General features: G+C 38.5%; 2 protein-coding genes across 2 annotated transcripts; one reads left to right on the plus strand and one right to left on the minus strand.

Annotated features, from left to right (window-relative positions):
* Positions 1–15,301: 15,301 nt before the first annotated feature.
* Positions 15,302–50,414, minus strand: LOC137296324 (uncharacterized). The gene is made up of 19 exons (XM_067828095.1): positions 49,917–50,414; positions 42,269–42,361; positions 41,545–41,713; positions 40,201–40,323; positions 39,878–40,020; positions 38,569–38,833; positions 37,479–37,534; positions 36,662–36,790; positions 35,618–35,732; positions 34,486–34,737; positions 34,057–34,193; positions 33,360–33,421; positions 33,012–33,163; positions 32,331–32,426; positions 31,610–31,868; positions 30,446–30,551; positions 30,003–30,150; positions 28,892–29,572; positions 15,302–15,972 (listed from the first exon to the last, which is right to left on the minus strand). Exons 1-19 carry the CDS (start codon positions 50,412–50,414, stop codon positions 15,479–15,481), a joined length of 3,978 nt encoding a protein of 1,325 aa, XP_067684196.1. The 3' UTR covers positions 15,302–15,478.
* A 308-nt stretch (positions 50,415–50,722) lies between these two features.
* LOC137296325 (protein rolling stone-like) lies at positions 50,723–55,933 on the plus strand. Its single transcript, XM_067828096.1, has 3 exons — positions 50,723–50,790; positions 52,626–52,738; positions 54,619–55,933. The coding sequence occupies exons 2-3, from the start codon at positions 52,637–52,639 to the stop codon at positions 55,414–55,416; spliced, it is 900 nt and encodes a 299-aa protein (XP_067684197.1). The 5' UTR covers positions 50,723–50,790; positions 52,626–52,636; the 3' UTR covers positions 55,417–55,933.
* The last annotated feature ends 16,156 nt before the right edge of the window (positions 55,934–72,089 follow it).

Here is a 72,089-nt window from a genome sequence, read left to right on the forward strand (position 1 = left end):
AACTAGCATATCACAATTTTAAGTAAAACTAGTATGGAAAGTAAAAACTAATAGCACTATTTAGACAATACATAATAAAAACAGACTATAGATCGCCAACAACTGAAGGTAGATCACCACACTAGGGACCATGGGGACTTACAGTACCTTTGCTACCTGCATGGACCCTAGTTGGATTTACATCATCTCCTCAGCTGCTGGCGATTGTACGAAAGGTTAGCCAAAATTAAAACAACATGAATACTACGATTAAAAACCTGGCAGACTTAAATTTACTGTGAATGTTTGTGGACTTACGTACCCTCTCAGGAGGACAATAATTTTACAATACTTCAACCCCCTTTGAGGGTACAGCCACCAACAATTCAAGTTACTAATTCAAACTACCAATCATTAAAATACATCTATTTACAGAAACATACTATTCAAAATTCACCCCAAAAATCAATTTCTTTTAAAAAACCTATAATAAAATGAGAATTAACGTTGGTAAAAAGATCCTTCATTGTTTTAACTGTAAAATATTTATCCCTTGTGATGGAGAATTCAACACAGTCAAGCAGAATATGCTTCACCGTGACTCTCTCATCACAAGGGATGCAAAATCGAGGATCCTCACCTTTTTAAAGGTATGCATGAGTATATCTAGTGTGGCCAATACGACATCGTCGTAGTATGACCTCTTCAAATCTGGATTGACAACCCAAGTGGGTATAACCAATGTAAGGTTTTATCTCATGTAATTTATTTATACCCACTTGGGTGTCCCACTTCTTTTGCATCAGATCACGGATATAAGATCTAATGGTGGCTTTGTAATCACTGTAGGGAATAAGAAGCGGTGTCACAGATTTGTTGAGTGCTGCCTTGGCAGCAAGATCGGCCATTGTGTTCCCTGAAATGCCTACATGGCTGGGTAACCAACAGAAGACGATGTCGTATTGGCCAGTAGCAAGATTATTATACAATTCAATAATGTCAATTAAAAGTGGATGTTTACATGATAAATTTTTAATCGCCTGGAGACAAGAAAGAGAGTCTGAATAGATTGTATATTGTTTACGTTTAGGGTGTCTTTGAATATATTTGAGAGCTGTTAATATGGCGTTAGCTTCAGCTGTAAAAATAGAACTACTAACTGGTAATCTAGAAGATATTGTTCTGGATCCAATGACAATGGCACAAGCCACAGCGCCACCATCCTTGGACCCATCTGTAAATAAGGATTTATAATTGCTATATTTATGTTTTAATTGATTATATTTTTGCTTATATTGTAATTCATTAGTCTCTGATTTTTTAAATGTGGTCAATGTTAGGTCTACTTGAGGCCTGACCAACTGCCAGGGAGTAGAAGAAAGAAGACGGGAGGGAGCTATGTTTTCCAGCTGAATCCCAGCAGCAGAAAGAAAAGGTGTAATTCTATGTCCCAGAGGCGGGACAAGAGAAGACTTTTTGTTGTATAAATCCTCATAAAGGGGATTGAAAACACAGTTATATGCAGGGTTAGAATGATTAGAGTATAATTTAGTAATGTATTGTAAAGCTAACTTTATACGGCGCTGCTCAAGAGAAGGTTCATCAGCCTCAACATAGAGACTGTCAATAGGTGAAGTTCTAAAAGATCCAAGACAAAGTCTCAGACCTTGATGATGGACAGGATCAAGAAGTTTAAGATTGCTTTTGCAGGCTCCCCCGTAAACGATTGAGCCATAATCAAGTTTAGAACGAACTAGTGATCGATAGAGATGGAGAAGGGTAGCTTGATCCCCTCCCCATTTTGAATTTGAAACAACTTTCAACAAGTCAAGTGCTTTCAGGCATTTAGTTTTAAGTGATTTAATATGTGGTAAAAAAGTTAAATGTGAATCAAAGATTAGACCCAAGAACTTGGCTTCCTTCACAACTTTAATGGGCGTCCCATCTAGAGACAGTTCAGGGTCTTTATGTGGTTTGTATTTACGACAAAAATGTATGCAGTTAGTTTTCGATTTAGAAAATTTGAAGCCGTTTTCAAGACACCATTTATTTATTTTGTTTAAACAAAGCTGCAGTTGCCGTTCAATGGTATGCATATTTTTCCCACGACAAGAAATATTAAAATCATCCACAAATAACGATCCATCAATTGAATCGTTTAAAACTTTTGATAAACTATTTATCTTGATGCTAAAAAGTGTGACAGACAGAATACTGCCTTGTGGAACACCCTGATCCTGATTGTAATGATCAGACAGGGTAGAACCCACTCGAACTTGAAACTGTCTGTTATTTAAAAAGTTGGCAATAAATTGAGGCAAACGACCTCGCAAGCCGAAGTCATGTAAATCTCTTAAAATACCATATTTCCAGGTTGTGTCATATGCCTTCTCAAGATCAAAAAAGATAGACACAGCATGTTTATTATTAATCAGTGCATTTTTAACAAATGATTCCAGTCGCACTAAGTGATCGACAGTACTTATGTTTTTACGGAAACCACACTGTATATCAGTTATAAGGTTATTTGTTTCCAAGTACCAAACAAGTCGATTATTTATCATGCGTTCCATGGTCTTGCAAACACAGCTAGTTAACGAAATCGGACGATAATTGGATGGATCGGTATGATCACGTCCAGGTTTAGGTATGGGTACTACTATGGCGTCACGCCATGATGAAGGAAAGTTACCCGATGTCCAAATATCATCAAAAATATTTAGGAGAGTTTCTAGGCAGGATTCTGGTAAGTGCTTCAGGAGTTGATAATGTATGTTATCAGCTCCTGTAGCAGTATCATGAGCTTGATCAAGAGCAGTATGGAGCTCATGAATAGAAAAAGTTTCATTATAATCTTCCCCATTATATGAGTTGAAATTAATAGTTTTCTTTTCTTGTTGTTTTTGATACTGCTGGAATTTAGGTAAATAATTAGAAGAGGAAGAGTGTTTAGCAAGGGTTTCACCCAGTTTATTTGCGATATCTGATTTATCGGTAAGTACTTGATCTCCATGTTTAAGATGATTGACAGTAGATTTAGTACCTTTACCTTTAATTTTCTGGACCATATTCCATACCTTGGACATGGGTGTCCGAGAATTTATTTTAGATACATAATTTTGCCAAGATTGGCGTTTGTTCTGTTTAAAAGTACGCCGTGCTTTAGCATTTAAAATTTTAAATTTATTCAAATTATGCACCATAGGATGGCGACGGAAATAATGTTCTGCTTTTTTCCTTGCCTTCCTTGCCTTCTTATGTGTGGAACTGCAGAGGACTTTGGTATACACTCATCAGCTATGGAGTTCAATTCATCAGAAAAACATTTAATAGCATCAGGAACGTCAGTAAAACGTTCAGGTTTAAGCTTTTCAGCACACAGTGTTTCATATAAAGTCCAGTTAGCCTCTTTAAAATTCCGTCTTGATGATGGAGGAACATCGGATGGAGTTACAGCTTTTAATATAGTAGGAAAATGGTCACTTCCACAGAGGTCATGATGGACTGACCATTCGAATTCATTAAGTAGTTCTGAATTTGTGAGTGACAGGTCAAGAGCAGAATAGGTCCCTGTCCCAGGGTGTAAATACGTATTGGAGCCATCATTATAAATACATAAATCGTTGTCAGAACAGAAGTCCTCCAACAACTTACCTTTAGCGTTTATATTTACACTACCCCAGAGAGGGTTGTGCCCATTTAAATCTCCCATTATAATACAGGGCTTCGGGAGTTGGTCATAGAGAGCTTGCAGATCAGTTTTGGCAAACGTCGAAGACGGCGAAATATACAGCGAGCATAGCGTAAACGCTACATGTAAAGTAATTCTCACAGCAACAGCCTGCATATTAGTATTAAGTGATACAGGGCTTTGAATAACGTTTTGTCTGACTAGAACGGATGACCCGCCAGTGGCTCTATCACCCGGAGGTGAAAAACAATGATATGCATTAAAATGGCGAAGGTCAAATGCATCTGTTTGTTTTAAATATGTCTCTTGGAGACATAACGCTGAAGGTGTGAAATCTTGGACTAATAGCTGTAATTCATGTAAATTAGTCCTCAAACCTCTGCAGTTCCATTGTACAATATTGTTGGAATAAACTATCTTTTGGGGGGATTTTTTGGGGATCTACCCCGCATTCTTTTGGAGGGCGACAAGCTATGTGCCCTAGAATGGACGTTTTCAGAAACGTCCATGTCTTCAAGAGATCCGTATTTATTGAACAATTGAATTTTGTTTTGTGACCCCTTAGGAGCTCTGCCACTTTGTTGCTTTGAAGCATCAGACTTAGGTTTGGGTTTAGTTTTAACAATTTGTTGTCTATCAGCTGTTGAATGAGACTCAGAGCGTGACTGTGAAGATGACTTATGATCAGAGGACTTTGATGTAGTAGGAAGTGATTCCTCAGTCTGGGATGATATAGCAGGGTATAAAACCTGTGGGGAGTCGGAACTGACCCAAGTCAAGGTAGTTTGGCATCCTGTGGATGATTTTGTTATTTTAGAGTTGGATTCAGATGATGATTTTGCTACTGTAGCATAACTTTCTAGAAGGTCAGATCTCTTCACCAGTTTCTTTGCCTCAGAAAAAGAGATATTTTGGGTGAACTTTATTTTGTTAATCGCCATTTGCTCTTTCCATATTGGACACTGTTTTGACGAAGATGAATGGTCGCCAGAGCAGTTAGTGCATTTTTTAAAGTCACTGTCACAATCTTCTGTTGTGTGTGTCTTCTCACCACAGTGAGCACACACAACAGACAATGTGCAGGTAGATACACCGTGTCCATATTTCTGACATTTAAAACACCTGAGCGGGTTGGGGATGTAGGTTTCAACTTGGATATTGCAGTAGCCCGCCTTTACTGATTTGGGAGCATTTGGCAATGAAAAAGAAAACAGATAGGTATTTGTTTGGATTGTTTCATTGTTTTTTCGGGTGGAAAAGCGCTTCACATACAGCACACCTTGATCCTTCATTTCGCATGCTATATCAAGCTCGGACATGTCAGCAAACAACCGATCACGATCTCTGACGATACCTTTACTTGTGTTCAAGGTCTTGTGAGCAGAGACCGTGACCGGAATGCCCACAAAAGATTCAATGTTCATCAGATTGGTTGTCTGCTGTTTCTTGCCACACTCTATTAGTAATGCACCCGAACGCAAGCGTCTAATGTTCTTGACATCCCCAGCAATACCTTGAATGCCCTTAGATACTGCGAAAGGGTTCAACTTCAATGGTGTCTTGTCCGGAGTCTCAATAACGAGGAAGCGTGGCCAATACTCAATCGATAGAGACGGTCTATGAGAAGTATCAACGGGATCAATTTCAAGTGGACGTTTGGTTTTTTTGGGGGGTATTTCATAAGCCATGATTGGTGTCATATGATTCATCATCCGAGCTCCCCACCCACCATGGAGTATCACAAGGACAATGCTAAAGCAAGCGGGCCTCCAGCTTGCAGCACCAAGGATACCCGGATGATATACTCCAGCAGAAGAATTAAGAGATTAATAATTCTACCAGATTGGCCCATGAGCCACCGCCTTCTGGCATAGGACTCTAGGCAAATTACAGAACAACATACTTCAAATTCAAAATGTTTTAGATTATATAGTCAAGTCCAAATTTACAACGATTCCAAATGATATATGTGCATTGATAAATATAATAATGCCCCATGCACAGGGCTTGGCATGACCAGCCGATTGGTCGAACCGGGCCTATTCGACCACCCGTCTAGGCGAAGTCAGGGCCGAAGTGGTGTATTGAGCAACAGGAACACGGTTGCAAGCTCCTATTGCTCTCAACCACCATTATCCCCTCCTCCGCCGACACAGGGCTGCAACCCACGGCAAACGGGTTGGTGGACCAAATATCCTCCCGGGTCCACTACGGGGATGTCGGCGAGCTCTTGGCGTTACCCAGCACCCACCACGAGGAGGTGGCTCGCCACGGGTGCCTGTTTGTAAAGAAGGAAACATTCCGATGACATTTAACAATATACGACCGATTGTAGTTGTTATATAGAGTTATTTCTGTATTGGTTATTGGTCGGAATAAGAAACAATCATACTTACCACTGGCACCGTCTGAGTGGCTACACTGACTGATGTTGACGTCGCTGCCGCCGATGTTGCTGCCACCGATGTAGCTGCGTTTGCTGGCTGCTGTAAAAGCAAAAGTATATAGAACAGATATTACACTTGTGTTCATGCATATAGACAAATGAAAACAATGCACCTTTTTCTCTAATGTGTTGTTGGCGGATCAAGCGGGATATGCAAGGTGGTCCAGATGGACACAGGAAGTAATCGGGAACAACTTCAAAGAAGTGACAAGGTAAGAGTTCTTCCCGTTTCCCCATCCCAAATAATGTCTCTAAATTGATATATACTAGAATTAACAAAACCTAACAACAATTACTAGAGGACTCACAAAAATAAGTAAAAGCCCCCAAAATTAAGAACAATATAAACGGTTGAACTTCTTAGTGTGACCTCTGTTATCCTACGGAAGAAAGAATATGATGGAAGGGAAGAACTCTTTCCGGCAACAATATATTGTGAAGTTATTAATAGGTAAACAGTATTTGAAGCTGGCCTTTCAGCGATTACTACATAGAGAAGAGATATCGGTATGCCCGAGTTGCTACTGTTGGTAGAGTTCCGTAAACAGCCCTTTTTTGAAATGTATTCTATTGATTATGATTGTTTCTAGCGTTTAGGTTTCGAGTTAATCATTATGTTCGGTTTAGCGATAGGGTAGACATTCTCTAAAAAGACATCTATTCTTAAGCATAGAATGATGAACAGAAACAGGGACTGCGAATGGAAATCTGTCCATAGAACAAGGCAGCATCACCGTTTCCCTGGCACATTAAGATGTCTGGCTTACGTTAGCTGTCAGTCGGCTAAGTTCCTGCTTTAGCTGTCGGTTCTCTTCCTGAGACATTCTGGGGTCGTGTTCCAACTGCTGGAGTCGGACTTGAACAAGCTGTCACAAATATAAGACGGTTCAGACAATTGTAATTATCAGTTTTGCTATCTATGTATTGAAGTATGGATTATAATGATTATTGGATTACAGTATTTTGTTTATAGATTAGAATAGTGATTCAAGCGTCCGACTGATAAGCTGACCGATCATCGGTTACACATGTTCATAGATGCTGACTTGTCGCAGTTTCTTCTCATTTACCCACTACCTTGTTTAAGGCATACAGCCATTTTAGATACATGCTACACAGGAATACTACAATAGCCGTGTAAGGAACCTGTAGGTATATGGTAAACAAGTTGAATGAGTGATAGAGAAACATGATCAAATATTGTGTTAACTCACATTCATTGCTGTTGCACCTCCACGTGCCGTTGTGGAAACGGGTGTTTTTGCCATCGGGGTGGCAAACGGGGTAGAGGATGTTGAGGAGGTCGATGATATCCTCGAAAACGATGCCTGGGTCCCAACCTGTGAGATGGGTGTAGCACCTCCACGTCCCGTTGTACGAACAGGTGTTGTTGCCATCGGCGTGGCGAACGGGGTAGAGGATGTTGATGAAGTCGACGATATCCTCGACGCTGATGCCTGGGGTCCCTGGGTGGTCGGGGGTCCCTGGGGTCCCTGGGAACGAGGAAACCTGAACATAGCTGAGAAGGCTGTGAAAGCGTAGGCTGCGAAGAAAGCGAAAAATACGTTGAATGCTGCTGATAGATAGGGAACGATGCGATAAATCGACAATCGAGACAGAGGTGTGAATGTAGTGTGTCAGCACTAGTGGCTGAGCAGGCTAGGCGGCTGACTTTGTGTGCTGGCGATTAGGTGCCTGACTCTGAGGGTGCGGGTTCGAATCCCGGATGGGACTCAACCGAAAAAAGTACTAGAATTTGTACTTTACTAAGAAAGTGAAATCCCAAATATGACATATGTTGTATAAACTTAAGCACACACAGGCATGCCCATACGTTATGAAAATCATGAAAAGCACAGTTCACCTGGTAAACACGGACTATAGTCGACTCTGTGTATAGATTTTGAAACATGGGACTAGTTCATGCATGATGATGTTGAAGCAACATGTTTGGAGATGGATTATGTGTGCAATTTTTTCTCGAAGTTGATTCTCATTGCCTGGGAATGCTTGAGGAACTCACGTCCAACTCGGACGTTGTTGCATAACACAGTCCGCGGGGTCTGGGTCTCGGAGACTTCTAACGCCGCTCCATTGTTACAGACGCTTGTAATTTAACACAAGGCTTGGACTGCACGAGGCTGTAGGACAACCCATAGTTTCAGCTGATTCGCACGTGCTGTTTGTGTTCAAGGGTTCAACTATTTGATTTTCGCGGTGTGGAGGGGTGATGCCTTTCCTGTACAATAAAGCCTCTCTGTTACTGAAATGTATATATATCCTATTTTGTTGCAGTCGGTATGTATCGAATTGTCTAATTTGGCAATAGGTAAGTGAGATTTCACATGTACATGATATGCTCATCTCAAACCACAATCAAGCTCCCCTCCTTTGAAGTGGCTTCGCCACTAGTGGCTGAGCAGGCTAGGCGGCTGACTTTGTGTGCTGGCGATTAGGTGCCTGACTCTGAGGGTGCGGGTTCGAATCCCGGATGGGACTCAACCGAAAAAAGTACTAGAATTTGTACTTTACTAAGAAAGTGAAATCCCAAATATGACATATGTTGCATTTGACCACTTTCTAAATGGCATCGTGTAATCTTAAGTTTATACTTTTTAATATTTATTTTCAACTAATTGATGAGCTGAAAAAAGCATTGGAGTTTACTGATATAGATATGTTTTACATTAATACAAGTGTGGGTGTAAGAAACAGTTTAATATCAAGATTAGCACTGTACAGAGAACAGCTGCAGGAAATAAATGGTGTTGGGTCACTAAACATTAGACAATCGAGCTTGTCAAATGGTACAGACATCAGAAAGCGTCACCGTGTTCTTTTGGGAGTGAGAGTTAGTTTTACGTCGTGTTTGGCGCGGGATATGCAAATGGGTTTCACACATTGTAGTCAGTGTTCTTTTGTGATAATAGTTTGTGCAATTCTGCGTTGGTGCATATAGCTGGAATATTGCTGAGTGCGGAGTAAAAGTAAACCCACTCACTCACTACTACTACTACTACATTTAAGCTTTGTTCTTGCTATTGTTGGGGCTGTATATAGGGGTCAGCTGCTAGTTGTTTTGTGTATGCGTGTTGTTAAAGTGACATTTAAGCGTTGTTGTTGCTGTTAGAGGTCACCTGTTATTTGTTTTGTTGATACTGGTCTGGAGATATTTAGCGGTCAGCTGGTACTTGTGTTGTTGTCGCGATATTTAGGGATTACTTGCTAACTCAAGTTGTTGTTGCTGTTGTTGTGGGGACATTTCAAGATCACCTGCTTCTTGTTTTATGGTTGCTTTTGCTATGGCTATATTTGGGGGTGATCTGCTACTTGTGTTACTGTTGCTGTTGTTGTGATATTTAGGGGTCGTCTGCTACTTGTGTTATTGTTGCTGTTGTTGTGATATTTAGGGGTCGTCTGCTACTTCTGTCATGGTTACTGTTGTTGTGGCTATATTTAGGGGTCATCTGGTACTTGTGTTATTGTTGCTGTTGTTGTGGCTATATTTAGGGTCGTCTGCTATTTGTGTTAGTGTTCCTACTGTGGCTACATTTAGGGGTCGTTTGCTACTTGTGTTATTGTTCATGTTCTTGTGGCTATATTTAGGGGGCATCTGCTACTTGTATATTGTTGTGGTGACTATATTTAGGGGTTATCTGCTACTTGTGTTATTGTTCCTGTTGTTGTGACTATATTTAGGGGTCGTCTGCTACTTGTGTTATTGTTGCTGTTGTTGTGGCTATATGTAGGGGTCATCTCCTACTTGTGTTATTGTAGTTGTTGTGGCTCTATTTAGGGGTCATCTGCTACATGTGTTGTTGTTGCGTTTCTTGTGGCTATATTTAGGGGTCTGTTGCTACTTGTGTAATATACTGGACAAAAATGCTTACGGATATGTGTAAATTTTGAAATTTTGAAATGACCAGGGATCTATTTATTCATTGACATACTGATGAATATCAATCATAAAAATACACATATCCCTAACTTGTTTTGTCCAGTATAGCTGCTGTTGTGGTGGCCGGATTCAGGGCCACCTACCACTTGTGTTGTTTTTGCTGTTGTTGTGGTGATATTGTCGTTTTTGAATTTTCTAGTTACTAAAGTTGCACACAAACAAAGACAACAAACAACTTACTAAAGCATTCAGTATAAATTTACTTCATATATTAAACTACATAAACAGCACAAACTCGGGATATGAAAACCTGATCTTCAAAAATAAAATATATCTTACGACATACAAGCAGCAGGTATCGACACACACGTCAGTAAAAAAATCATATCACAGATGTATATCAATGCTGAGAGCAGTCTACACAAGGAAACAAGGGTCATCTCAAAGTGCTTCCACTTTGACATCACAGATCTTCATCAAAACATATCTCTACTGAAAAACATATCTCTTTGTAAAATATGTGTTCTGAATGATAGTATATGATGTAAACATAAAAAAAACACATTTAATCATGACCTATCAAAAAACTGACAGGGAGCGTTTTGAGATGCCCATACCTATCGCTAACCAATCTCATACCACTCCAGTATTGGTACTGGTTTAGTTAAAGCTTGAAAATAGACTGAAAGCTTAAAAGAAATATGATCCATAAAAAGAATCAGCATACTATTCAGGATTATCTTAAATCCACTCAGCCAAATTGCGACTCCCATTGAACTAGTAATCTGTTTCAAAATCCACTTTAAATATTGTATAACTCAATATTTTCATAACTGATATGTGATTTTAGTTGCGTTGTGAATAAAAATATCAGATTAGTCTGACTGTGAATATTGAAAAAATAGGATACCGTTTATGAACTTGAAGCAGTAATACCTTGTTATTTGTTGATGATAGCATACAACTGCTGCATGGAGTGATGTTTTCTACTAATACCCGCAACCTAAGTATTAATACTGATGAAGTAAGTACTGAACAAACAATCACAGGTACTGGTATGAAGACGTGAGACAATTGTCACATAAACATCTAACAAAACAATGAGCAAACAAGAATTCAACAAAGGATTAATGACAAAAATAAACAATAATAGTCTGGCCTATTAGCCTAACAGTTAACAATGGCTACTGTGTGGAAATACTTGAAACAAGGACGTTCTGTCCAGAGGTTCTGGTACATCCTTGGCCAACTGCTACCATGTTGTATGCTATACAGTTAGACACATGAAAAATGCAAATTTAACTGAACATTGTTATTTTGACCACTGTTATAGTGTTGAGGGGCGTGGCTTCAATAAACGTGTTAAATGTTTTAGCCTTAAGTCACATCAGCACACAAATCTGACACGGAAAATCATAAAAATATTAAATCATAAGGATTTCCTTATAAAGACTTGAATAAATATTGCATAGCTTTAAAATATTCAGTCAGCAGTGTTCACTGGGGCCTGTTGTAATAACCATGGTAACTCGAGATGCTGCTTACAGTCTGTTCCCAAAATGTTTGTGCCTATGTGCAAAAATTTGGGTGCCATTATAAGAAAACCTTAATCTTTGTATAATAATAAAATATAAGCTGATCTTACTGACCAGGTAAAACACTGACACAAGTTTGGGACTAGTGGCTAATGCAGGAGAATGTAACTGAGGTCATATAGTGCACTAATCTAGTAGTGCACTAATCTTATCACTAAATGTGACATACGTTGTTTGTGTCAGACTCAGCCCTTTGTATTAGATAACTGAGTTGTGATTTCACAATGTTGTTTGTGATTTGGTCATGTGTGACGTTTGTTTGCAAAACATATGAATAATCATTTGAATGCCTCAGATTAGATTTGGAAATCAACATGTAAATTTGATTTAAATTAGATGTTCCTTGACATTTTGGCAAGATAAATATTCCTGTATTTGAAATACCTGTCATATATATAAAAGGATTTATCAAAAACTTGGCAACCAAATTGAATTAGAAGTTCCTACCCATTTACAACACTAACTTGTGATCTTTATGAACTGGTTGACAAAGGACAATATACATGGGTAAAGCAAATTGGAATCCATCGTCTATACTTCATGGGTCAGTTTGTGCTACATGTTCCTGTTACCTGTGAATCACATTTGACTCTTCTAGTGCTGATGTGTCTATCTGTGGCCAGCTAGCTAATGAAATGTGACTGGATAGTCATCAGCTGTGTCCTCAGTACATGACGTTGAAGCTTTGTTTTGATACAGCAAGAATGTCACATGACGCCAAGGATTGAATGAGTTTAGTTTTATGCCACACTCAGCATTATTCCAGCTACAATTTGGAGGTTTGTAAATAATTGAGTCTAGACCAGACAATCCAGTGATCAACATCATGAGCATCGATATATATACACAGTTGGGATATGATGTGTCAAAAAAGTCTGTGAGTCTGACCACCTGATCCTGCTAGTTGCCTTTTTTGACAAGCATTAATTGCTGAAGACCAATTCTAACCCATATCTTCTCTGGTCTGATGCCAGAACATTTGTGTCATCTAATATGAGAGCTCATTGGTCCAATACTCCTTGAAATTCCTCGCTTTAAGATGGCCACCTCTTGTTTTACTGACATGAAAAGGTGACTACACAAATGAGTTGTATGTGCGAGGAGAAATGTCATGTATACAAACCCTTTTAGTACTGACGATGATGAAACCAACTGCAGCACATTTTAAGTACAAATGGCAACATTGCATAGAAATTTCAAAAATCAATCATCAAGACATTATAGGTTCCAAATCAACCATGTTACAGCAACATTGTGAACTAATTAATATTCAACACACATCAGCAGAATTTCCAGCAAGATGCTGACACAACTGGCCTATATAATTATTCAGACAGGTATTGACAACAACTAGTCATCCATCAGCATCTACACTGGATCATTTCACCTTAGGTCTCTGATCCTGAATATACTGAGGTTCAACGGGTTTTTTTTTGAAATTATGAAATTATTTTGAAAGCTTGCTTAGTATAATCGTAAATGAAAATCACACAGCAATGCCACTATCACCATAAACAACACCCACAACAGTCATTCGTAATTATTAAATCTGAATTTTCAAAGTACTCAGAATGCTTTGTCAGTTTAAAAAAACATGTTTAAGTTTGCTTGTATGAAATGCATTTTGAGAATGTCCTCCTTTCAACTCGATTCCATCCCTCCACTTACAACTACACGCATCTGTTGACTAACATGCAGATGGCAAGAGATTTCATTTTCATAAAAATACCTAAGCTTTTGTCAATCACAGACTTACATATCATTCCTAAACTGAAAGTAGAAAATAGCAGCACAGACAAGCAATAATATCCATAAATGTAATAAGTCTATAAATTAGAATATTTGGCACTTAAAACACCATTCATCATTAAATCCAGCATAACATGTTTTTTCTATATTTTCCATTGCATTCTTATGGCAAGAAGGTTAAACTGGCTTTCCATCTAATTTCTTACATAAAGATTTTGTGACAGTTTCAGAGCTTGAATATGTGCATAACAAGGCCAAGAAATGGCTCGCTTTTAGAGGCTTTCAGGTAATTATATTGTCCTTTCGAATGAAGAACAAGCCGTTGGCCTGGGTATTTTTCATCAAATTGTCCTTAACTACAGTTTCAATCATTCTCATTCTATTGACTTGATTATGATAGTCGTATTTCTGCAGCTACTTAAAAGAACTAAATCTGGATACATGCAAATAAGATGAGCTTCTATAACCTTTCATCAAATCAGATTGTGTGGAAGTTGTTGAAGTCTCAAAATTACCTTAATGCCATGATTGTATTATTCTCTTATACAGACTTAAGATAATCACAGCACTAAATTACTTCATGAATGTATGGTCTAATGATATCCTATCTGGCATCAAACTTTGATTCAGTTATGTGGGCAACTGTCGGCTGTTGGAAAGAAATGCTTAACTGTTGGGTAAAATAACCCAATAAACTCTTGTCCATAAACAATATATTACTGACATGATTCTACTTGATCTCTGCTTGGAAGTAAGGGTTGTCAAAGACTACAAAACTAAATTTGAAAACATCATTATTAAATAAAAAATGAATGTGAATACATGTCACTGTAATGTATAGTGTTAACAGAAAACCAGAAAAGTATTAACAGAAAACTAGAACATGTCAATCAGAGTCTGTTTCTGTGGAGACACATCTCCTGAGCACAGCAGTAGCAGAGTTTTGTAATCAAACTGAATGGGATGATATTGTAACCAGAATGATGATAATGATACAATACTGAGGTTCAAGCGTTGACACTTTGACAAATATTTGTTTATACACCATATATTTGGCAAAATTGTCACATCCATTGATTAATATGAGCATCTTCCTGAAAAATTAGGCACAACACTTAAATTTCTTACATTCAATTCATTCATACACTAAATTAAATGCATTCAAAACGCCATTGTATAACTCCCATAAGCTGAATTATGGATACTTACTGTGTTATTTTGTTGATAAAGTCAAAAAGTGATTAAATGCTTTCATCAAAAGAAATTAGGCACAACATTTAAATTTCTCATACTCGATTCATAGTCTGAATTAACCAAAATCAAACCACCATTGTATAACTATCTAAAGCTGAATTACAGAGACTTGGTCTTGTTTCAGGGGTTCAGGAAAAAGTGATAAAATGCTTCAATTTTAAAGAATCAAATCTAAATTAAAACTAAATGTAAAATGTAGGTCCGGTTATTCCTGAATAGTGCTGCATGTCTGACACTTTTGATGTAAGGGTGGATCAATACTCCTGTATAATAAATCACTGCAACAAATGTTTGTCAGTAACATATCAATAACACGTCAACAGTGATCTTCATAGCTAATCGAAGAGAATGAAAGTAATGTACAATGATGTATGTACAAACCCAGAAAAAAACACCCACTACAATGATATATACAATAACATGTCTCTCTATTAACGTTACTACAACAATAACAACATGTCACTCAAAAAAACCCCATAGAAGTAACACCGAGATCTCCCACTATTCCATAGTATATATACACATGTTATATGATTGAGCATACATCAGGTGGGCACTGACAAGGGTCTCAGGCTTCAACAACATTTCAAACTGAGGACAGATTAAGTACTTTTATAGGAATTAATAATTTTTGTTAATTAGAAAAAAATACATATTCAACCATCCTTTCATAAACATTACTTTGAGAACTTAAAAGCACTGGCAAGGAAGTTCCTGTCAATTACAGTAACTGAAGATAAGTAACTGGCCAAGAAAACTGAGTTTAGTGAGTACTTGTTCTTGGCTGTGAAGGTTTCGCTTGCCTCTTCATCAGTAATGGACAAACGGAAAAAGACGAGGTTTGTGAGATCAGAGTAACACCTTCGTCACCGACAGTAGCTCTGGGATACAATCGATAGAGGGTTATCGATCTGTGAAGTATCAATATAAACTGTGTTTTGGAGCATACTTGTATCATGACTTGGTGCCATTCGGCGCCCTATGTACCTGCGTACCAACTTCGGAAGTGGATTAGCTTGTAGTGACAACGGCATTGGACGCTTGATTCCACCATCAGTGTATTTCAACAAAACTTTCTCCATTTTCATGTTCCTGAGGCCAGTATTACTACTGCCTCTGCCCTTGGTTTGGGGGATGAAGGATGCACTTGGAGGTCGGGGGTGTTTGTACCCACTGCTGGGACGGAATGGCGTAGCAGCAAATCGTGCACTCCGAGCACGTCCATACGCCATGGTAACGATAACGCTGTCTTGTCGACATCGGCAGTTAGGGTTGGCGTTATCGAGATGTAAGTTCATTCCACCCCCACACTCACTACAAGTTCGGCCCCATGTGCCGTCGATTAATGCATCTACACAACCTGTTAATAGAGGAAAACAGTTAGGAGTTAGTCTGGAGCAAGCCAAGAAATATTAAAGCAGTAATAGGCATCAAGCATGATTATATTGTCACACTTCACTCAACAATTCTACACACAACATCTATATACTGGCATTATTCAGTCACTAATAACATGATTAAAAGCACACACGTAACCTCGTATTATTCTCATTTACATTGAACAGCAATGCATCTGAAGTTCACAGTTCCACAGTTGCCATTTTCTTTCATTCGGGTATCAGGAACCAAAACATATCCAAACGAGGAAACAAGCATGTGTATAAGAATAATCACAATAAACATTTTATGCACACATATTCATACATATATGAACAAAATGAAACAGAAAATATTCATCACTATATATACATATAACTATGAGTATTGAATGTTTTACATTAACCACCTGAAGAGACGTTGAATAGCAAAAGATCTTGAGATATAAAGGAGTTTTTGCAAGAAGAAATCACTGGACTAATCTTCTATATATCTATTACTTAAACACCTGCAGAAATCACTTATTTACATATATAATTACAAATAAACATAAGCTAAACAAAATAAACATGTTCAACCATTAAAAACAATAGATTCATTATAAAATGCATAGTTGATAAAAAATATGTTAGAAAGCATCGTTTTGAAGCACAATACATGTTTAGTACTTGCACTCTGTGTAAGCCTGTGTGTACAGGAGAGGATTGTACCATGCTGTTATTTACAACATTCGTTAATGTCACAGCAAAATCATTCAGGACTGTGAAATGATCTGACATAACAAGGCTTCAATGAACCTGTATTCTGATATATATTGATATCCACGCAGAACAAACCATGTGCTGGTTCAGGGTTGTATATGCTGTAGGCAAGATAAGTAGACAAGTTCCATATCATTCCCATACTCTGGACAAGAACTACATTACGTTGAAATTGAACAGATTTCTATGAGATCTCCTGCATTTTGTTCTTAGGTCACTTACATTTTAGCAACTTTTGCAAACCTGATGAATCTTATTTTCAACCTAGATGTCATCCTACTGTCACTGAAGTCATACTATTTTCATGTTATGTTCATATCTCCAAAAAGCAGAGTGGACACTTTTCATCATAGTACATTGTCCTTATAATTAGATTTCTAGTTATTCATTTATTCCTACTAGAAAGTCAATCTCAGTAAACTTAGTTTCAGCACTTTTCGTTACACTCCAATACTGAGTCTAACAAAACCTAGTAGGAGGTTATGTCAGGTAACCTTTGAGACTGACCAATCAGAATGCAGCCTACCAAATCACGAAAATGGACATTCACACATACTGTTCATACCCGAATGATTCTGAATGCTATTTTCCATATGATTGCTACCAGGTAATGCACAAGGAGCATGTTGCAATACTGTCAACAGTGAGTAAACCCTCTTCGCGATTTGCTAAGTTGTGTTCTAAATGGTTACTTTCTATGGTTACCTGACGCGACCTCCTGCTAGGTTTTGTTAGACTCAGTAGTGGAGTGTAAAGAAAAGTACTGAGACTATGTTTACTTAGACTGACTAGAAAGTGAAATCATGTAGACATGTTTGTATGTCTGACAGCTACCCTGCTTCATTCACATCACATGTTTAGGACTTCTGACATAATGCAGTATAGATGAAACAAGAAAATCACTACAAAATCCAAATGTTAGAATCCTACCAAGATGCCCCCAGATTAAAGTGTCTGTGTATATTTGTGACGTACATGCTTTCTAAGATGGTTAAATAACTTATCAGGAACACTCTACCTAGTTATACCCTAGCATTTGGTGGTTACTGAGACAACAACACACAAATACTGAAAATATTCATATCTATCTGATGCGTTTCGAAAGGTTTTCTCATTTCTGAAATACGGCAGATCTGGTGAACCAAACAGGGCCTTTAACAACTCAAAAAACCTATTCCTTTTCAGTCCTTACAATTATCTATATCTCATAAATAGATATCAAACTTTACTTTTGATTTATCCTTTGCACTTTTGGAATTATGAATCATCATTTATTTAAAATTCAATTGTGGGTATTTTCTACTGATATTTTTTCTAGTTAATACTTAATTAGGTTAAGAACAGAAACAAATATATCTCTACTCCATGAGGAGCACTAATAAGATGAAATTCTGCAAGATGTATCAACAAGATCATGAAACAGAGTTAGACAACACACGTTAAATGATGATGAGAATGCATGATGTGCAAGAAAAAGACACATACAAAAAACAACACTAAAACAGACATCTCTTGACACCTAAAAATTCATAAAAAAGTAGGATTAAAATCCATGTAACATCATGTCCATCTTAATCCACACATTCACATTACTGTGTAATTCTATATGAAATATGTGCAGCTGTGTCTATACTCTATCTGACCTGCCAAAGCTAGGATGAGAAACTCATCAGTATAACCAATAAATGAAATCAGTGATGGCTGTTTAGCTGCTGCAGGTGTAGAACTTCAGCATGCAGTCTAAAGCAGTGAACATCCATCAGTGTGGCAGGAGGTGGTGCAACAGTTATATAATGCAAGTGTTTACGATACTGGTAATATGTACGATAATCACCTTCTATTTCGAATGTACTTTCTTTCGTTTCTAATGGAAAAAAAAGACAAGATAACTAAATTCTTATTTACTTCATAGAAACTTTAAACTCTACCAATGCTACTACAAGATATCAATAATTGGGGTCCCATTCCACTAACTGATCTTTGTTAACACCAATGTTAGCTAATTATGCCAATTTTACAACTGTCTTAGCTAAAACTTACACCCGTTCCACTATCTGATCTTAGGCCAATTGTAGCCAGTCCTGATCCTACGATCTGATCCTAGCTGAGATTGAGACTCTTTCATGTGAGAGATAGAAATTGCGAGGCATGAGCTACGTCCCTTTGCATAGCCTGGCAGCTGATGGAATTGAATTCCAGAAATAACATATTAATGATCACTGATATCGGTTTTTCATGAAACCACTAATGATAATTCTCATATGTTGTCGATGAACCTTGAATCAGTTGGCATGTTTGCGAAAATACACTTACACCAAAAATGTAGATACATCTTTGCTCACAAGGACGCTGAAGTGCGCTTTATGCAATACTGGATAGTGTTTACAAAATCATGTTTCGCGAAGGCCGGTATTGAGACACCTATTACATTATGTATATTTCATAGTCATCTGTGACCACTGCATCACTGAATTCCCCAATTATACAACGAAACATTCCAATTTTACACTGTGTAGCAGTTACTGATATTTTCTGAAATCCAGCCATCTATTCATTGTTTTGAATAGCTCAATAACTTAAGAATATCTATGGAAAGAGCATCATAGCAAAATATATGGAATCAAAAGCAGACACAAAGCAATGATTTGATAATTCAAAAGAATTTCTGAGTTTCCGAGCAGCGTGATGCCATGACAGACACAAAATTACCCCGAACAACAATGGTAATTATCATCATTTCTGGCTTCTCCTCTTACTTACAATCAAAACAATAAACATATATTACAATAAAGACAGTGAGATTCATTCTGATTACTTACATCTCATATTTATGTACAAATGATACTTGTATCAAGGGAAGAATCCTCGCAAAATCCTGTTCACCTTTGTCAGCGAAGCTGCCATTTTGTAAGAAATTGGTCATCGGTAGTGATGTCATATGTCAACATTGTTGCACATATTTGGCAATTTCTTCGAGGTGAAGCTCGGCTGAACAACAGAAAACAATTGCCCCATCCTTCTGATTACACTTTTAGTATTTTGTCACTATTATGATGTATATTTTGCATATCATTTGGATATTTTTTCATAAACCTAATTTCAGTATCTACATTTAGCCTCACTCAATATCATATCATAATATTTACATAGGCAACTGACACATTTAGTGCAGTACATACTCACTCTTCTCCCTCACGTACAATAAGGAAAGTTGCCATTTATGTTTCTCCATAATTGATTTTTGGACATGAGTAACTTAGACTTTGGATCTTAACTTTGCGATTGACTTGGGTAAGACTGGCTTGTGGAACGGTATGTCGATCGTAATGTCACACTAAGATTAGGATTTTAGGGGTTTACGACTGGCGTAGGGCCAAGATTGGTTAGTGGAATGGGACCAAGCTGATTATTTCATGATAAACATGAAAGGAAGAGGTAGGTCATCACCATTTCTGAGTAGTATATTTGTGTTATTGAAAGTTTTCATTATATTTTTGGCATGTTCAATTTACTACCAGATGATGAAACTACGATGACTTAGTGAATTTAGGTTTACACCGCTTTTAGCAATATTCCAGCACTATCACAGCAAGCAATGCCAGAAATGGGCTTCCTACATACAGCCCATGTAGGAAATCGAACATGAGTCTTAGAGTGAAACTTTTAACCACAGGTTAACCCACCAACCCAATAAAACTACAGAGAAATGAGGGTGAGTGAGATAATTATGTTTAACACTGGCTTAAACAGTATTATTAATCTGTCATGTTGTGTCAGCTCAATCTGTGCGGAACTGTCACAGACCATGGGCTTAGGCTACCACTGACAAAACGGCAGCAGCATTTTCATGGCACTGATAAAGGATCATCATCCGGGAATTCAACCCCAGACTACATAATCCTGTCACACCTAATGGGCGTAAACTTTGCACAGAATACCATCACAGAATCCAGGCAGTCTGTCACTTCCTTTCCCTTTAAATGTATATTTTGATAACACTGTTAGAGAAAAGTACATCATGTTGCCAACTATCATGATATACAATGATATATATATGTATACAGTTATACAATAATATACAGTGGACACAGATAACGAAGATAAGGCACATAGCTGAACAAAGACAGCATGCAGATATAGCTGACAAAGTTGTAAATCAAAAACATCGTCTCCAATCTACTGGTATCTAAAATGTGGAATTGCAAACAAATCAACACTATGGAGGAGAAAAATGAATAAATTATTCTGCAAATAAACAAAAGTTTTAATAATGTTCCTGCACATGTTTCACTATTTCATAATAATAGGTTTATTAGACATACATTGATATTAAATTCTGGGAGTAAATTCTGACAAGCTATCCATACAGCTTTTATTGATTCTTGTGAGTAGATATAGATATTAATCAGAATTTTAAAAAACTGATTAATGTTATCAAGTTTAGAATTTTAAATAAAGAGTTTGAAAGGGAGGTTGTAGCAACACATGATAAAATACATGGATGTTTCAGATACTTATAGTGGTTGTGAAACATGTGCTACACTGTGACATGTCAAGCGTTCACTTGCTGATTGACAATGGAACTGTTGTCTGAAGAGCTCTTGGCCAGTGAACAGTTGACATGTGAACATGCTGTAGGAAGATAGTATCTCTACATGATGCCAGAGAGAGAGGATGCAGCAGGGTGGGGGCTGGGTGGATCAGGGTGGGGGCATATGGGTAGGTGATATTCTTGGATGAACATCTAAATGCTACAATTCAACATAGCAAACAAACCTGGAGCTGTAAATGTCAAACTTTGAAAGTTTCAAATGAATCTGGATTGGATCTGGTGTTTTAATATGCAAACACTACAAAAAAACAAATCTGACATTTCTTCATATGTCAGTCATAAATAACTGACTACCCACAACCAGGAATGTTAATTTCCATTCAGAACTAAGATCTACAAAATTTACAAATTCAATAATCATGCAAATATGGAAATGAATGAGTTTGACACGGCAACATGTTTGTGTCTGTAGATTTGTGCACTTAGTGGATGGATGTGCGACAAGACCAGAAACAAATATATGAACAAGTTTTGTCTCGGGTTAGGTACGTGTTGGTTGGTGCATGTGCAATGCATGCCTTGGTATTAGTAGAACAGGTAGATTAAGCTATCACCTACTAATCTATTCACCTTTGAAAAAATGATCAAATTTTCAAAACCAAAATACAAATACATTTAAAAATGTTAACACAGTACTAAAGTTTTAGTCTAAAAATTTGAAAGATTAGCCAAAGAAGATTATGAATTATATATATCAACTGTAGACTGTTGATTCTACGATAAGGAAGTATTCATAGAATAATTATATAATTAATATGATAATCATATAAAAGAGTATTCATATGATTATATATATGATAATTCAAAAGCATATAAGTGAAGCAGGCTGTTAGCAATAACCAAGACTCCCGGAAATTTTATACGAGGCTGTTGACTTAGAGATACGAAGCAGAAGAATGTAAAAGGCATGCCTTGCACATGCTGTAAAAGGGTGCTACCTGGTGCTGACAAACTGACCAAGACCTTGACCCTGATCAGACAGGGTCAGCTGTGCTTGTTAAAGATAGGGACCTTAATGAGAGGAAGTTTGCGCACCACAGTGTACGGCGACGATTTGCTGGTCATTGTCAATTTGATTGGTCCAAGTTTTGGCCGAGCCTGGCCATGTTTCCTACGGCGCTTTTTACCTTTCGGGAAACAAAGAGAAATAATACATGAGTCGACATAATGAGCTAGTACGTTGTTGGAGATGGAACACAGCACAACACAAGACACAATGTGGCCAGCTCACAAAGAGGCTGGCTACTGTGAGAATGAGGCTGATGGTCACATGACATGAGACATCCATGACTACAGTTATGATGGATGAAGGTTAGTGGATTATTGTTATAACCGTGACTTGTTATTTCAAACCATGTTATTCAAGTTGGTAGTTAACAGTTTTGTGTCAAGTGTCTATATTTTTCATGGTGTATATGTATAGCCATTTCCACATTGAAAATAAATAAATATATAAATAAATATATACTGTACATATGTATAGTTTAAAGGATAATGTATAAAAGAAAGCTAGCTTAACAACATCTAGGATCACAGTCAGTACTAGTTATCACAGCTTGTTGCTATGGATATTTTGGAAACAGGATCCATCATTCTTATAGGCAATGAGTGTACATGGCTCTAATAACACAAACCATCATCTTGACTTCCTTAGTGAACAGCATTGGACAGATATGATGCTAAACTACAATAAAAAAAGCATAACTGGGAACAATCATAGTCCAAGCTATGATCTAATATGAACAAATCAGGAAACAGCTATTCACATAAAATCAAATTCATAACTTTGCCCATATTTAACAGAAAACCTGTAACATTACAAAGGATTCCACTGTCAAACCTGAAAGCGACACAGTGGGAGAAACTGAGATCCATCCCCTGCAAAGGCGATCCCTCTTTCAATCTCCTGTAATTCTGGGTAATAACAACCTTTGCCCTATTCATTGCTATATACATTCGGTACTCTCATTAGTCTCAATATACCAAGCAAGGGCTTGTATGCAGGACACCATGGTCCAGGTTGTGCATTCTGTAGCTGACAACTAGCTGCACTGAGCTCTCAGTGAGAAACTCTGCCACAGTTCTCATTTCAACACAGACATGAGAAGTTTGGTATCCACTTCAATGTTAGACATACATCCCCACTCCACCATCCCCAACTATTCAGGGTATTGTATCTACATTCCGTTACGGTAAACACTGCATACCCATTGCCACTATAACTTTGTTGGGGTATTTTCTTTGTTCATGCAGCACTCAGCAATGTTACCGCGCTGTATAGCGGTAATCTGTAAACAACTGAATCTGGACCAGACAATCCAGTGATGAACAGCATGATCGTCAGTCAATGCAACTAGGATACAATGACATGTCAGCCTAGTCCTGTCCACCCAGCCCTTTAAGTCACCTCTCCTGACAAACATGAGTTTGACCAATTGTAACCCAAATTATTGTCATATCCTCTGTGTTATCCCCCAGCCTGGCAGTACCTTCACACACGGTATCATTCTTGATAGTAATTTCATTAGACATCATTCCTCACGGAAGCTATGGAATTCTCGATAATCTCCAAGGTATACGTTCCAATAAATCTCCACTAGTACCCTGGACGCATCTAGGGCTAGGCCTGATAATTGTATTACCCCCCTTTGCTGGCTTTATATCCAATGAGGTGTCTACACTGGCAGGTTGAGCATACCAATCACAAGGCTTCTATCATAACTTATTTCCGCTTCTTTTGTCTAACCGATTAAACTTGGCAACACATTTTTATTGTAGAAGTAATGAAAGCAAGCAAACATTTGAGGCTGCAGCTGCTATCTTTATTGACAGTGGCAAGCTCAGCTGCAACAGCTACTATGAGATGGCGGAGTCAGCAAAGGGAGGTAAATATAATTACTGGGGCGAGCCAGGGTAGTAGAGGAGATTTATAGGAACATATACCCTGAAGATCATTGAGGATGAAGCTATGGTGGCTAATGGGGTTTCATCGAAATAGAATGGAAAATAAACATCCAAGGTTTGTCAAGGATGATACCATTACATGTACTATAGGTAGTCGAAAAGAATGTCTTTCATATGAAAGTTGGTCTTGAAAGTTATAAATCATTCCCCAGATTACTAAACTTCGCGTATTGTGTTGAAAGTGAAGGGAGTTTCTCCTGAGAACTGGTTGTCATTGACAGCGTGGCAAAGTCATGCTGGGTCACCAGTGGGAGGTGCTACTACAGGTTGAGAGGGTGGGGAGGGGAGAGCAGAGACAATGAAACCTGATAATCTTATTACATTATCTCCAACAGACATTTTCACTGGATTAAAACTTTTAGTTTTGACTTGCATGCTACTCAGTAAATTTGTTTCATAAAATAGTTACAAGAAACTGTTTCACGATTTTCTGCATCAATTACCTGTCTGTTTTTCAGCAGACCAAAAATGTTTTCGCATGTATCCATATACATGCAGTAAGATGAAATTTGTCCACATGTAAAAATTGTAAAAACATGTATTAGAATATGTTTGAACACTGTCAGTTATTGTCTGTGAAAAAAGGACAAGAGTAAATTCATCCACGACAGAGTTAAGAGTTAAGTTAAAATTCACAGTGGAAAATTGTAGAATCTACATTCCATGTGAAAAAGTCTTATTGGTGGTTGTTGGAACTTGGGCACAGCTGTCTGTGTACTTCTATAAGCAGTCCATAAGCAAATTGTCTAACATGTCAACAAGCTTCAAACGTCATTTCCTTGGTGTTCATAAAGTTTGATACTTTTGACACTCTAATGCTGACGACACATCTACTTAAGCTAGTCTGGTTCAAATATGTCAGAATATTATGGATGAGTTGTAAGCAGATCTCATGTTAGCAGCAGGTTACGACTCTTTGTAACTTAGACTGACTGAAAATTAGGCTAAACATCTGGGCTTATGGTAGTTAATGTCTATGATTGTGTATGGTACATAAATATTTAATGTTGGCCAATAAAAACAACCATTAGTGATCTCAACTGGTTTGCAAAATAAAAACCCTAAAACTACTTTCCCATGATTGTCTTAGACGACTTAACAGTGAGAGAGAGAGAGTTTGGTTTAATGTCATTCTGAACATCATTCCAGTTACTCATGTCATATCAGCTTAATGTGAGATGAAATAATGAAGTGATGACGGTCTCAAGACGATTATCACTTTAGTGAACTAATAAGCATGCCAGAAACCAAGAAACATAAGACTGGATCAAAGTTTGAATCCCCAATCTTAGACTCCTGTCTTGCCCAAGGGACACAACTCTACACAGCAGCAGCCTTAGGTGACAGCACTGCCTATGCTCCCAGCTGGCTTAACAATGAAGCAGGACATGGTATACAGATTTGAATCTACATCCGTTACAGACATCCTGACTATGTGGTAATTTCAGGCTATAGTATAACTATATTGTATAATTGTCTGATTAAGAACCAAAACCTTAAAAAGCCATATGACGTCACCCTCTATGCCAGCAAGTTCTGGCTTCACAGTACTCCGCATCTCATAAAACAATGGCATTGATTGTTGTATGAGATACAGACTACTGTGTGGGACTACAATGGTGCTGATTGTGGTATACAATCATTCAGGTAACATGCAGGTGAAACTTATTCTGTTTCTCCAATCTCTAGTTCTAATCATAAACTTAGCATAACTTAATAATTAAATAAATATGATAACCATTAGTAAAAATAGATGGCTGAATTAAGAAGAAGGATAAAGGATCAAAATAAATCTTTGGTATTCATGATAATTCTAATGATAACTATTCATGGAATGTAAAATATTTGAATAAATAGTCCATGTACACTTAATACTGTAAGATCATGTGGAAAATACACACTGGTAAATAATGCCTGGTGTAAAAATTTACCCTTTCAAATCCCCACGGTATGTGTAAGGATACACAAAATAATGCAAGTAAACTTGTGCATTTTGGCAGTCATCAAGTACAAATAATGCATATCCAGTTGCAGCTGCACAGTGGGAACATAACGTACAACCATATATTACTGTAGACAAGCCAAATTTAGAGGACCCAAAAGAGCAGTTTGTAGAAGGGATTCGGGTTATCTATGAGACACAATTTGACAGAGGTATTTTTCAGGTCGTCAGTGCCCTGTCAGGATGTCACCTTACAGGTTAGTGGTAAACCTGTCTGGAAGTTTATGATGATTACAGACACTTTGTTATAAATGATCAATAAAATACATATCGAAGTATACAGTTTCATTATTTCAAAATATTTTGCTCTTAGTCATTATTGTTTATACACAATAATAAAATAAAAAGTTCTAATCCTGTCCAGTCACGATTTGCAAAATGACATGTGCCAATCCGATCAGCTGTTTCTTGTCACTTCACATACAGTGATTGCTTCCTGTTGTTTTGTAATGCCACACAAATGATACACAAGTACTGTTAATAATGGACCCGATTGCTATTGTTTTGTTGTTTGCACATGCACTTTCAAGAAATGGGAGATTATCAGAATATGGGCATAATTGCTTTTCATTTGTAACATGTCATTATATCCCTCAGTTGAGAGCCATAACATGGCGAAATATCCCTTCACCCTTTTATATTTTCATTTTTACATAATCAGAAGATTAGTTTAAAAAGATTTCTAAAATTATATGTATGGTTGTCTTATTTCCCCATATCCGTGGCTTTCTGCTTGGTGACGGGATACAACAGGGGCAAATACCACCGTTTTTGAAGCAGAATCTAGGACCTTATGAGTCAGGTAATATTAGGACCTCATGTTTCAGAAATCATTTGGACCTGGCTTCACTCAGCAATATTCCCGCTAGAAGAAGGTGGACTGTAATTATTTGAGTCCAGACCAAACAATCCAGAGATCAACTTCATGAGCATCGATCTACATAAATGGGATAAATGACACATCAGTCAAGTCAGTGAGTCTGACCACCCGATCCCATTGTCAAGCATGGGTTGCTGAAGACCAATTTTAATGTGGATCTCCATGGGTCTAAGGAACTTTTAAGTCAGTTGCACAAATCTGGAGCAAGTAATTTCTTCTCTTTTCTGTTCTCAACTAGCCTGAGTCATTGGCCACAATCTCCACAAACACTACACCTCACAATCTCAAAAACACAACCCAAATCAAAAACTGATAAACCCACTGATGTCACAATCTCTTATTCAACTTACCAGCATAATTGCAAAACAACATTTTCAAAGTGGGTTTTGCACATAAGGTTAAAGCTAATAGGAAATACAAATCTATATTAGTGGAGTGACAAAAAATAAATAATTGTGAGTCTATTATATGATTAGCCCTGAATTACAAGTGTTATAATTATGTTCTACTTGTATTCATGGATGACATAACTGACACAATATCAGTGTCATAAGGACAGTCACATTTAGGGCTTGGTACCAAAGCCAGATACCTATCATTAATAGTCTACTGTGATATAGTATCATGTCTCAAACCATCGCTGCATCTACTGCAACAGCTTCAGCATCAACATAGTCAACAACTACATCACATCGATACACTTATACCCATGACATGGTTGTTGACGATTGGCACTACATAAGCAGTCAGTCTTGACTCAGTGTTAGCACACATATAACTCACAAGATGTTAAGGACCAGCTGATTCCTATCATGTCTTGACACTTTACTTATAGTTATATGAAGAATTCAGTTAGTCCATATCTTCTTTAAGGAGTAGAATATAGCAGCTAAAGATGTGTAAAGTGTTATATTTCTCTATCTACTGTACTATATTCTTCACCACTCTAAGAAGCATGTGCTACAAACAATCTTCAGTTCTCAAATACATCTTTATACTCATATCTCTTAAGAATCCAACATGAGGCAGAAGGAAAAAATGCTAGAAAAAAAATCACAAGTCATCTGCTAATCACTAAGGGGGTTTACAAATTTCAGCCCCAAACCACAGTAACTTGATCCTAAGCAGAAGATCCAAAGATTCTGATGAGAAAAATTTGAGAACTGAAGAGGAACCTGCATTTTTTTCTCAGTTCATGTCACCATGTGTACTGGTATCCCAATCTAGGCAGAATTCAGTTGAATAGTATCAAAAATGGTAATCTGAAATTCTCAAGGTTCACCATTTTTCAATAATACACAACAGTTTCTACAACGATGTTCTCCATGATATCATGAACTGAACTGGCAAGCTGGCACGAAGCTTACACTATGCAGAACTATGTGAAGGGGTTGACCCAGAACATACTCCGCTACGAGCTCTCAATGCCCCCTAGTGGCAACCCTGGTCGGTAAATATGCTCCGATGAGCTGGAGAGGTAGCTGTATCGCAGACGAGGGGGCGCCACCAGGTCATCCCCGCTGGGCGATCGGTATGCTACGTTGAGACTGGCGTACGGTACTTGTGGGAACGTGATGGTAACTTGAGGCTGAACGAAGCGTTCAAACCTCGGCCTATTCACTTTGTTAACCCTTTTTTTTATCTTATGACATGGTTGGAAGGACTTGGACTTTAACTCATTACCTTTGACGGCTCCACTGGATTTCATTGTCTTTAAGTCTGTGGATTCCACATTGTTAACAGATACAGTAGCCTTGTTCTGTCTGTCCAGAACTGTGGGTGGGATCGTGTAGTTGTTAGACACAGACGTCCGTGACACTATCCGCCGAGTTGTCAGTCCTGCCAGATATGGAGTCTGAGAGCACACTTTCGGATGTGATGGTGGTTGAGGATGAATCTTTATTGGGTGATGACTGTCAAAATATTCTGACTTTTTACTTTCTGATTTCGATACCATTTCAACTGAAGATTTGTGACTTGAGTCCTGAGATACTGGCTCTGACTTGGTAGAAGGTCCCTTAGTATTGCTAGCCTCAGAACTGCTGGCTTTGGAAGAACCTCCTGTGGATTTCCCACCCTCACCACTTGACTTCCCTGCTGCTGGCACTGAGTTACCTCCCCCTGACTTCTTAGTTTCGCCCACCTTCTCATTGGACACACTTTGTCGGACACTATTCCGCGGAGTAAAATAAGGTTCTCCTGGAACAGTAACTTCAGGTCTTCGTAGTCCTGGTTTGCGAATGGCTTGGCCATCTACACTGAGATTGATGCCGATGTATGGTGGCACTGTAACTAATGGCTGCTTGTATGCAAGCTCAAAACGACCAATATCACAGTTTCTGTCGTATTTCCTATCTACCGCAACTGAAAGAAAAGACATACTATTGATGATTGACTTCAAGACACGTTACCTATCAGTCAGACATGACACCTGCACCCAGTTTCATCTTAGCTCTTTAGGGAGTATGTAAAATATGGGAGTCTGTGAAAATAGGTTGGAGGAAAGAGAATAGGAAGCACAGGATTGATACCATTGCCACAAGAATAATTCTCATCAACATTTTGCATTTTCATATATTTGTCTTAAGTTCAAATTCATGGAGCACAATTCACAGAACCCCAAGGAATGTGTTGCCAAATTACGTTCAACTGTTTCTAGTTCATGTTTGAAGGTCAAACAGCCAGCATTTACACCAAACAAACATGTCAGTATATTTCATGAAATTGTATCTCATGCTGCTGTCAAAAAGGTGGGAAAGGACAACATCAGATGATGCCGTTCATGAAGCTGCACCTTTGATGGTGTCCTCAAGGACGTTGGCACAGAGTCGGGCTGTGATAGGAGTGCTGGCCTCCATGCTTGGTGAGGAGTTGATCTCAATCAGTAGGGGCTGGCAGTCCTCTGTCAGCATGAAGTCAGCACCATACAACTCAAACGATGCCTGAAACAATGTCATAAACAGAGATTGTTAGCTTCATGGTCTATCATACACGCTGTTCCTTGTTTTCGACATTTGTGGTATGGTTTCAATATTCAAATTTCACCATATCTGTTCTAAGACTCGCCACTAAATTCATGCACTCACCTGTATCTAGAGCTCACCTTATCTACTCTGAGAATCATTCCATGTGTTCTTGGAAACCTCTTGTGTGCTGGTACTGCTCCCAAGTCACCCAATGTGTTCCTTGACTCACCCTTATATTTTTGGACTAAAACTCCTGTACTCTGAGACTCACCTTCCTGTACTCTATGATATCCTGAGTCACCAGGAGGGCACAGATTAGGGCTTTCTTCATCCCCGGGTAGATGATGTCCTCCCATGCCGTAGCCTGGTTCCGAGTCCTGGAACACATGCAGGTCATGTCACACACCTGGTTATATGTGTGCGTAGATATGTCTGAGAAAAATTAAGCATAGTTAGATGCCAGTGATTATTTACCACATCCTCGATATTTTCAGCCAGGGTATACGTTTTGATATCTCTCCACTATACCCTGGATGCATCTATGGCACAGTTCAATAAATTTATTACCTCCCTTGGCAGGCTTTTTATCCAATCAGGTGTCTACGCTGGGAAGTTGAGTGAACCAATAACAACTTACTTTTGCTCTTTAAATTATCTAACCAATATAAACTTGGCAAAACAAACCATGCAGAGGTTCTCTGAAAGGGGCAGATGGAATTTTTGCATACACTTTTTAAACATTTCGGATCTATAAATTTGTCTGTATGATTTCCCCCAAATCTGAGTCGCACTGCGAGCAAACCTTTGCAGTTGCGACCGCTATCTTTGTTGACACTGGCAAGCTCAGTTATAATGGCGGCCTAGCTGATTGGCTACTGTGAGAATGAGGAGCCAGGAAAGGGAGGTAATAAAATTATTGGGCTGACCCATAGATGGCTCCAGGGTATAGTGGAAACTTATTGGAACGTATGCTCTGGTGATATCGAGGATGCATCTACCAGGGTGGATGGTTGTCAGTGCTTTGTGATACATAGAAGCACTGACAATAACTCCTGTGTTTAGACATGCCCTTTCAAAGGGGTATGGATGTAAGACAGCTACTAACTCAGCTGTGGAGCAGATTTTTGTTTAAAATATCTCAGGAAAGCACTATGAAAGTAGCCCTTTGTAGTGTCATGTCAAAATCCTTATTGTAAGTAAGGTCTTATGCCACAATTAGCAATAATCTAGCAATATGACGACTTGGGACTCCAGAAATAGGCTTCAAATACTGTACAAATGGCGGAATTTGAACCCAGGTCGTCTGGGTGATGAGTGAACTCTTTAACCACTATAGCACCCCACTGACCCAACAATTCAGCACAGAGAAACAGTTGCTGTCACTAAGGTTGCTGTGGACCTAGTCTCAAGTTTAGGCTGGCTATAAACTATATACTTGAGATATTCCTGGAAGTCCTCATGGGTCCACATGTTGTCACTTGGTAGCTTGTTGGAGCGAGGTCCATTCTTCTTGTGCTTCTGTATGGCATTGTTGGAGAGATGGATGGCCTCGTTGAAGTCATCCAACGTGTACTGCTGGGAACAGAAGCGCAGGTAGCTGTCCTGGTAAAACCAGAGGGTCAGAGGATTCCAGTCAGTTACCAGGAACCACTGGCGAATGTCAAACTTGGTGTTGTAGATCAGCAGAGGGCGTTCTGAAACAACATGCATGTTAGCAGTGGGCCATAACAGAAATATTGTATGGTGGTTTGTTGTTTGATGCCGCACACAGCAGTGTTCCCACTATAAGGTGGCGGTCTGTAAATAAATGAGTCTGGACCAGGCAATCCAGTGATCAACAGAATGAGCAGCAATCTATACAATTAGGAAACAATGACGTGTCAGTGAGCTGAGGACTTCATAGGTCATTGCAGAAATATAGGAGTCTGCATCAGCCATTAGCAGATGGGACTCACTCCTCAAAGTCAATCAAAAGTGAAAAACATGTCTCTGAACACACTCCGGAGCAATGCCACTAAATGATAATTCATATCATTCAGCTACTTTGTATATCATGTTACCAGAAATGTTACGTTTATAACAAAATATTTACATAAGATTGCATATAATTATGTGGCACTGTGTCACATGTTGTTTGCAGAGAGTGGTGTGCTCACCTATATACTTCTGTACAACAAACTTGCTGTCCTTCCGTACAACCTGGGAGTTGACCAGCTTCAACATGTCCTCAAGTCTGTCATAGCATATGATGCCTGCAAACAGAGTTGTTGTCTCCCTTTGTACACAAACCAGACAGTCATCATCAGTACGTGTTTACAGCAAAGACTGATGATGCAATAGGAAAAGAGCACAACATTTGGTAATTATATTATTATATCACATGTGACTAAATCATAGAGTTTGTGGGGTTTTTTTTCAATAAGTCCAAAGACACTGTTTCACAAGAAGCACAAATGCATTGCATGCATTGTAGAAATTGCAAAACCAGGAAGTCTACATGAGTATGCAAAGGAACAGGTCCCATGTATTGTAGACTTATCCTGGCTGCAGTAAATGAGAGACCATAATTTAGGGTTGCTTGTAGCAATATTACAACAACATCATCGTGGGGAATACCTGAAATGAGCTTTACATGTTGTTGCCATGTTGGGAATGAAGCCAGATGCATGATGAATGAATGAATGCTTTAAACCACCAGGCTTCTCCATAGCCCCAGCTCCAGTGATATGGCAGCAAAGGTACAACTAAATTTCCTGCAAACTTAGGGTCTATTTCAGTATCCATGAAAGTACCACCGTAAGTATTTGTAGTCATCTCCATGAGATGCTGCTGCCTACCTCTCCCTCGAGACTTGGCTCCAGGTTTGACAATCCACACGTTCCGGGCACCGTCCATCTCAAACTGGGGCCATTTTGTCTTCAATCTGTTGAGAAGACTCTCACACTGGCCAAGGATGTTTTGAGCCACTGACTGTATGAATCCCTCATCACTGAAACAAAACACCAGCAGTTACTGTATTGGCAACATCACAGAAAAGGTCATATTATCTTTGTTCCTCGCGAATAATAAAGATAGGGCCAGTCAATCCAGTGGTTGACTGTTTGAGCATTGATCAGTGGCATTGTGTTGGAGAATAAGCAAGCACTGTTGAGCTGATATGCAATTAACATGTGTCAATCACTCACTGTGCCAGGTGGTAGTAGTGCTGAATCAGCTGATCCCATTGGCTTTCTGTCAGAGTCATGGGCTGCAAGAACATGGAACACAATACAGAAAATATTGTTCAGGGATATAATAACTGTCAGAAGCAAATGTCTAGATTTCTCTGTCAAAGCTAAACCCGAATTAGAAATAAGAAACCATACATCACATTCTAGTGAGAGAGCAAGGTTTAATACCACCTATAGCAATATTCCAGCAATATCATGGTGGGTAACACCTAAAATGGGCTTCACACATTGTTCCCATGTGTGGAATGGAACCTGGGTCTTCAGATGGATGGCCACTCTAGTACCCAACATCTCATTCTATGATATGACACACTTATTCTGTGACCTTCTGTTGCAACCATCAAAATCAACTGTTTTTTTCAGGGCAGCAATTAAAACTCAGTCCATGAGAAGTCCTTTCTTAAAAAAATGGATATTTGAATATTTTCAACATTTCTTGACTAATTATTAAGACATGGCAGTAATACAAAGACATGGTAGTGTTAATTCATATTAAGTCATTATACATGCTAACATAAATTTCAAAGCCAAACCCAAACTGAAGTTTCCTTATTAAACATGTGGGTTTCCTACGGGAAAGGACAAACGTCTGAAAGACTTTGGATTAGATTGATCATAATTCACTGTTAACAAAGGAAGAGAGTAAACTCACATCATGCTGGACATCGATATCATCATGGTCCTTGGAGGCCAGGAACTGCTCACATCTATACATAGCCTGTTCCAGAACTCGCAAGGGCACCTGCACCTTCTTCTTGGGCTTCTTCCCTCTGGGGGTGACTGATGGGGCTACAAGGAGACACAGAGATGTAAGGGGACAGCCAGGGTGTAAACAACAGCAATACTGGTTTGTTAGTATAGTAGTGTAACATATAATGCTGAGCATAAGCTTACTTAGATTGTAAACCAGAGACTGATCACATTCCGATCGTTATTATAGCACTACCTTTATCAGGTAAAGTCCAGGTAAAATAACCCTTCAACTGTGTGACTCCTGTTCCACCCTGCCCTTCAAGATGCTGCTTGTTGCAGTAGCTCATATGTACAAAGCAGTTTATGATGTTACTCTAAACTATCTTACGTTTTGATGACTCTGAAGAATCTTTAGGTGCTTCTTTGTCCTTCTCTGTCTGTTTGAACCCCTCCACTTTCTGTGTGTGAACACACTTGTTGCTGGAGGTGGAGTTGGCTACAGATCGGGTACACTCTGGGTTAGTACATGTAGGAGAGGTGGGTGCGTCCTCCCCCGTGTCTGTGGATTGTAGGCCACCGTCCATGTTCTGACTGACCACGATCTTGATGATGTTCATACACGCTGTCAGCCGGTAGTCATCTAAGACAGGAGGAACATATGACTTGAGTCATGATGGTAACTCTGAGTCAATGTAAATGCTTTCAGCTGTCTCCTTATTAAGATTAACTGACAGACTGGCGAATCATGAATATGAAAGGTACCTATTCCTATGGCATTACAAGCCAGTACCTGTTCCTACAGCATAACAAGATAGTACCTATTACTACAGCATTACAAGATAGTACCTATTACTACAGCATTACAAGATAGTACCTATTACTACAGCATTACAAGATAGTACCTATTACTACAGCATTACAAGACAGTACCTATTACTACAGCATTACAGGACAGTACCTATTACTACAGCATTACAAGACAGTACCTATTACTACAGCATTACAAGATAGTACCTATAAAACAGTACTTATACCTGCAGCACTAAAACCCAGTGCTTATACCTACAGCACTATAACCCATTGCTTATGCCTAGAGCACTTTAATCTCGTGCGTATACCTACAGCACTATAACCCCATGCTTATACCTACGGCATTGTAACCCAATACCTAGCTTCAGCATTGCAACCCAGTACTTATACCTACAGCACCATAACCCAGTACTTATACCTACAGCACCATAACCCAGTACTTATACCTACAGCAGTACTTATACCTACAGCACCATAACCCAGTACATATACCTACAGCACTATAACCCAGTGCTTACACCTACAGCACTATAACCCCATGCTTATACCTACAGCATTGTAACCCAGTACCTAGCTTCAGCATTGCAACCCAGTACTTACACCTACAGCATTATAACCCATTGCTTATACCTATAAAATTGTAACCCAGTACCTATAGCTACTTCTTCAGCATCATAACCCTGTTTTTATTCATACAACCAAATACCTACCTATGAATGCTGCCTTGTCCTCCTCTTGGCTGAGACGATAGCATCGGGGAAAGAACATATCAGGGTCTGCATTTTCAAACCATGGTACATTCTTCATGTTGACACACAAACCAACCTACAACAGACATACAGTCATGAAGCCTGTGAAGGCAAAATTAATCCATGACAAAATGATTCACTTGATTTAAGATACCAGTTTTAATCATTTGTCTATTATGATTTAGTAGCATATGTTTTTAAATAAACTTTCTCTGAACATGCTACATGCAAAAAGCGTTTCCGTTTTAGTAACCAGCGAAACTCGTGAGGCCAGTTATCATCAAACCGGTAGACTCTTTTCTTATCACTGCAATAGGTTGAATCTTTTCTGCAATCACTGTTATTATTAATGTCATCAGTTGCTTCCTCACTTTCGTGAGCCTTACATTTCAGCGAATGAGCTTGTCCCCTACAAAAAAAGATGACAGTGTTGTATCTTTTCAAGTTGCCGTTTGACATGTACTTTGAAAGCCAGTCGTAACCACTCGTATCTTTCTGCTAGACTGAGTAGACAGAAGTTGTTGCGAATTGCTTTCTCAGGCAATCAGAATCATGGAACATCGGCATGTCAAGGTTACTTTGGGGACTTCTGTATATAGCACAGATCAGAGGGATCTGACGAGACCAAAACGTCAGATGTTTTTATTGCTCAGTGCTTTTTCAACATATAACTACCACCATTACTCTAGTAGCATATGCAACTAACTGCATATGATTTTTACCACTGTACTGAACTGAACTCGTTTGCGATTACTGATACAGGGTATATTTTATCGGTAAAATACGAGTAATTACCGGTAAATGGAAACACTGCCAACCTTGCAGTAATGATTGCCCCTGGAGGCTTACCTTGGTGGTGAATGATCCAGCCTTGCAGTAATGGTTGCCCCTGGAGGCTTACCTTAGTGGTGAATGATCCAGCCTTGCAGTAATGATTGCCCCTGGAGGCTTACCTTGGTGGTGAATGATCCAGCCTTGCAGTAATGATTGCCCCTGGAGGCTTACCTTGGTGGTGAATGATCCAGCCTTGCAGTAATGGTTGACCATCTGCTCCTTTGTCAGGAAGCGGTAGTCTATCACATCTCTCTTCAAGACCCAGATGAAGGACGGGTTCACATTGCGAACCATTCTTGACTGCAAACCACAGAGTTAACATGAGAAAGCATTGAATAATGTCACAAATAGGCATGTCTGTATGCCAGAAAGACTGCTGACTCATCCTTGGGAACACATTACCTAAACAGCTTTCATCACCGAATATATACCACAGTGATGACAGTGCCATATTTAGAGTTACACTCAGAAAAGTACACATTCCAGAGCTCTTGGAGGTTGAGCCCAAGTCGGGATTTGACCCCACACAGAGTCAGTGATCTAACCCAGTAAGGCACTATGGCTTCCACAACATGGAAGTCTGGCAACAGGTAGTCCAGGTATATAGGTATTTTGTGTGTAACTCTGAAGCATGTAAATAGGTTAAATGGGTTAAGGCTACCAACACACATTGTCTTTGAGAAACTGTCAAAATTCACATAGATATGTGCAATATTTTGGAAAATCTCAGAAAATCGCAGTAGCATTTTGAGGGAGTTTGAGTGCCTTCATTCATCTGATCCTACATCATCACAGTCAGTAATATTCCAGTTCCTGAACAATGGTTTATAACAATCAAATCTTAGTCTGACAAACCAGTGGTTCATATTGCAAGCAACACACCACTCCGTGAGGTCATGATGATATGCAATCAACCATGTCATTAAGAATGACTGACCAATCCCATTCTAACCCACAGGACAACGTCAGGTCATGGTGACCTACTCACCATGATGCCATACAAGCCATCTTCCTCCTCCCATGGTGGTATCTTCGGATGGTCACCTGAAGTAATAAATTCATGCACTAATTATAACATATTTCTTTATTCTTGTGGAACAATCATCATCATTAACATACAATATTCTTGCCAAAAAAACTTCAACAATAATTCCAAACTCTGAAAAAAACAATGATAAAGAGGATGTACAAGTTAATTAATTCAAAGAGTCGTGATTCTTTATTAACAGATTATTTTATCCAGACCAAGTATTTATATTTGGGGTGAACATTTCTAAAATTTATCACTAAACAGGCCACAACAATCCTGTCCTGATTGAAAATATAAACTTCATGGTTCATAATATCTTGAAACTCATACATATAATTCTATGCATGTTAAACAGTATATGTGTGGTGTTTGTTCTTTAACACATTCAACAATATTCTAGCCATATGGCTGTGGTCTGCAGGCAATTAAGTCCGGATGAGATAACCCAGTGATAGACAGCATTTGGGATACAATAACATGGGACTGGTTCTCATCAAGCTCTAGCAATGGAGATTAAACTGTAGGCTCTCAACATAGGCTCTCAACATTTGGTCTATGTGTCTTGGACCAACATTACTAAGATTATAGCTGAAATAGCCACTACTGGACCATGATGGAGTATCGATCTAAACACCTGGGATGAGATGACATGTATCATCAAAGTCAGTGAGTTTAGTTTTATGCCACACTCAGCAATATTCCAACAATATAGCAGTGGTCAGTAAATACTCTGGACCAGACAATCCAGTGATCAACAGACTGAGCATTGATTTACTCAGGATACAATGACACGTGTCAACCAAGTCAGCAAGCCAGTCCACCTGATCCCATTAGTTGCCTCTTACAACAAGCATGGTTTACTGGAGATCGATTCAAACCAGGATCTTAATGGGTTCATCCTAGTCAGCAAACCTGACCACATGGCCCTGTTTGTCACCTCTAACGTCAAGCATGGATTGTTGAAAAACAATTCTAGCCAGTACCCTCACTGAGGCTAAATATGTCGTTCTACCGTATATTCTCAGAGTTTTAACAAACATTTACTAACCACCATCATCATCGTCATCATTGTCATCATCATTATCATCATCATCATCATTGCCATCAGTATTGTCATTGCCATCAGTGGCACCGCCGCCATCATCATCGTCATCATCACTATCATCATCGTCATCAGATGTTCTCTTCTGTTTCGACTTTTTAGCCTTTGTCCCTGGCCCTGGTATCCGGTAGAACTTCTCCACCCAGCCCCTGCGCCGCAGACTCTGTCTGATGACAGAGTAGCCGCCCTGGATGGTGAACACCTTACGGTACTGAAACAACATGGCCATAGGCTACAGATAACATGGTAACATTTTCATATAGTTGTGTCCAATTTGCAAAATAATCACATCATGTTGGAAAATGACATAGAGGACATCTTTGTATAATATAAGGTAAAAAACTTTGACAATAATACAAAATACAAGAATCTGTATCAAAACGTTGCATCGCCTATGATATAGACATTCATCCATAAAGTTTGTCCTTATCTGATTCTCAAGCTTCTACACATGCCACTCAAAAAAATTTCAACAATATCTCAAAGATTAGTGCAGTGAGGAAGTGTCTTCATATTTCCTGAAATAACTGAAATATTGCTGACGAAAAGTTTCTTTGATCAATGATGTAAGAGCAAATATGGATGTCAGTTAATTTCTTGCATGAGCCAAGGGACAATACTCTTGTTTGTAAACCAGTGAAACCAAGTGCTCAGAGACAGATATGCCTGCATGTCCTTTGTTTGTTTGTATGTTTGCTCTTAAACGCCACAATCTGCAATAATCCAGGTGATTTCAGAAGTGTGTAAATAATCAAGTCTGGACCTGACAATCCAGTGATCAACACTGGATACACAACAGGGACATGTGTCATCCATGTCAGCGAGCTTGACAATCTGATCATGTAGAGGCCTCTTATGACAAGCATGGGTTGTCGGAGACCAGTTCTAACACTGATCTTCATAGGTGTCTTATCTGCTGAGGTGTGGAACTGTGTATGAGGCAATTGTGAAATGTGAAATTGAAAAAATACATTATAACAAAGCTCCTCAAAATAATTCAAAGAACAACCTAACTTATCAAATAAATGCCATCATGGCATGACAGGTTAACAATAGTACTATGAAATAAATGCTTGTTCTCCATCTTCTTCGGGGTAGTTTATATCAATAATACACTGTAATTTTCACAGCTTTTGTGTTTTACCTTTGTCTTATGAAACAAAATGCACCAAGACATTGTCTGTTTGCAAGTAATTCAACAAATCATTCAAATTCATTCAGATCAACTGACCTTAACTGTCCAAACCTACATTACCTTAATTGCTTTCTCTACAATCTCCTTGGCTTGGCGTAACCTCTCCCCATCCGCCATCCCTGTCAGCCTCCGAGTGAGTTTGGGCCGTCCCAGTGATGGCATGGTCTTGCTGCGTGATAGACTGCTGGAGACATCAGAGTCATCTGGAGACAACAACATAACTCGGACTACTAAATGACACATTTGAGTCTTCTTCGTAAGACTATCTAACAAACTAGCTAGAGACACCTTTGAAGAAGACGCTCAAGCACTGCCCCATATTCAGTAAAGTCAGACCTGTGAAATAAGCGGAAAGAAGAAGCGTAATAAAGTGAAGGAACTACCTCCTTTTACTTCATTGTCCCCTGAGTCGATGAGAAGCCGCTGTTTTCCGAAGGTAGGGTGTGAGTGGTAACGAGCCTGATGACGCTTCATAACCATATCCTGAGCGCTATTGGTGTAGGGCCCTGTAAGTTAGTACACCCGTGAGATAACAGTAAGTGTGGGAGTTAAATGCCTCTTGGAACAATATTTCAGCTTCATCACCATTTCCTGAACGGTTCTGATGTAGGAGCCTATAAGTCAGTACACCCGTGAGATAACAGTAAGTGCAGCAGTTAAAGGCCTCTTGGAACAATATTTCAGCTTCATCACCATATCCTGAACGCTGCTGGTTTAGGGGTCTATAAGTCAGTACACATGTGTGATAACTGTGAGTGTGGGAGTTTATCTACTCTTGGAACAATATTTCAGTTATGCCATGAGTTACCGAGCAAAACCAAAATGGGGTTTGTTCTGAATTTGAACCGAGTTTTCCTCTTGACAAGGAAATGTATAAATCATGCTCTTCTGTTTTCTGTTTAATACCATGGTCTGTTATATTCTTGCAATATCACTGGCAGCCTGTAAACAACTGACCAGACAAACCAGTTTGATATTATCAGACAATGCACCAGTAACTTTTCGTGTGATGATACACAATAATTATGCATATTTCTCTTTTGATAAACAACAATACACTTGCTTATATAAATTCCTTACTCTTTCAACAAATTCAATGATAGAAATAATCCTCTTCCTCTACATATGCATTTGTTGCTGAGATATTGACAAAAGTGCTAAAATTACTCAAAGTTCAACAACAGCTGGAACAAACATGATTCTACAGCCTGCATTTACTCCTGAACTTACTCCGAAATATTTCAGTCTAGAAATTTCCAAGTGACCTGACCTACATACACATTTAGTGATACTCACAGTATCTTGGTCTCTCATTTCTCTCAGGTATGTCTGACACTACCAGGGTATGATGACGTGCTATCACCCAGTGACCCACCCCGACCTAAAATTCAGGATGTTATACCGCCAACAGCAGCAATGAGTGAGTTTAGTTTTATGCTGCATTCAGCAATATTCCAACTATGTGGCGATGGTCTGTAAATGATTGAGTCTGGAACAGACAATCAAGTGATCACCATCATGAGCATCGATCTGTGGGAACTGATGACATATGTCAACCTAGTCAGCAAACCGGACCACCCGATCCTGTTAGTCGCCTTTTATGGCAAGCATGGGTTACTGAAGGCTGATTCTAACCCGGACCTTCATGGGTCCAAAAGCATCAACTTCATTTGGCCATTACCATGACAACTGATGCATTGATATGTATATTTAATCGCATGTCTTACCATCTAGCAGCCTCTGCAGCCCTGTCGTGCTGACATGCGTCTTGGGGAATGACTGAGCAGGACACATGGTGTCTGTCTGTGCGTCCCCAACTTCGGAGTCAGAGTGTGTGCTGTCTAGCTGGCTGTCAGGCTCCTCTGGGGATACAGCATTGTTGTTGGCATCCCCACTCTGCAACAACACCAGTGAAGGGGTGACTATTCAGACCAGAGTCAGTATGTGTTAACGTGAACGGAGGATGAACACTGACACTGAGAGGAGGCGGGGTAGCCTTGTGGTTAAAGCATTTACTCATCATGCCAAAGAACTGGGTTCACTTCCCCACATGGGCAAAATGTGTGAGGCCCATTTCTGGTGTAATATTGCAGGAATATTTCAAAAGGCAAAAACAGACTCACTGACATGGATCAAGGTTCCATCCATCATCAAATGAGGGAATGGATTTCTTCTAAAGGATATTCAACCAAAAAAAAACAAGTGTCTAATATTGTACTTTTTTAAAATTAGAAATTTAACTACAAATGTATGTTTATGTACATATTGTATCTCATGCTTATGGTTTGTAGGTACATATATATTGTAACTCTACGTTGAAGATTGTGACATCATTCTGACAATTGACAGGTTGGTTTAGTGCACCGGTCCTGGGTATATTTAGACATAACAGAAGAGACATATGAAAATGTTGCTGGATAATATTATAAGGATGTACACTCTACAACTTACTTCTTTCAACACTTTCTCCTTAAGTTTGCGACTGCGGTTTAAGGAAGACAGGTGATCATTCTCTATACGATGATGTAGTGTTGCCTGCTCGATCTGAAATATACAATACATACACTGACTTATCCACTACCATGACTACTGATCAGAATATTTACCGTCATGAACAAAATGGAGAAAAAAATCTGCTAAACATTTTTTAAGTATGTTATCATATTTTCGTTGCAAGTGTTAATGTGGGTTGATAACATTTGTTATGTGTGCTAACGTACTTGAAAACATATAACACAGTAGGTTTGACTCAATTCTACATTTTCTGCCCAAACAGAAAATAAGACAAATTTTCCAAAAAATTTGGTGAGATTTCCACTCTAACAACAAGTGGAATGTTTTTCTCCTTTTCCCTCATCTATTTATATTACGGCATAATGAACATTCTCTTAACTTTTTTAAATCCAGCCACTAGCTTTAAATTTTAGTTGAAATAGTTATAACACACTAAAATTGGTGGTCCTTCTGAGTTAGTATCTGCGTAGTCTCTTGAAAGCAGAACTGAATGATTGAAATACAGAATGCTATGCACAGTGTTAGGCTAAAAAGATAGATAGAAATGATGTTTTGAAGTAAAGATAAAAAATATCAGTCTATATACATATATTACAGATGCTTTTCTTCCTTTCAGTTAATCAGGATAGACTTGAAAAACATTGTTTGTCTCAGTAACTATCATGACATTATCATTATGTTTATTAAAATCATGCTGTAGGTTCCTACTCTACAGGACAAAGAGTCTGAAGGAGAACCTCGTGGTTAAAGCACTTGCTCATAAGGCTTAGGCTGGGTGGATTCCCTTTGATGGTTCAAAATTTGTAGTCCTATTTCTAGTGTACCCTGCCATGATACATACAGCTGGAAAATTGCCCAAAGCAGCCTAAAATACTTACTCATCCACCCACCAGTGAGCCAATCTTTGACCAACACCACAGCAGTGAACCTATATAGTATTTAGTAACAGTGGAAAATATGTATTATTTAGCCATCAAATCTGAACAATACATGACTAATGTATATTACTGGTATTTAAACTGTGGCAGCAAATCAAAGAGCCTTATCAGCTGTCATGTAAATCACAACAGTTTTTATCAACATTCACTTTGATGTTAAATACAAAGTGTACTCCAGTTTCACAGACTCTGGAGCATAAAAAGTAACTAAACACCATCATATTTTGTGCACATGCAACACGAAGGACATCCTAGGTAATGCAGAAAGTTGAGAACATGGTGTATTGCCATACTGTTTTACAGCTGGATATCACTGATCATACACTGGGTGGACAAAGAGTAAACTGAGCATGACGACTATATTATATTTATACCCATGATATATGAAACTAATATTACTAAAATTTATTGTACATAAACACCAAGCGACCACCAAGCTGAAAAGACAGCTGTTTCCCGGGACACAGACAATACCCCTAGGGCATCACAGAACAGCAGCTTGTTCAGATGAGAACAGAATCGATGATTAGTCTAATGCACAATACTTCACAACTGTATTTAATCACAGTTTTTTGATACACTGATGCACTGAAATTAATTAACCTACTCAAATGTTTGTCATATTTTTATATCCTTCTCACATTCTTGACAAAAGCAATTAATATTTAATAATTGTTCTGAAGAGAATGCCAGTTACATTAGTTCATGATTTTGATATGTGAAAAACAATAGCCAAAACACACCTTTTCAAGAAACATGAACATCGCATAAAAACGCAACCGTCATGTCTCGTGCATTTTGAGTTTTTTGCATGTGCAGGGTCGTGTATATGCGCTTTGGACGGCAAGATGTAGGGTCGAAAAGTAGAATGTGGGTCTGCACTGTTGTGAATTAAGACAAATAGTTGCCATATTCGGGCATTGTTTATAGTTCGAAACATTTGTGTAAATTCAGATAACTTATCTAGTCAACTTAGTTTGGTGGACAGTCATAAAAGGTGTCAATATTTAGTTTGGTGGACGGAGTGGAAAAAGGTGTCATATTTTAGTTTGGTGGTCGGAGTGGCAATATCATTGTTTGGTTACCATTTAGTTGAGCACATTTCTTTTTTTCATATTTAGCACTTACAAAATTTGTTTAACAATTCCACTGTGCAACAATAATCTTTGCAATTGTTTGCATTTTCCTATGACCTATTGGTCTATTTGGACTACAATGAATACACATGAATACAGTATGAAGTGAATATGATACATATCAGGCATTATTGGGTAAAAAATATGAATATCTGTTCATGAATATTTTCTGTTTAATATCAAGGAATTACAATTACAAATATCATCACTGCCATGTAACTGCATAGGTTGAAACATTATTAAGAAGTATTTCTTGCTAAGCTGATAAGTAAAGAAATGTTACACTGTCTTAAAACGTTACAACAATAATAACAATGATAAAGCTATTTGTAAAGTGCCTGTTTCCTGGCACTGATAAATTATTACCATGGATAAAACAAGCTGCCTGTGATGCTCTAGAAGGTTAACAGTCATATGACTTATCCCACCAGGTACCCATTCACTGATGGGTGAACAGAGACAATTCATGAAAAAATTCACTTGCCTAAGGTAAGACTACATGTGTCAAATGTGCTTCATTATGCAGTGCTGAAAGGGATTTTTGCAAAACGACCACAGATACACAGTAATTCCATTTTGCATATTTCAGCTTTGAAAAAACCAAGACAAGTAAAATTACTTCTAAAAGTTCTAATGAGACCCTTAGATTCACTGCATGCGTGAAAAGAATCAAAACAGTCTGACATCTGCTACTTTATACGACACTTGTTTATTGACAGTCATGTGTTGTGACCCACATCTGATTCCCTCTGACTGACTCCTTCTGAAACACCTAAGAACCACCATTTATGTACATACAAAGAGTCACTGTTATTGTACAATAATACACTTTTGATAGCACAGCAATGATTACTAAGCTAATATCTGAACAATCTGGATCAACGCTCATTGAGTCCTACTAGTTCTCCACCATGATTGTGGAATGAAAATTTCAGCTCTATCTAAGGTATCTGACACTGAAACCAGCACGAAAATGAAAATATGTGCAGGAGAGAAATGCACTGAATATGAGTTCATAAATGATGTTAGCCTACCTTTACCCCCCATAAAATCAACAAATATTTTTCCACACACACTCTCTCTCGACTACTTATAATGAACTGGTCTAACCAGGATTGACTGTTACTAGAAACATATCCTGTTGAAATATATGCAAGCAAATATCCATATTTAGTTCTGTATTCATCGAAATATGAATTGAAACCAGTGGGGCGTGCTTTGACAAAGACTCAACCACCCCTCAATGTCTTTCCTTTGGAAAGTACTATGAAATGCTTGGAGACAATGATGAGGGGTATTTGTAGCTCTCAGTCTAAGTAGAGTATATCGGTGAGGAGACAGAGTTATCACTGACAAATGGGACATTCCTGGTTCACTATGCAGGCGGCAGTCACTCGCACGAGACTGTTGAAAGTTGTGACTGTCATTAAATAGGGATGAAATCAGTTCTGGAGATCATGGTGGTAAAGACTTTATCATAAGCCTTATTGACAAAAGACTGAGTATGATAAGGAGGCTTGGACATTATACAGTGATATTCATAGACACAAATAATACTGAGGCATAACCATGATTTTCATCAAGTTTGATAAAGTGTAACCTGAGGTGTCTGGGTGCTTATGTTTATATCATTATTAAGCTTTTAATTCCAAAACAGTCCGAGTATAGGAGAGATTCCTCTACATAGTACATCAGTATTATATTTGAATCCGGACATTTTGAACGATATTCAATGTCCTAGAAAACTAATTACCCTGGATAAGTGACTATTTTGGATAATTATCTGATAAAATGTGTATCTGCAAATGATTCAGTTTTCTGGACAAACTTGCAAGATATGAACATCAATAGTTTTTTCATCCATATTGAACACTTACCAACATTTGGCTTTTCTTACAGGAGGTCAAAGTCAATTATCTGTCCCTCCCTCCCTCCCTCCCTACGTTAAACAAGCGTTTCACGGAATAGTGATTAACATTGCATAGGCTTGGGGAATGTTATCATCTTAGGTCATGATACTTTTTACAAATAAACAGGACAGGAACTTGTCCTCCATCATAATGTTGAGATCACACTGCAAACAGAGAGACTTATATACATTCATTTTTGTTTCTACATATGTTACCTATATTAAAATCATGAAGAGAAATATTCTTAATTTACATAAAGCTCTCAGCAAGGACCTATACAGGAGACACATTAAATATTTTTCGGGCTGCAAAAAGCAACTTAAACAGTGTGATGGTGAATTATATACATCCTTATATAGCACATATTATAAAATTATTAGGATGACTTGTGTTGATTCATGACAATCATATTGTTCCCTGTTAAAACTGAAAGACCCACTAAATGCAAACAATGCCATATCAATATAAATATCAATAAATGTATTCAGGGCTTCAAAAATCCCATTGTATGATGCCCAGGACAAGTCAGTGTTCATTCTGGGCAATCAAATAATGGTTTCGTACTTGTCCATGGGCTACTAGATACTTTCTGCTTAAGGTTTCAAAATGTAAATAAACTTTGATTTTGTTTCATATCTGCTCAAATGAAACATTAGTAAGGACAAGTTACTTTCTTAGAGTCCCTGCGGCAAGTGGCTTTTAAATTTTTTTTTTAAGCCCCAGTATTTTTATTTCACCTACCTTGTGTAATCAGGGATTAACATGTTCACACCATAATCATGAAGTGAGGGCTTTTACAAAAAGATAACCAATAACCTTGATGAGTTTAACTAACCATATCAAGTTACAAAGATGCTCTTTGGTCCAAACCAAAAGATTTTGTCTCAGCGAAGTAATCGGTGGCCTTGTTTGTAATCAACATAGGGCATCTATATGCCTGCCAAGAATGTATTATTCTGGGGTTTAGTCGCTGTGTAAAAGGTGTATCTGACAATCGGTCTGGAATCCAATATGACAGTGTTGTCTGGTTGCAGGATACAAGCACAGTAACCTTCAATCTTCTGTCGGTCAACCATATTCCAGACCTATGGAAGCTGCTTAATGCTGGCTGTCAAGCAATGTTTCACACTTGCACACAACAAGGGGATTAGGGCCTGTAAATTGAACAGTGATTAGCAATGCCGTAAGCCTTATACCCAGGCATTCAATGAAAGCCTCTTGTATAGAGCACTCCTGCCTGTATAAGAAAGCAGTTGTAAAGCCAGATTCAACAGAACTTTTTGTATTGGTGACAATGTTATCACTGAAGATGTTATTTCATTATTATGATTATTGGTCTATGCTTTTATCATGTTTATAATTTTTCATGCATATTTAGAACAACTTAAAGGTCACATGCAACGTAAAATACAACTTTGCAGATTCTGGTACCTTTCGGTGTACACTTACCGAAACAAATCATAAAAAATGCCAATTCAACCTGTAAAGTTGAAAAAAAACGCGATGAAAAAAAGCCCGCGAAATCAGAGTTCAAACGTTTCACTAAATTCCCCCCAGCGCTGGGGGGAAAACTGGTTTCAACAGCTGTGCTGCGCTGCGTCCATAACGCATGCGCAGTGAATAGGTTCGCGGAGCTTGAAACAGTATGCCTGCCCGGAGCATGATGTCGTGAGCAATAGTCTAATCTCGGTTGTGTACACAAACAAGTACATAATCTACTCGTTACGTAAAACAACTTGTTGACTGTGGCAAGCAGTCTCTGTCACAGAGAAAACTCATTGTCTCGTTTATTCACACCTATATGTCTGTCTGCCTGTCTGCTAAAGACAACATGCAATACACAGCTTCAATCATTGACAACGTGCAATTTGAACTTAACACCTATCAGACTATACGACATAAAGAAAATAAGTTGATTTATGACTCGTGCACCCGAGTCCCGTGTCTGCCACATTATGTAATTAGGCACGTGTGATACACATGACATGTTTTTATGTCTGTGGGTTGCAAACAAACTACATTCATTTTATTCGGATGACTGGATGTGACGGAAACTTGTGCAAACTCCAGATTCCAGTCCTGTTTTGTACTTGGACGAATGACAGATGGCTGGAGCCGCGCAGTAGTTTACCATCTCTACTGACATGATTTTTATTGGATCGAGCGCAAATTCAGAGAACATGTATTTTCAAAACCTAACATCTCTATATACATTCGTCATGGATATCGACTTCTTTTGGTGTATATGATTTTGCTTGACAACAGAATATGAATCCATACTGAAACGACGCATCAAGTACACAAAAAGAAGTTGTTATCCACAAAGAATCTTACTTTCTTGTGACTGGCTATACTTCTAAAATGCCCATCAAACAGATCATCTTTCTGTACACACAATGAACCCTCAGCATGTCAGCAAATGGAACAGCCAATCGGAAGCCGTCGTTACACTTGAGTGCATATCCACCCGCTATGACTGGGTTCGGTCTCCCGAGGGCTTCGTTTCGGGGGAAGTAATGCCCAAGTACAAAATATTGCACTTTTGAATCGCGATTGTACGCTTATAATTTTGTTTATTTGTTTTTTTAAAAGCAGCAATGTATATTATATGTCATGAATAAGTGATAAATGTGTTTTAATTATGTTTGATTTTTTGGTTGCATGTGACCTTTAACTGTTGCTGCCAAGACAGATGTAAAACAATTTTTCAATCACAGTATCCTAACGGATTGGTGAAGATGATGATAAAGGCAATAATCACTTAGTGGATCCTTAGGTAATTATATTGTTGCACCAGATAAAGGCAAGGTGCACCTACTGCTCAATTTACAATGTACATGTATAACTATAATTGCTTAAGTTTTCATTTTAGTGATGTAGGACATCATTATTCTGTGTCTGATGAGACAGTTGTAACTTGTATCTTACATTATACAATTTCATAACAATTTCATAGCAATCACTGAATCAAGTGATGAATCATCTTGATGAAGTCTGTGTTTTTTAATCAGCAAAATATCAACATGTACTGGATGCAAGTTGGTATAAATATGAAGTTACATACATGATATAATTTGAATTTTTAGGTGGCACTATTGCAAGATCTTAATTCTTAAAAAGGCAAGAATAAATCAAGCCCTGATGTGTGGGTGGTGATAAAGAAGACCATTCAGTGATGATGATTAGTACCATGATTTATGGTGTGAATGGAATCAAACTGTCATCCATCTTGTTAATGTTACCAACCACAGACGGACTGTTTTGATTTTGACAGATTCAAACATTAAATGTTGTATTTATTACAATATTTATGGCAGTGGTAAAATTCTGAAAATGAAGCATAAAATCCTTTATAATTCCATGAAACAACAATTAAAGTTGAATAGTTGTGCATTTAGGAAATATTGAAATCTGTGATGGACCATGAAAACCAAAAGGCAATTTATCACAATTATGTTTTTAAACCAGTTTGACAATATTTCAGAATGTTCTACTGAATATTTTCTTTTCACTGTTAGAAAAAGTATGTTGTTAGATTGTTAATAAAGTCATGAACCATAAACAAATTACAACATGATCTAACATAAAGACAATAACTTACAAGTCTTTTTTGGCGATCCAAGTGCTGTTGCTGCCTTGACATGAAATCAGAACCGAGACTTTCAGCTATTCTTACGCTAGCTGAACTGACTTTTGGCCGAAAAGTGAAGATATTTTCATCCAAGTCCACCCTTCTGGGCGGAAGTACTGCATTTTTGCTCATGGCTGTTCGAGAAATGATTCCGTCAGTCTCCAGGCTTACAGCACAATCGTTTACTTTTGATTTGTCCAAGCCTTTAACCCATCCTTCTTTGACAGTTGGACAGCTGTAATTTGGTGATATTGGAGGAATGGGCTCAAGTGGTTCATGCAACTTGACTTTGCTTCTTGTTTCTAGCATAAAATGCGGTATGCCTTTAGTATCCAAGTTCTCTAGCCTTCGCAGTGCGAGTTTCTTGCTGGCCTCACTGATCTTTGGAACAAATGTATGACACGGGTCAATTTGCTGTTTCCCTTTCCCCATTTCATTGTGCCAGTTGTAATCAAGTTCAAAGATCATTCATAGTATCTTTTGTGCCGCTGTCTTATTCATCAAGCATATCACCAAAGTCCCATTCATTTTGTCACTTCGCGTGCCCCGTCGCTAAGGAGCCGCCATATTGTTTCTTGAAGTCTCGCGTTTATCGACGCCGCGAGATGTTTGTAAGACTGACATATTTTGCAAATGGCATTGCAATTCACGACTGCGTAGACACCCAAATGCAATATTAACGATGAAATTTTATCTGTTGAACGTATCATAGAAGAAAATAGTTTTTGAACCTTGACCTCCTGACCCATACCCCTTCAGTGTAAACTTCAAAGGGTGTTGTTTATCGGCTGGTCATGTGCTGTTTTGTTTAGCGATAAGAAGTCTAGAGAATAACGAAAACAGGGTAAGATACTTTAGCTTAACAATAATGTTCCCCAGTTCTGTGAGCGCGTTATCATGTCATGGTTGTACTTTTATGTTATAGATTAATTGCAAAATTTCGCTGTGTCAGTGTTGGATTTTGATGACTGAGTGAGGTACCCAACTATCTGTAGCCTACCCAGTAGGTGGTGAAAGCTAACATCAGAATATTAGGTCTGTCGTGTACAGGTCAACATGTATTGTATCGCCGAATAGTGTTTTAAAAGGCCCGTTTGCAGGACTAATTTCATTGGAAGGGATCTTTGAAGCCTCTCTTTTAGAGAGATTACCGCTTCAGTAATTTGCTCCTTATGCTCTTGGCAGTTTCCTATTTGCTTATCAGCTATCATAGCTGGAAATTAGCAGTTGCTAAATTCTTAGATTGGAATTTGGATTGTGATTAGAAAAACAGGGCTGGAGTCGAAACAGGGCTGTAGTTAAATATTTTAACTGTTTTTTCATCATTTTAATTAATATGACTACATTTAGTAGACATCAGTACCATTCATTTATCACCTACCAGTCAGTAACAGCTGTTTTATTGATGAACTATACAATTAATCTATTGTTATCCTATCTAGCACAAGTCATGTGAACTCTCTCTTTAATCTGTCATCCTGTTGCAACATTCTCTTGAGAGTGGGTGAAATAAGGTAGCCATGTATTATGCAACTTACGTTGGTTGTTACTAACTTGTCATGCTCATGATATTGTAGATAAACTATCTGTACTATATCACTCCCACTCTCCCACAAGTAATTCTATCAACAGTAGGCAAGGCTACATCATCTTGTCTTCCTCCTCCTCGCTGGCTTTATCAGTGTTGAAACACCGTAACTACTATTTATATTAGATACTATGCACACACCCATCTTTGATAGGGGAAGGTATATAAATCTGCTACTGATCACTCTTGGTCATTCAGTGGTATTATCAGTGCTGAGACTTGTAGGCATCAGTAAACTCCAGCAGTCTGAATAGTTTCCTTGTATCAGGTAAACAGTGGTGAGGAGAGCAGTGTAGCCATTTTTCATGCCCTCCCTTGCTCTTCCTGTTGTGTATCAGTCCTCATATCAACCCTTTATGTAACCTTGTATATTTGTGCTTATATAAAACATTTATGTAAGCTTGTATATTGGTGCATATATAAAAATAATAAAACCTTACATAGAGGTTCCTATATCCACCATTGTAGTGAGAGGTTACTAATAGGATCGATTGTTTAAGCTTGCTGACTTGGTTTACAAATGTCATTGTATCCCAGTTGTGTAGATTGATGCTCACATGCTGTTGATCACTGGATTGTCTTGTCCTACTTGATTTTTTAGTGCTGCCATATAGCTGGAATATGTCAAGAGTGTGGTTTTAAACAACAGCATATGAACCTTCACCCGTATCAGCCTTTCACTGTGACCTGGCAACAGTGAATTGTGATGGCCTTTTTTTTGGTTAACTGCTGTGAACCATTATTTTCACAATGTTACAAATTGTAATTTAATTCATTGTGCAGAAAATGAGGAAGCTTTGATCCAAAGAGCATGACATACAGTGTAGATAAACTGACCCATTGTCCAAACAACATCTGGTACATTTGGCAGGTAGCACTCTATTACTACCTGAGTACTGGTACACCTGCAACAAACACCCTTTAATAGGAGTTTAAATGAGAGGTACTTTACTTTATCCAGGTAAGCATGGTTAAGTGATAGAACGTTATTGCTTTGATTTTCAGAATCAGATAAAATGTTATCCAACAGGATGTATTTATTGATATTATATTTGGATTTGGTGATAAACATGTCTGGCCTGACATTTCAGTGTCCTGCAGGATGAGTTGCCCACGGAGATGCTGTCTGTCCTTACGGGAGGAATTCCGTTTGAAGAACTTTGGATTTGGCGATGTTTACAAAGGACGTTTTTTCATGTGGCATGTAAGAACTTTTGAAATTGCTTTTGCCATGTATGCAGCTTTCTTGTTTATTGTAATTTGTACGTCACAATGTTTCTGGGCTTCACCTTGCCCCCTCGTGAAGTTTGTCAGATGAAATGATACAAACAAGATACATCCATGAGTATATATACAAATTTGTACAAGAAGCCAGTATTGTACAATGTATGTACAATGAATGAATACGAAGAATGTGAGGACAAGATGTACAGACAGTGGGTATATTGTTTACATGAGGGAAGAGTACACACAAGGGAAGAGTTTATACAAATGATTAGCTGATGCAGGTAGAAGCCAGTAATGATCTAAATTCCCAGGCACTGGGTATGTACAGTCCATGGTCCTGTTCAGCTGTGGTTGTGATTGTGTTATCATTAAACACTTTAATAGAGTGCACTTGTGCCAATCATGGACATTAGAGGTTAATATTTTCCCTACTTCTCTTTCTCAGCCCTCCCTGCAGCGTTAAGGCCCAAAATGAAGCAAGTCTAGATTCTGTCTAGTTCAAGGAATTTCCCATCTTACTGGGTCTCCTTTATTTGTTGCTATCAGAATTATATTTATTCAGAGACTAAGCAGGGTTCAGTGACTGTGAGACAGACTAGTGACTACCTGGGATGTCTCTGCTCACCCAATAGTAAATGGCTTGAGATGGCAAAGTGAATTCTGAACCTTTCGGACAGACGTCACCTATACATCCATATTGACGGATGCTGTTTACCCAGTGTATCAAGCCCCTCCGTGGTATTACTGAGACACACAAACTGCCACACAATATGTCTGCTAATGATGTACAGGTTCTGAATTCATTCAAACCAAGCCCCTCTGTTGCCCTTGAATCAGCCAAACAAACCTCTAGTAGTTGTCAAGATATCTAGTCATGGATGAATCAGAACAAACTTCACCTCAGTGATGAGGAGACTGAGTCTGTGCTTATAGGCCCTACTAATAGACTATCAAATGTCCGCTTGATTCCATCAAAGTTGGAGATGCGTCAGTTCCTATATCCATCAGTGTGAATTAAGGACCTTAGCATAGTTATAGACTCAAACCTTGACTTGAACAAAAAGTGATCCAGTTGTCTCGGATCATGCCTGACAAAGGATGCTACGAAAACACTGACCCTTTAACTAATAATTTCAAGGATGGATTATTGCAACAGCCTCCTAGCCGGTTCTCCACCAATTTCATCAAAAGACTGCAATCAATCCAGAACAAAGCAGCCAGTCTTGTTTCACTCTTCCCCAAATCACTCCGATCCTCAAAGAACTTCACTGGCTTCCTGATCAACCGAGGATCAATTGTAAACTTCTCTGTCTAGCATAATAGTGTCATTCTTATATTGCTCCATCTTATCTCTGTGACCTCCTCCAGCACTACATTCCACCCAGATTGCTTCGCTCAAAATCTCAACAGCTATTCACTGTGCCTTATGTCAAACTGTGCAATTATGAACCACAGGCCTTTTCCCATGTAGCAGCCTATTAGTGGAACAGTGTCCCTCTTGAACTTCATACTTCTCTTACCTACTCTTCTTTCTGGACATCTCTTAAGACTCACTTCTTCTGCCAAGCATTTGCCTGAACATTAATTTTCCTTCTTAGCGGTTTGAGCAAGATATTCATCCTGGAATGGCACTAATATAAGTTGACTATTATTATTGTTATTACTGCCAGATTTGCCAATGCCCCATGGATTTGAGAAAGCCACTGGAATTAACATTGATCAGGGTAATAAAGTTGCCAGATGAACACAACTCAGAGTGGATTAGGCACAATAAAAACATGCTTTATTGTCAGCTAGATGCTGTGTTTAATGCTGTAATGCTTTGATGCTGAAAACTGTCCAATTTCTTTATTCCAGTGGCGTATTCCCCCAATCCTGTTTCTTCTGTACCGCTTCGTGTTGGCGGTATACGTGGACGTATGGCTCATCTACCTCTGCATCAACCAAAGCGGTGTGGGCTTAAATGGTCTGTCGTTTGCAGCCTTCCTCACCAACTGGACATACACTGTTCTAGCGCTGTACATGACTACACACTTCATAGCAGCACTTATCCACTACATCTGCATCCGGTATGAAGACACCAAGTTCGTTAGAAGGCCACCATCTCAAGGTCATCAGAACATGTTCTCGGAAGCCAGCACTGACCCCTGGATGGTGTCCTCATCAGGTTATGAGTCCATCCCAGATGGTGTTGGAGATATAGATTTTCGTCTTTTTGGGTTACCATGGTATCTGAAAATCGTCTGGATTCTGTTTAATGTTGTATCAAGCTGTGCTATCATGGTTACGATTATATTTTTTGCAGTCCTATTTCCACAGATGAGTGGAATGGATGCAGGGTCAGTGGACAACGTTCAGCTTCATATGTTGAACTCTGTTATCGTGGTCATTGAACATGTCGTGTCAGCAATTCCAATCCGATTGCTTCACGTGATCTATCCCATAACATACGGCCTGGTGTATGTTTTCTTCAGTCTGTTTTACTGGATTCCCGATCACAGTCACGTTATGTATCCTAACGTTCTTGACTGGAACAATCCAGGGTTGACAATAGGGATGATCTGCCTCATTGGGTTTGTCATCATACCTGTTTTACACTCTCTTTTTTATCTGATTTATAAAGTGAAGCTTGTCATTTACATGAAGCTAGGTTAAATGGTTCCTTGTGACCATATATTCTATATTTTGTTAACATGTACACCATGTAATACTTTGATTATATATTTTATGATGTCTTAAACAGGGTTTATGTAGCATTTTGTTCGTTGCAGTATATTATGGAGCCTATGCTCGAAACCAAAGACAATCCGTTTCAGCTGTCTGAAATGTCAGAAACTACCACTAGACCACTACAGGTTGTTCAGCTTGACCCGATCAAGTGAATACCAAGGCACTTCATGACCATGTCATAACTGGTAGGGTCTATTATTGTGAAGGGGTGCACCTTTGTCAGGTGATTGCAAACATGTCTGAACAAGTTGCCATTTGACATCTCAGTGTCGAGAATTTGTTTCTTTAAACAAACAGCTACAGATGGTTTAATAGTTCCTGTTTGGTTTTTTAGACAGCAAGCAGCAGCAGTGAATTGAATTCTGAAAGTAACTGACTTTACGTTGTAACATTGTCAAACCAAACTTAATAGCTTATGACTGTAAAATCAATTCAATTAAAACATGAAATGGTTGGTTTTTCAGAAGAATTGTTTTCTGGAACATGTTCTGTAACAAATCCATGTATGCATGTTTCCCTAGAATGCAACAATAACATTATCTGCTCCGCTATTTATTGAAGTTAACTTGGCCGGCCATTTGTGCCATTTAAACATGGGTCATGCATGTGTAGAGTAGCTCAGGTCAAACTGAACAAACTGTTGTCTGTGACAATTTGGAAGGACTACACACTCCACATTATAGTTAATAACATTGACCACTTTGCCTGAAACGAGCTGTAGACTCTGAATTTTGATCACAATGTTTATTCTGGGATGAATAGTGAAATTTCATTGCAGCATAAGCACAATTATACTGTGTTACCATGGTTACAGTTACTGTGTGCCAAGATTTGATATGACTGGGACATCCATTTACATCTACCTATGTTATGTATATTGAAGGACACACTGCCACTAACACATGGCTAATATGATTAGTTGAAATTGTGATAATGGTGACATTTAAGGGTTTATCTGACATTGGAAGTCCATAGGCTTCCAGTACAACAGTGGTATAACAGTAGTATTGTGGTAGTGTGATGATGTTATATTTGGGTCAGTATGCAGATTTCCTTTGCTTGTTTTAGCTTAAAGTGACTGAATGAGTGTGTGAGTGAGCAAATGCGATAAACAGAATTTGTTGTATTACTGCCAGCTCGATATAAGAGAAAGTCCTCGAGGGAACTAAATAATGTGAAACCTACAAGCATGGTTCCTCACTACACAAGACTAGAGAAACCTAAAATTATCAGGGCAGATTTTGTATATATGGTATTCCAGCCTTGCCTGAGATATTTATAGCCTGTCTGAGCCTAATACCAGTCCTTATCTGGGCTTCATACCAGTCCTAGTCTGGCCTTCATACCAGTTGAGATTTATTCCAGTATCTGTTTTTGTTAAACATCCATCAACTTTACAATGATAATAATGGCTATTGATAAAGCGCCAGTTTCCACGAACTCATTCATGTTGAAGGCGCAGATTACTGCCCCTGATAACGCAAGTTGCCTGTGACTAGTGTGAGGTGCAAGAGGATTGACAGTCATGTGACCTAACCCACTTCCTACAAACAAGTCTTGGATTTTTTCATCCAATTTTTGATGAGGCTGCTAGTCTGCACCCAAACGTCCTGTATCTTGCGCTGCACATTTATCAACGGAAGTCAATTACTACACTGTTGATAGTTAGTGGTACACATACTACTGCATCCTCGATATCTCCAGGGTATACGTTTCAATAAGTCTCCACTATACCCACAATCGACTCTGCCCGATAAATTTATTACCTCCCTTTGCTGTCCTTTTATCCAATCAGATGTCTACGCTGGGAAATTGAGCGAATTAATCCCAACTCACTTTCATTTTTTAAATTATCTAACCAGTTAAACTTGGCAACACAAACTATATATAGGTTCTCTGGAAGAGGGAGAAGGGGTTCTTGCATATGTTGTTTTAAAGTTTCGGACCTGTCAATCTAAAATCTGAGTCGCACTGCAGGCAAACCTTCGCAGTTGCCAGCGCTACCTTTGTTGGCAAGCTCAGTTATAACGGTGGCCTAGCTGATTGGCTACTGTGAGAATGCGGAGCCAGCAAAGGGAGGTAATAAAACTATTGGGCCGACCTGTAGATGCATCCAGGGTATAGTGAAGACTTATCGGGACGTATACCCTGGAGATATCAAGGATGATACTATCGATGCATTGATAGTTTTTTGCTTTTACCCTCAATTAATTGCTATTAGAGAGTCAACAATTGCAGTCCATCGATAGTTTGATGCATTGTTACAGCCCAAGTAGGTACTAACAGTATTATGAAACAACTTCCAGTACAGATGCTAGCATCATTAGCAAGTGTTTGATATCAGCGTTGGTATCTACACTGAAATGTTGCATTAAAGAAGTTGACTTTCCATTGAACTTGGTTTTCCTTCATCTTTACATAATAATAAGGGTACTTATATGGCACCTCATCCATATCACTAAGGGACATGCTCTAAGCGCATAATACACTGAACATCATTATTATTACCCCAGATAACCCAAGCTGCCTGTTAGGCGTTAGAAGGTTCTAGTCACATGACTTTATCTCACCGGGCACCCATTTTCGGGTGAACAGAGGCAATTTTGAACAAACTCACTTGCCTAAGGTGAGACCACATGTGCTCTGTTGTGGGGCAGGATCGATGGCGTAGAATTTCTCAGGAATCAAACTGCCAAATATGGCCACCCATCCAAGGACTGTCCAAGCTCGACGGTGCTTAACTTCAACTGATTTGTGACCTGAGCACTACGCACAGGACCACTCGTCACCACATATTACATCTTACATCGGTTGTTCAGAAAGATCAGATGGCATCAATTAGGATTGACGCTCATCTGATTTTGATGCCGCGTCACTACACTTCAACAAACAGTATTGTGACAACTATTTCCGTTTCACCATAATGACGGCAGATCATAGCAACTACTCCATGGATTTTGATGGGGACTTAGGAATTTCCACATAGGCATTTCACAATTTTTTATTTGAAATGATGTCATTAAAAAATTGACCACCAACATGACAAATGTGAACAGAAAAGACTTGATGGAAATGCTGATAAAAGTCGAAAAATAAAATATGTTATTTTTGCCTCAATCAGGGAACATCATTATCATATTACCTTCTATAATAAAAATATTCAAATTCACTTACGTGTTCAGTTCCAAATGAAATTAGAGACTATCAGTTCTGCCTAAAATTTATCTAATTTCCCAACACTGCATGTTCATCTCCAGAGTGTATTCTTTTGATGTCTGTAACAACCTCAAGGTCCTTTTTATGTGTGCATTTGATAATCATGATGAATTTTATCTTTGTGTATAATGATGATAGAGAAGGTAAAACAGTAATTGATCTGGCATTATGTTTTTACCAAGATAAACCAGTTTCAAAATAACCAGGAATGGTTTTAGTTTACAGATATATTGTTACTGTTATTATCATTGTATATGTTATGTTGTGCTCAGGATTGTTGTCTGTATTGTCAAAGCTTATACTGTGATGTTACTGAAAACAAATTGTGTCAACATATCAGTGTCATAGTGATGATTGGCCTATGTAAATATTATATAAATGAGACAGAAATAAATGCATTGCCTTATTGATTACTCGCTTACATTTCATGCTTAGAAAAGATTAGCCAAGATTTATAGGCTTTGGAACATAATCAATCATTGTGGCGATGTAGCAGTAATTTTAGATTAGCACAAGGGGTGCCACAATCTGTTGCCCACACCCTGTGTTGATTGCACCCATGTGCTAATTTGATGCAAATATTTAAATTCTATATTTTGTATTACGGGTAGGGTAGAATGATCAGGTGTAAAAACTTAGTTTTTGTAATGATTCTCAATGATGACTGGAACCATAATACTCTATTGCTTGATTTTTCAGAAAAGTATGACATGAAGTCATGAATAATTATTCATGATGACACATATTGATTATGTCATGTCATCTGAACAATAACTCATCTTGACATTTCAAATGTTTTTCTTAATTGTCTCTGATAAAATATTAATGAAAAATGATGGAATAATGTACTTGAAACTCAGGAGAACAGTTTATTTGTCCCTTGTGAATAAAAGATGTAAGTATTTTAAGAGCTTTGCAGTAGGATGGGCGTTATGCCATATATTTACTCAGGACAGATAATTCTTGTTTCCTTTTAGCTAATTGGTTATAATTTATTTATCATTTAGTCCTGGCCTGTGTGTTGTCTTGCTATAGGCTTAATCTGGCTAATATGCTATGGTTAGATCTGTAAAACAATCTAAGGCAAATATAACAAATTTTGTCAACCAAATATTGTATGTTACATAGTATTTGGTTTAGCTTGTTTTACAGATCTGCTCGCTACTGAATTAGAAACTTCATAAAGAGGTCAAAATATTAAATAGAACAATAAAATAGTTGATTTTTGTATGAATATAAGTTATAATTATTGTTAGAAGTCAAGTTACACTTCTCAGATGTTCAACCAAGCAGTCCATAAAATGCATACACTGCTGTAAGAGTATTCAGATTATTTATTTACAAGGGCTCAGATCTGGATAAAACTATTTATCACCCACTGATCCAAGTTAGAGTTCCAGATGATTAATATGTCCTGTAGAATACATGTTATGTATATTTTTTTAAAAGTAAAAAAGAATATCTTACAGCAAATATGCATATGTTCAGGTTTCTTTCTACGCAATGTTACAGTATACAGTATACAGTATACAGATGCACTACATTTTACTAATTTGCTTTAATACTGATTGCATCAAATGTAGCTGTTATTGGTTTTATGAGAAACTGTTGTAGTGTTTATGCTTCATGTTCACTGTCATAGTTAACAAAAACACATTTACCCTGTGGATGTTATATTATTAAATAAATTAACTTGTTTTGCAATATTGTGTGCCTTTAATATAGAAAGCAAATTCCAATTTTCCTTCTTGGTATTCATCATAATTCTTAGTAGATAATATTTCATTAGTTAGTAAAGTATTATTTGTATTATATGTAATAGATCTATAAACATTGTAACAGTATCCTGGCATTTTTGTTCTTGGTAGTTTTCATTAGTTTTAGTCACATTTTTGGAGTCTGCAGATTCTTGACCTTTTCCAAAAAGGATGGCTGAACCCTTGTCCTTCATACTCTGTATTCTGGAACTGTTTTAACTGTTTTGTGAAAGATGCCTCTTCTTCCTTTGTAGAAAATGTATATTTTTTACCCAATTCTGTTAAGATTTTATCTGCAATCTTTGAGCTTTTTCCAAGTAAGTATTCACATTATATGCTGCACATACAGTCTTCTTGAAAAGCAGGGGTATATTCTGTGATGTTAAAGATTAACTCTTATGGTCTGTGAATCCATGTATGTTTAAGCTGTCATGTAACTTTCAGGTAAAACTTTAGATAGATAGATGTGACTTAACATCTCAACTGAGGTCTTGGCCAAAAGTGTTCACGCACAGTTTGTGTCAACATCTGCAGAATTTGTCATTATGGACTTTCTCAGTACAGACCAAATATATTGAACTATTGCCTGGATGCTTGAGAGTATCCTTCCTATATGGATGATAATATACATTGATGTAAGTTGTATCTTTGTACAAAGCAAACGACTGTCATCTTTGGGTTTGTTTCCCGATATCAAATAGAATAAAAGGAGCACATATATCCGATATGACTTTTACTGCTAAAATATTTGTAATATGGAGTCAGATAGTGTTTATTTATGTATCACTTTCCATACATTTTAATAGAAACAAGTGTTTCACTCAGCATCTTTAGGGTCCTGTGCACTGTGGGTCTACCTTTAGAATTCAGTGCCACAAACGTTACAAATTACAGTACCTAATAATTTGTGGAACTAAGTTACCCAGAACACTGAGGAGGCAATGCCATGTGATGTCAGACTGTTGCTGGGTTGCCTAAGCTCCTCCCAGTGTTTTCATAATTAAGACCCCAGGAGACACTGGTTAGAATTGATCTTCATTAACCCATGCTTGTCGTAAGAGGCGACTAACTGTCAGACTCGGTGATTTGGTTGACACTCGTCATCATATCCCAATTACATAGATCAAGATGCAGATGAAAACTAAACTCACTCACACATGATCAAGATTTCTGGATAAGAACTTGTACTGAATTCTAAAGGTGTTCCAAAATCTTACAATCTTACACTGTGATGTATGTTTGAGTTTTTTTCTGATAATGTTTTGTCTCAGGATTGTTTGTATCCATCATTCCAGTATTCTGAAGACCAGCGGAGATAATTTAATAAGACCAATGCAGTTTTACTGTATAATAATAGGCTATATATATAGCCCCTTTCCATGTCACCAGGATGTCAAAGCACTTCATGAAGTTTAAAGTGTATACAGCTAACAGGTACAAAATATGACACTTCTGTGATGTTGTGTATGTAACCAGTCTCATTAAAGATGATTTCTCAGTATGACACTTCTCTGCTTTTTTAAACCTACACACATTTTGACAACCAAATCCAAAGTAACAGATGCATGGGATTCTTTAGGGTCAGATGTCCACTTTCTTAAACAATACAGCATAATGTCTCAGGTTTCATAGTAGTTGCGATTCAGTTGCGCAGATCGATGCTTATGCTGTTGATCACTGGATTGTCTGGTCCAGGCTCGATTATTTACAGACCGCACCCCATATAGCTGGAATATTGCTGAGTGTGGTGTAAAACTAAACTCAGTCCTCACTTTTGGCCAAAGGAAGTTAGGACGAAGTGGTTTATAGAATATAAAACGTCTGTGCCAAATATTCTTGACTGTCTCCAGAAACAAATTCCAATTGGTGTACAGGACTAACCTTCAGCGGAAGGACCACTGAAAGTGCATGATGTTTCTGGAAAGTCTTTACATCTCGAGGACACAAAGCAGGACTAAAGTGATTTAATCTGTTTTATGATTAATAAAACGTCAATTCATACCAAACAGACAATCATATGACCCATAAAACCAAAATACGTAACAATGTAGTCGATATGGAGGAAGAGTGAGCGAGTCTGGAACAATATCTCATTTATATCATTGCATCTCAGCATGTGACGAGCAAGCATATCGTGCATGTTGACAACACATCTTGGCAAATGATAATCGCAAAATGGGCTTCAAGCAGCGATGCTGATGCAATATTGCTAACAGCGGCTTTAAAGGTAAACTCACTCAAACCAATCATTACCGGCTTACGCAAACGTATCACATAAAAAATGCCGCCATTTGGAGTAAAATGGTGGGAAATCAATTACATGTGACACGGAGACATACTCGCGTAATCTTTAAACATTGTAATCTCAAGTAATGTCAGCCACGCCTGTGGCCGTTAGTCAGGTACTGCCATCGAGATGTTTGGGTTGAGGTTTGACAGTTTATGAGAAGATAAGACAAAAAAAAAATTACTTGCGGTGATTTAGGTGCTACAGCGATAAAGCGTATTTGGCGTGTAGTGGCTCATGGTGTCGTGTACAACCCACAAGTTACGAATCAGGCGAAGTGAAACATCTTGGGAGAAGATTGCTTGGACGTACGACCTTGTTTGGTCATCTGTGAGTTTAGTTTTACGCCGCACACAGCAATATTCCAGTTGTATGACGACGGTCTGTAAATAGTTGTCTAGACCAGAAAACCCAGTGGTCAACAATATGTTTCATCGATCTACACAATTGGGATACGATGACATATGGCAACCAAGTCACCAAGCCTGACCACCCGATCCCGTTAGTCGCCTCAAGCATGGATTAGTGAAGATCAGATCCAACCCATATCTTCATGGGTTGTTCCCTGTTGATCTAGCACTGAATAGGTACCCAGATGTATGACGTGGTGGTGTGACGATTTACCTTTTAGTGCCACACAGGCACCTTAGGCCGTATACTTCCCAGGGTGTCAGGCGGATAGCAAGCCATTTTTTCGTGTATATGAGCCTGATATGTTGCATTTTCAGTCATTAGATATTGAGGGTTTGTCCTTTCTTAGCAAAACTCATGAGTAAGTATTTTTTTTATAATAGTAGCCAAGCACCTGGGAGCTGATAATATGACTGAGTAATAATCACGAAGCGCAATTTACTACTAGAATCTACATTGCTACTTAGAGAGATGTCAAAGCGGTCAACATGCTAGATCCAGAAATTAATGTGACCGTATGCAGAATATCCGTCCCAAAATACAAGAATAATACAGACGCACGCACTATGCCTTATGATGAAGAATGGCCATTAAAGCAAAACAGATGCTTATCGCATGGAGGCTGGCACGGTAGCGGATGTGGTCGTGTGCTTGATTCGGGTCCAGGTGAGGAAATCACTGTGTCAATACTGGTGAAGCTGTAAGATGATTGTTTCTCGCCCACGTCCCTTGGCGGAGAACCAACTGGCCTCTATGTATTATACAAGCAGCTTACTGTCAGAGGGCACGAACTGCTGGAGTCATGGTTACCAGACAACTTGAACCCTGTGTGATGACGTCACAACCGGTGCTTGAATTTCACGGTATGACGCCATGACTGGTGCTTGAGTATCTTTGTATGACGTCATATCTATGGCGGCATAACTGATTCTAGTGTACCACAATATGACGTCATAACCGGCGCTTGAGTACCACAGTATGACATATATTTGGTGCTTAATTTCTACAGTACACGCTGTTAAATCTTGAACATACACGTGGCATCTCAATCGGGCCACATTACGCTACTCAAAAGAATATATCTATCATCCGACTTTATCACATTAGTTAGGCTAGCTGTCATGTCTGCAGGGGGTTGCAACAAATAGCACGTGTGTTCTTTAACATATTTTAGATCGTATTTATCTGGCGGCCAAGCGAAACCACAACAATCGCTTGCCTGCTGACAACTCAAGCAATCCATGGTCACGGTGGGCAAATCAACAAGGAAGCAATAAATATATACACGAGTTTCTGTAATCTGATCATCCCATATTCTTTGAAGTTGGAACTCCCCAAACAGTCGAATTCAATATTTCCCATCTCTGTCTATCGATCAAATGTTCCCTTACAACCTGCGTGATGATTGTTTTCTCTTCCCTTAGAAACAGGAAACCCATCGGTGTGTGTCAGGTTGCATCGACCTCACCAAACACAAGGCGGATATATCTTCCCCTAACAAATATATATATATATATAGAATCTCGACCAGGTGTCGACAGATATCAATTGTATCAAAACGAGTTGATATAAGTTACAATGTTTACTTTCAGCAACAAGTGTTGACATAACTGGTTTCAGTATACACGAGGGTGAGATACTATTTATCATCAAACGTCATTCTTCACAGGTTTTCAGTGAAAATTGTACACCTCTTAACACTGTACTACCCTTAGACTTACAGTGATGACATAGCATTGTGGTGTCATCAAGTTCATCACATCATAGCATTGTCGGGGCTTTGTACAAAATCTACTGTCAAAACGATATTTTCCAGGAGATATAATATGATCTCACACAAACGATATCTGTGTGGTACACAGTTTTGGATGAAAAGTCTTATCAAGCCCACGCAAGTCTATAATATTTGGCATGTGTAGGTAACTACAGCTCCTGGAAATACAGAAAGTCTCTAGACTCCTTTACTTCATATTTTATCAAGAAAACAGGGAACTAAACCTGTACCCAAGCCCCACCCCTGAAAGTTTATTCTTACTTTAATGGAGGGTAAAATATGTTGATTTCAGAGACTAAACATAAGTTCAATCTTACCCTGCGTCTCGATGTATCCCATATCATGCAATCATCAATATTGCCGTTGAATACACAATACTTGGTGTATCCAATTCCTCAGCAACACTGAGAGCGGTTATGTTAAAGAAGGACTCGCACACTAACCCGGCACGCATCACTGCTCCCCAATGCATGGAACGCCTAGTGTTATGGTAACAGCTCTTCGCGTCTCATTGCTATGCATATTTATAGATTCAATATAGCATCAGTGCAACTCGGTGTATTTTTGAGCAATGAATACTAATCAACAGAAATTAAGGACTACTAGATTACCTCATATTAATACAGTTTTTTTTCTATAGTTTCCTAGTATAATACGATCATGTTTAAAATAAGGTGATCAGGTAGTGCAACACCCTGTTTGTACTGTTTAACAAAGGACATCAAGAACAGGCTTTGCTTTGGGTGAAGTTGATGACAGTAGTAGGGTAATCGTATTGTCATAACACATCTTCTCGGAATATACTAACATGAAAGCAATTTACAGTTATTTGTGTTTAAGTTAGCACCCATAAGAATGAGTTAGTGAGTGATCGATTAGTCTCAAGTCCGCGTTTCATAAAACAACCTTAGTGGTATGGGTCTCGATTCACAAACCGTTCGTATCGTTACGAGCTATCGTAACTGCAGACTTTATCATAACCTTAGGAATTCCGTAGTGCTCTGAACGCTAGATCGGACCCATGGATAACCTATGTTTCTTCATTGAGTGAGTTTAGTCTTACGCCGCGCTCAGCAACATTCCAGCTATATGGTGGCGGTCTGTAAATAATCGAGTCTGTACCAGACAATCCAGTGATCAACAGTATGAGCACTGATATGCGCAAATGGAAACCAATGACATGTGTCCACCAAGTCAGCGAGCCTGATCACCCGACCCCTTTAGTCGCCTCTTACGATCAGCATTGTCGCCTTTTGTGGCAAACATGGGATCTTGAACACTAAATCTTATTCTACCCCGGATCTTCACGGGTCCGGTGTCTCTTCAGACTAGTTAACATGAATAGTAAGGGTTAACCATAATATTATCTTTACTAGTTAAAGTTAACCTCAGCTAAGGTGGCTTTGTGAATCTGGTCCCAAGTCAAGGATCATAATCGGATTGCAAGTCACAAAAGGCAGATTCTCAGCGATTTGCGGATCCTGTCAATTATGGGAACAGCGCCAGCGACACACAGTAAGTGTCAAGCTTCAAAACAGACACACCCTAGTACATTTATTTATTGTTGTATACGCGCTTGCACCCCCAAACACAACCTCTCGGTTCATAGCATTATATACATGATACATTTTTACCATACAAAAGACAATAAATATTGTTTTTATCATATTTCTCATTTTAATAGCATACGACGCATTAAAATTATGTTCTTTATCCAGTTTACAGTACAAATATATCGCAAGTGTGATAATATGTTTATAAAAATGATAATAAAATCGCTACATTACATTTATATATATATATGGATATCGCCAGAAGCTAATTGAGTCCTTTAGGATGTATGGCAGACGGTTGAGGACAATTCCATCGTGAAGCGTCTGTAGAATAAATCAGTGCTAATCCAGGATTGCCTCGCCTGTCAACAACGATAAAACACAGGAACTTACTTGAGCGTTACCAGCAGCTAGATTCCAGGTGGTTAGCTGTTCCCTGGATATCCTATTCCCTCACACCCTGAATCACACAGACCCGCTCAGTACACTTTGATCCCTCACACTTGTAGAAGAGTCAATATTATTAGTCTCCAATAGTAACCTTTAATCGATGCTGTGGTGCGCACGGATGTGGCTTTCAGACACAATATACTTCGCAGTCAATAGACCGCTCCAAAACATGCTTAATAAGACTAGGTGCCGTCTTAGCATGTGGCGAGGTATTGATTGTCCTCTTCAATTGCTACAGAGGCTTTTTAGCCAAGTACCCAAGGAACATATCACTCGCAGTGTTTATTTGAATAATACATGTGGAAGACGTTGAGGCGAAGGTGTCATAAAGAACGGGGCCATTGTACAGCTAAGTGAACATATACCCACCCATCAGACAGTGGGTAAATGTACCAGTGTCAGTGGGTCACTCAGCGCAATGGGAGACGGGGGACTTTTTATGTACATGAACATACAAACTGATCGGTGTTCGATCCGCCTTTGTCCCAACCTTTTCGGAGGAAAAGTACTTTCTTCTTAAGAGCTTTCAAAACGCTGAACAATAGCAACTGTTTAGTCAGTGGATCATATACATCAAATTAGATGGACATAATAAAATGTCCTCGAGTCATTTTCTGTTGGAATATTGACATAGATGTTTTTTTTCAAACCTGAATAACTGACGCCCCACATGATATGCGTACGCTACAACACACGTACACCAGCTATGTGGTGTAACATTTGTCATTCATTCTGTTATTGCAAGACATTTGTTTGTAAAGGGTGAGTGAATGCATTTCTATGTCACTTTCTATGTAAAAAATATCGCAACACCTATGGTGCTTTCTCCCCCAAAGCCATTCATATTACAATCATTTTGTTTGCATGGTTATTTTGACCTTTTTATCGCACCACACATTTATTTTAGATATTCACGCGCTACAATTACAGGTACGAGCCACATGCCATACATGTACCCGTCATCAAGCAAACATCACAAGTTTCACTAAAATGTTCCTAGAACTCCATCACTTGTATAATGAAGTGATTTCTTTGATGGAAAGCAAATGTGAGGGATGTTTTTGCCACACTTGCACAATGTTTGTAATTGTAATTCACAATCAAAACACTTTTCAAAATGCTCACGTTGCTCCATGGAAAATAACCACAAAGCACAAGGTGTGTAATTTCTTTTGTGCGTCAGTTTATTTGTTTTAGCGGTACACAGTGGTTGTTGCATGACTCAGTGCATTCATACACCACAAATGCTATAATAAAATTGTATTCACAAAGGGCTTTAACTCGGAATAGAAAAATCCATAAGCATGGGACGTTGCATTCACTTCCTGTGTGTTCACTAGATAATGACCAAACTTTATGAACGTGGATCTTGAGATCGTCTGAGCTTAACTCAGTTTTAATGATTTTTTATATATTTTTTAAATAAATGTCACGTCACGTTTCCTTCATTCGATATTTATTTAATATATATATTTAAAAAAATGAAAGTCAAAACATTGATTACTGAACAGTCTCGTTTCCTGTTGACTGGGTTCCGTTCTGTTACGCAACTTAGTGCGATAATCAGTCCGGATTTTTTTTCAATTAACTGGACACATATTAAAATATTATTCAAAATTATTCGATACGTCTAAGCACTAATGTACATGTATATTGCAACACGACGCGCCTGCTTATCTTTGCAAACACGACGTCCAGCGTTCTCTGTCATACAGCGACAGAAGCCTGGAGTTACAGAACTACACTGAATAAGCGCAACACACACACACACACACACACACACACACACACACACACACACACACACACACACACACACACACACACACACACACACACACACACACAAACAAACAAACAACGACAAAAACATTACAAAACAAAACAAAAAACAAACAAAAATAATAATACATAACAGGTGTAACAAGTGAGCCAGATGCATTGTGAATCAATGTGCACAATCAATTCATGTGCAAATACCGTTTTCTTCTAAAACAAGGAATTGGAATTCGGTGTAGCCAGAGTTGTTTGTGGTGTCTATTTTCACTTTCACACGAGAATGGGGTGAAAAGTAGGTTACTGTCTGAATAGGTTAATGAGGCTCATGTTTCCGTATGATAAATGCGGAAACTAAACACGAGCAGTGGACACAAGAAGTTAAAAATCTCAAAGTTCAAGGTTATTGTACTTATTGTTATCGTGCATATCTAAAGATGATGATAATATGCTCCCTTTGCGGAGATACATCATCATTATCATCATCAGCAGCAGCATCCCCTGCACTGTATTCAGTATCGATTAAGAAGTCCTAATATTGCCACCCTACTCAATCATCTTTCACTATGTTTGACTTTCACATGTCATTATAATTAATCGAAGTTGTCACAGTCTACAGCTTTGTCAAACTTTAAATCAAACATGGAAGATGCACTGCAGTTGTTATTTCATAAAAGCAAGATCACAGACAGGCGATCGGATACGCAGAGTTGCCTTCCTTTGACGCATCAGGATCTGAAATGGCTGTGGATTCATGGCTGTTTGATTGTCATCACCATGGGTGCTTATTGGTGCCAGTGATTGCAAGTACTGTACATAACCCCTTCCACATATTTTTCCAAAGTGTGCGTTTGTAGGGTGCCACACCGCGGAAGTCGGGTTATCTGTTTCGCTAAACTAAATCCTGCATTAACATCAGTCAACAAACTAAACAGCTTCTTCGTTGGAGTTTCGAAATGACTTCATCAACATACATACTACAAATGAAGGAGGAAGAAATTTCCGTCGAAACGAGTATATAAAACAAGAACAAATACGGAAGCGTTTAGTCTCATTATCTCCTACGCAGGAGATATTAAGTCCTACGTAGTAGATACTAAGTCCTACGTAGGAGATACTAAGTTCAACGTAGGAGATATTAAGTCCTACGTAGGAGTTAGCTACACCAAAAACACTTTTCACCGTTCTGCTTTGGTGTATATGAGTTCAGTTTTGGTGATTTGTTCACCGTTGTATGGCAGGCCTGAATTCGCATAAGCAGCCTCAAGTGTAATGTTTACTTTTTTTGGGAACCAACGCCTGAAGTCCATTCCTTGGGATAGCATTCACACAACAAAATCACGTTATTCGACAACGTTAGGCGAGAATTGTGTGACTTTGACAACGACCTGAGTGTGTTCGAGTTACGTTTAGAGATGGGTACCTTGTTCACTGGTCTGTCGTACAAACTCTGAAATATATCCAATAAAGCCCATGCAAGTCTACAATATATGGCAAGTCTAGTTCACCACAGTTCCTGAAAATGAAGGAAGATTCTGTGTTACTTTTCATTCTATTTACTGCTTATATTTATGAACTATTTTTATGTAAAATATGTTCATTTCACTGACTAAATGTTAGTCTATTTGTTCCCTGACAAACCTGCAATGGGCTGATCTTGGTAGACGGTTGAGACACCGAACACAACACACCAGTGTGTAAGGTTTTACGCCGCTTTTAGCAATATTCCAACAGTATCACGGAGGAGGACACCAGAATTGGGCTTCAGACACTGTACCCATACTTCTCAACAACGACCAAGATTTTCAAAGCTCTCTTAGCGCTAAGATAGTCGTAAGTGTCATGCATTAACATTAACTTACGACTATCTTGACGCTAAGACAGCTTCGAAACTCTGGTCCAATATCTGCATGAAGCGTTGGGCGATCCCTGGTGACGTCATCCATCAGCTATATTGTCTACGTGACAATACGAACTGGTTACATAAGGGGAAAATGCCTGGCATACAAAATATCAATGGTCTTGGGATGAATACCATAGACTAGCATACATTGTTTTGTTTGATTAGACTGAAAATAATGTGTTATTTTTACTTAGAAACGAAAAACGTGGATGTCAAATTTCTTTCATACTTCAGTTTCCAATTCATTGCCAAATGCTGAGTGAGTTCAGGTTATATGTTGATGACAGTATCAGTGAAACTATTACAACCGCTTCAGCTACTTGCAAAATCGTCTCTCGGTGGAATATCGCATGCCATCTCACGTTCACGTATTTCCCACACACTCACTTCAGTCGACACGCGATCTCCCGCCGGCTCTGAACAGCCGGAACATAAGCTCACCCAAAAATGACACGCGTTGCCTCTACGACTTCGCATACGTTGAACTTCAAGCAAGCTCTCTTCACACCCTCACACGGCCTGCCCTAAAGCTGCAGCCTGCTAGTTTTTACCTGCCTGCGTAAAGTCATATTTGAGTAAGTCCTTTTGATAGTCGATTTATATAATGCACACTAGTGTTATTAACCTTTATAGTTAATCTCCAATACGAATGCACTTAATATTTTTTTTGTCTTAACAACACAGTTCTCTTAAACTGTATAAACTTTGGGAATTTTCGAACTTTTCAAAGGAGAAATCGTGTTCCATTTGTTTCTGCATTGGTCTTAGATATAACAAAATTAAGTTTGAAAATTCATTTAAGAAAAAAAAAAGAATTACCCTAGAAGATCAGGTTTTATCTGTCGTCGGATATTTCCTAACAAAAGCATTCAAAAAGACTGTGGGGAGGAAACATAAATCTTTGACAATTCTTAGGCCATTCTATTTTGTCTTTAATGTACGTTGTTTCGGTTTCTGACACTTTGTAAAACTGTCATATATTGTGTTGATTATTTCCAGATTCAACTCAGGATTTTATGTCTTGACAATTATGTATCTGAACAATGTGTGTCAAATCGAGGCAATAGCAGGTGTACGTGTACATTAGACCTACACGCTTGATGACTTCGAAATACCTGGCAATACTTTTTTTTGTTACGTTTAAACCTATTATCTAATAACTCTTTTAACACAGTGCCAATTGACCGAATTGGGAATCAAACCAGGGTCATCGGCGTGACAAGGGAACGGTTTAACCTCCAACCTACTTTAACCGCCTTCTTCATATATAAACGACCTCAAGGGTGTTTTTAAAATTATTCTTTTATTTTATTTTTGCTTTTACAGTAGTGACAAGAGCGCTTCTTAAGAAGTCCAGACTCTGGGATTTTGTATGGAGACTATAGATATCATTTACGGAGGTACACCCGAAAGTACATATGGGATTTTGGATTGTGACTATATATATCATTTACAGAGGTACGCTTGAAAA

The sequence above is a fragment of the Haliotis asinina genome, chromosome 9 (genome assembly GCF_037392515.1).
Source record: "Haliotis asinina isolate JCU_RB_2024 chromosome 9, JCU_Hal_asi_v2, whole genome shotgun sequence".
Taxonomy (NCBI): Eukaryota; Metazoa; Mollusca; class Gastropoda; order Lepetellida; family Haliotidae; genus Haliotis; species Haliotis asinina.

Bases quoted from the DNA above. Each gene is read 5' to 3' on its own strand.
- LOC137296324 (XM_067828095.1), bottom strand. From the start codon at position 50,414: ATGATCTTTGAACTTGATTACAACTGGCACAATGAAATGGGGAAAGGG. The intron at 36,791-37,478 runs GTGAGTAGGTCA...TGTGGTTTGCAG, and splicing joins ATGGCTTGTATGGCATCATG to TCAAGAATGGTTCGCAATGT. The intron at 32,427-33,011 runs GTAGGCAGCAGC...CTCTGTTTGCAG, and splicing joins AGCCAAGTCTCGAGGGAGAG to GCATCATATGCTATGACAGA.
- LOC137296325 (XM_067828096.1), top strand. From the start codon at position 52,637: ATGAGTTGCCCACGGAGATGCTGTCTGTCCTTACGGGAGGAATTCCGT. The intron at 52,739-54,618 runs GTAAGAACTTTT...TCTTTATTCCAG, and splicing joins GACGTTTTTTCATGTGGCAT to TGGCGTATTCCCCCAATCCT.